This window comes from Lepisma saccharinum, chromosome 16, assembly GCF_977018435.1.
Source record: "Lepisma saccharinum chromosome 16, izLepSacc3.1, whole genome shotgun sequence".
In the NCBI taxonomy this organism is placed as follows: Eukaryota; Metazoa; Arthropoda; class Insecta; order Zygentoma; family Lepismatidae; genus Lepisma; species Lepisma saccharinum.
The window spans coordinates 36,722,997-36,795,085 of record NC_139244.1 but is presented as its reverse complement, the minus strand read 5'-3'; the positions used below and the strand labels follow the sequence as shown (position 1 = coordinate 36,795,085).

Below are 72,089 nucleotides of genomic sequence, written 5' to 3'. Positions count from 1 at the left end.
TGATAACTTTTGTTTTGCAGGTAATACATCGGTGCATGCAACCATGTAAAATTTGGATGCCCCAACCGCGGAGGGGTTACGGGCGGGGACTGCATCCCCCGAATTTCAATGAAAAGAACATAAAAATGAGGAGTTTGCCCCCTCTTCTCCAACTACTTTGGGGAGAAAACCGGAACTTTTTTTTTTTTTTTTTTTCAAAGAATGGACTTTCCGCAAGAGAATGAAACTTGATTCATGTTCGCTGGTGCAATACAATTTGAATAATAAGGAAATACGTGAAACTTTTTTTTTTTCCTCAAAACAGCGAATTTGCATATTATTCATAAAATTGTTATAACTCTGACACTATGGGACCAATCTACTTCGGATAACTTTTGTTTTGCAGGTAGAACATCATTGCATGGAACCATGTAAAATTTGGATGCCCCAACTGCGGGGGGGGGGGGGGGTTACGGGCGGGGGCTGCATCCCCCGAATTTCAATGAAAAAACATAAAATGTGGAGTTTGCCCTCTCTTCTCCAGCTACTTTGGGGAGAAAACCAGAAGAAAGAAAAAAAAACCTTTCACAAAATAATGAAACTTGTTTCATGTTCCTAGCTGCCATACAAAGTGAAATAAGTCTCATTATGTGGAACAATGCAATGACTAAAATATTATGTTGGGTTACAATATTTGGCAAACCGTTTGAAAAAGAGACATGATCGAGGGCTAGTTAGTTATATATAACACAGCAAAATAATTAGGGTTATATAAATAGGTACTCACCATCTATTGTACTGCGTGATACTTCTCAAAACAGGGATCAAGGCACAGAAAAACAAGACACTTTTTGCACTGAATAAACGTGTGGCGGAAAACTTTTTTCTTGTTGCACACTTTGCATCTCGTGCGCTTGCTGGTCTTTCTAGGCCAATGCTTGCTAGCAGAAACTTCCAATCTTACCATCTCAGGGGGAGGTGGATGATCAACAATCAAAGGTCTAGAAGGACCAGCCTGCTCCATAGATCCCCGCCGAACCAACTCTTCATACAAAGCTATCCGGAAGTCTCGATGTCTGCGAGTCGGGGAGACCTGGCTGAGGAGGATGTATGCATTGAGGATGCTTTGGTTTAGAAGGTAGAAAAACAGTTTATTGGTCCACTTTATCGTCCTTCTGTCAGTCAGGTATGTACATGTCATTCTGTCAGCCTTATCCACGTAACCCATATTCCTATTGTAGTCTAGTATGATCTGGGGCTTCAAAGGGTTGCCGTGGTCGTCAGTGAAGTTTCCTTGTGCAGGGGGTTTGTGAAAATTTGGCAACACACGGACGTCACGTTTCTCCTTCCAACGTATAGCTGTCAGGTCCCCCTTTGTATACACGTCCAGGTCACCACGTTTGGTCTTCCCCGTTTTCAAGTCAGTGGGCATGGAACGCTGATTCTTATTGACAGTTCCGCAACATTGGGTGCCCTTTGTTGCGAGATCATCAAAAAGTTCGGGAGAGGTAAAGTAATTGTCCATAAAAAGTTTATGACCAATTCCTTGTACTCTCTTACTTAGTTCCATGACCAGGGCATGGGTGGCTGTCACAGTTGGAGTCTGTCTGGCACTGTCCTTTCCAACGTAAACTAACATATCAACAGTATATCACAAAGCAAGTACAGCTTTATGCCAAATCGCTTGTGCTTCTTTGGGATATATTGCTTGAAAAGCACCTTTCCCTTGTAAAGAACAATAGCCTCGTCAATAGCTACGTGTTCCGTCGGGTGATACAAGTCGAAGTAACGTTGTCTCAGATGTTCTAGAACCTGTCGTAGTTTCCAAAGTCGATCGGTGTTGTCTTGAGGGGAAGAGTTGTCGGCAAAGTGCAGGAAAGCTAGGATGTGTCGGAAACGGTTGCGTGACATAACATGTCAGACCCAAGGTGTGTGGAAGGAATTTGGCTGCCAGTAAGAGTCCATGTAGTCATGCTTGTTATGTCCAAAATAGATCCAGAGGGCAAAGAAAAGGAATAATTCTCCAAGGGTGATGGGGGGGTTCTACCCTGGACGGATTATTCTCATCGACAAATTGGTGGTAGTATCGGTTAGATTCTACCAGAAGAATGTCGAGAAGAGCATCCGTCCAGAATAGGCGGAAAGAATCGAAAGGTGAAGAATCTGGAGTCAAATCTGAGGTCTTGGGTCCGGGCCGACCAGTAAAAGGTAAAGGAGTTGGACCCTGAACATGAGAGGTGCGCGGGCCCCAGGTTGATGAACTTGATGACGTCGATGATGATGCTGTTGGGAGAGGAGAGTCATTTTAATCCGAAGAAGAATCAGATATCCCCCCCCCACATCAACATCATCATCAAAGTCATCATCTTGATCAACATCTGATCCCATGCTTTCACATTCATTGTCCGTATCATATAAAAGCTCATCGATCTCCCTACCGCATAATCGTTTCCTTCCGGACATATTTCCACAAAGAGCCGAGTCAACAGGGAACAAATGGATTCACAGTAGCTACACAAGATGCAAGTGCGAACGAAAAAAATCAGAAGCACATATCACAAAAAAATTACCCAACACAAGTTCAACACAAAACACGGTCTTTCACAGCCACTGCTCTGAACGTCTATGGCGAGGCCTTTCCTAAACAGAGGAGGGGAGGGAGCCTTTGCAATCCTTTGTTTTGTCTATACTTCTGGATACTCATGATTCTGGCTTCTGGCCTCGGGCTGTCGTCAGGCTTCATTGCATTTCTAACATAGAGGCGACAGAAAGCTGACACCGCTAAACCTCTTCCACTCCAGCCTCTCCTTGACCCCCCCCCCCCCCTTGCTACTACAGCTGGATCACCAGGTCTAAACACAAAGAAGAATGTGTGCCTTATCAGTACTAAATCACAGCGTTGGAAGCTTGGAGGAAAACAACATCATAAATACCAAGCATTCATTGTGTCTGTCAAGTGTGAGCCCAAACACGTGACATATTCCGAGAAAGGAGGAGGGGGGGATTTGGAATTTTCGTAAACACATGTTCCGGAACCGAACTGTCAGTGTTTCAACCTCAATATACAAATATAAGTGTAGCAAACCCTCGATAATTGTATCTAAAGCTGTTTGTTCCATATATGCAACCGCGGCTGACAGGGACATACTTTTTTTTGTTCCACATGGAACGGTGGGGGACTAAAGGTTAAAGATAAGAGTGATGTTAATTCTCAAAAGCTCTGAAGCCTATTTGGAAATCACCTGGTTGATATTCCGAGAAAACCCCTTAATCAAAGCAATGTCTTGTATTCACACTGAAAGGAAGGGGTTATTGAACGTCTTCTTCGTTGTTCTTGCCAGTTTCTGCCCTGGAGTTATCGCAGCATGGTATGGCAACAATAGTCCAACTGGACGTCAGTGCATACAGGATATGTTTTCATAGGCTGGATTGTAATGGTGGATTCTGGGGGGGGGGTATACAATAAAATATTTAGTAATTATAATATTTAATCTTCATTCTAAAAGTTGTTCAAAAACAGAAAATGGTACTCGGGGGGCATTTTAAACGGGGGGGTTTGCACACCACGTTCGTTTTACCAGAATTCTTTATTACATTCATTTGAAAATTTCGGGGGGGGGGGGCTTTAGCAAGAAAAAGAGGACAACACAACAGACAGGCTATTCGATGGATTTTTGCACTTCTTATTAGTTGAGGTTCCTTCTAAGGATATGTGGATAAATCAGAGTTGTAAGAAAATAAATTTAGTACATCACTTGCACATGAATACAACTTATTCTTTCCTGAATGTTCTCTGGCAAGAAATCTTAGAATGAGGAGTTGAATGGGCACAGCAGCGAGTGTTTATTCACTTCAAAGTTATTTCTTAATAGTTATTGAACACAAAACAGACTTTCAGAATGAATGGCTGATGAGCAAGTAACAGTCCAAAACTGAGCAAAATCAAATTGAGGTGTTTTTTTTTTTTTGGCTATTCAGCTCTAAGCATTAAACACAATAAAAAAAAATTTAAAATACAGAAGGTTGTTCGCTTTACATCCGACCATTTTTGACAGGCACTCACCTTAAACGATACCGTGCTGCCACCATCGATCATGTTCTATTGGACCCCCAGCATTGTGGACTTTGGTATCGCAGTTTCCATTGCAGCAAGCTCCGGCGCAGGACAGGCATGGGAATTCTGTCCCACTCCTCCCTGCAAGCTTTCCATAGACCATCGAGGGGGCGCGGGCAGCGATGTTGAAGACGTCGTTTCAACAGTCCAAATGTGCAAAAATCCATTGGATTGGCATCTGGGCTTTTCACAGGAATGTCTTCAAACGGAATGACACGAATTCCTAATTCCTCTGCTGTTTCGTGATAAAAACGTAGTGATGTTCTGGCGGTATGACTAGAAGCCTTGTCCATAAGGATCATCAACTGGTTCGCGTCCATTCCATACAATTGTGGGATGTCTCTCTGATAGATAGGTGTCAGAATGGAGTCTTGGAAGTATCTGGCATTCACCTTCACATTTTTGTCCACCTTGAGTATCATCAACTTACCCTCATATCCGAATCCTCTCACAACCATAAAGCCACGAGGGAACCTTTCCCTGCACTGACGAACAAAGTTGCTGTGCCCCTTGCAGTCAATGTCACGGTATGTGATCACCCAAATGTGACCACCAGCAGTGAGATGGACGTATGATTCATCCATTGTGACAACTTTCTTCCATTTGGAACCCGCCAGGTACTTTTCATAGTTTCCTGTAGTTCATCTCACGTTCGGCAATGTGACACGGTAGAAGGTGGTGTACACGGGCCTTCCGCACACACTTCAACCTGAGGCGCTTGCGAATTGTTTTGTTCACAGTTGACGGTGCGAGGTGAAATCTGTGGGCCATATCACGTTGAGTCGGGGGATTTTCTTGGCATGCCAATTGACGGATCCCCCTTCGCACTACGGGTGACACTTTGCTTGCAGTCCTCCTGGTGGTTTTCGTGGGTGAATGTTTCGTAAGGAGAGCCTGTTGTGTGTAACGGGCCACAATAGCTTTCGCAGTAGTTATCCCAAGTGTTAACCCATTCTCCCGACACTCTTTCACGATGCGTACATATGAAAACTTAGCATGGAAAAGGGCCATTACGTAACCCTCCCAATACTGGTTGATTTTCGGTGCCATTTGATAACATTCACTACCAACACTCGCGCACCTACAAGGTCAGACACAACACTGCTCCCGCCAGCAGACCCATAGTTTCAGCATGATATGCCAGGTGGCAGCACCAAATCGAAAATGGTCGGATATAAAGCGAACAACCTCTGTACTCATACCACCAGACAATATCGGCTCCTTATCTTCAGTGGAAATCCATTCCTATCAAAGTTTTAGTAATTACAGTGCAACCTCGATTTTATGTTCTTCAGAGGACCAAGCTGAAACACTTAACATGCAGGAAAATGTAAAATCGAGAAATATTTTATAGCATTTTGCTATGTTGGGACCATCAAGATTGAATGTATAATGCAGGAAACTGTAAAATCTGGGAACGTAAAATTGGGGTTCCACTGTAGTTTTTATTTATCTGTTATCAGTTTATGATTCTAAAGCCAGTAAAATTATTTATGATGGCTTCTGATTGCTATTTTCATGGTTGATGTAGGTTTAATTCTTTTCATTCTATTTATATAATATTTTTAGCACGTTTTAAATTTTACAACTAATGTGAAGGAAAAATATTATATTTACATCTATACACATTCTTGTAGCCATCTGATATTATTTATCATCATTGCAAATGAAAAGTGTGAAATACGAGGGGATATCAAAGACTAATTGAGTACATTTTTTACAGCCAAACGTAAACGTATTTACAAAAACTGAAATATACATTTGGAAGTACATATATATTTTGCCACGAGATGGCAGGTGTGTGCACTCTGAGAGGCAGTTGTTTCAAGATGGCAGATACGCTAGAGACGTTCGACACAACTAGTTGAGCTGCGGAGTGTGATTCGGTTTATGTGGTCAAAGGGACAGAAACCACCTGAAATCTATTGCGAGTTGTGTGCAGTTTATGGCAAAACAAGCATGACATTCACAAATGTCTGTAACTGGTGTGCAAAGTTCAACACAGGGCATGTAAATGTCTTCGATGAACCTCATTCTTGACGGCCTCGCATATCCCACACACAGAATGTTGACGCTGTGGAGGTATTGACTCAGGAGGACCGGCGGTCAACAATCCAAACAACAGCAGATGCAGTAGGCATTTCATATGTCAGTGCATACACCATCATCCATGAAGAACTTTGGTATCGCAAAGTGTCCGTGAGATGGGTCCCAAGACAGCTCACACAACCGCATATGGAGGACCGTATGGGATACAGTCTTCAGCATTTGCTCCGGTACCATAGGGCTGGAAACGAGTTCCTCGACCGCATTGTTACTGGGGACGAATCATGGGTTTTTCATTACACCCCTGAACGAAAGCGACAAGAGTATGGTATGGAAACTCATCCCCACCCAAAAAAATCAGGACAATCCCATCTGCAGGAAAGGTTTTGCTTACTGTTTTCTGGAACAGCCAGGGTTGATTTTGGGGTAAAACGAGCAACTGTTAATGGTGCTGCATATTATGCCACACTGGATCGTCTACGAGCTGCTCTGCGCCGTAAGCTTCCAACAAAATCTCTGGAGGAGGTAATCATTCTCCACGACAATGCTCGTCCCCATGTGGCTGCATCAGTGACACAAAAAGTCAATTCCTGGCATTGGGAAATTCTCAAGCATCCAACATACAGTCCAGACACTCCAGCTGCAACACGGACGTTGTGACAGCCATGCATCCATTGATTACACGTTCAGCCGAACAATTTCTACTGCATGGGCATCGAAAAATTGGGTGTCACGGTGGGACAAATTTATAAATGTGACTGGATGTTATGTGGAAAAGTAGAGTAATGTTCAACCTTCAAAATGTATATTTCAGTTTGGCTGTAAAAAATTTACTCAATTACTTTTTGATATGCCCTTGTATTTTCAAAGAAGCAGAATCAACCAAGCAAAAAAGAAGTGGAGAGGCATTATCCCCCCCCTGGATTTTGGATGCAGTTTTGCAAAACCCATGATGCCTGTGTAACAAGTTGAGGCCAAGTGACTCCTTAGCTTGACTTGAGATGGGCAGTCACTTGAAAGTAGATGACATAATTTGGTGTTACAACTAAGGGAGTACGGGCATAATCTGGACTTGAAACAAAATTTGCCAAAGCCAACTGGCTTCCATCTACCACATAAAGCTTAAAGGATAGGATTTTTAGGCTATCTGGAATATGATGGATTCAATCACATGCTTCAAAATGAAGGGAATCATAAAATTCAATTCCGGTTCAGGAGAGAAAATCAGCAAGTGTAAATGGGTTCTAGACTAAAGAACCTTTCTATGATCTAAAGTATTCTAATTCGATCCAGGAATATTTTTTTCTGTATGAATTTATATACGGTCCAAGTTCCATATTGAAATGAAACAATATGCAACTTGGACCAAATTTAAATTGAGCGAGAAAAAAAGGTTCTGGTCCTTTTGTGGAAACCATTAGAATTTATGGATTCTTAGACCTTTAACAACCCTGGCTCTAGTAGTATTCTTATTAAGTATTTCTTTTATTTTATATCACCTTTCTGCCCTTTTAAGTTAATTGCAACTGAGGATGATTTGATAATTAGATGAGACCGAGGGGACAGAAAGGAATGCCCATGTCATGCCTTGCACCATCGGCAACGAGGTCCTAAGTTCAGTACTCAATGTGCTTGGCCAACCTGTGGTATTTGTAGTCACGGACACTTCTGGGTTGTTACACTGTCATTAGCTATCAATGGGAATGTTACAATCCAGAAGTGTCTGTCACTGTACTAGATGCATCAAATGGGGTGTTGGACAGTCCATGTTTAATAACATGGACATGGTAAGACAGATGGAGTTCTTAGGATCATGCACACTCCATATAGTCCAGTTTTGTTAAACTTTTGTGTCCAACAGAGATAAAATGCACATAGGACTTCATATCACCTTATTTATTGAAACACCATTATATTATACGTTAACTTACAGTAGGTTACTTCCACCTCTTGTGTAGAGTACATAATTAACGAAATTACACAAGCAATTTAGCATGAAACCTTGAAGTTGTATACATAACTGAGAAATAACTGTTGTGAAACTAATTCTATTTGCAGTCAAGTAAAACTGAACTTCCTGGAATTAACTGCTTGCATGCTAACAATTTTTCAAACTAATCAGGTTTAGCATGGTAATGACAAGAGATCTTTTTTCAAAAGTAATTGTATGGAATAACTCTGAGCTTGACTGACAATGTATAACTTACTGGTGCCTGAATATATGTCCCCCAAAAAAACTTCCAACTTGTTTTTCTTCACCCCCAAAAAAAAAAAAATACTACAACTTGCTATTCTAATATGCTTTAAGTCCATCCCACACACATGTTAAGAATTATATATTTTGCTACATTTGCTTATAGTTAATGGAATAACCTGCACTCACTTCCTGATAGAAACCATTCATTACTCATTCTCAACACCACCTCAAAAGTTCATTCCACAAAGTAATTGCACTCATTCGAGTCCGCTTATCAGGAAAATCCATGATAATTCTTTAAAAAATATTCTTCTAAAATATACAAATTATTGCAGTTACTGTAATAAACTGAAATAACTAAATATATAAACATACTCCGATGATCCACATTCAGCTACAGTGCAATAGAACGGCTTCATAAGAGCAGCAGTAGTTCATTTCACATTCTAGTATGTTGCACATAGGGAGAGAGGGGAACACCAACACATTTCACATATACTTCATAGTTAGTATTTGTTGATTCCAAATAAACGAACTTGATGAAACTGAGGCAGTTTTGGCAATATAATCAACACCAACGACGCAAAGTTTATAATAAAATGAACTGTATCATATTTTGTGTAGAAACTAGTAAGAAGAAACCTGAAAAAAGATAAATAGCAAATATTAGTGCAATTTTGAAAAACATAATGAACATCAACTTTCAGCCAACCATTATTTCAGTTGATAAAAGCATGTTCGTGTGCAAACACCCACACATAAAATATAGATCAAGTTGGAAGTGGTCAGGGGAAAAAACTGGAGTTTGTTTCCACAGAGTTTTTCGTTGGGCTTTTTCTTGAAGTTTTTTCTCCAAGTGTTCAAAATCAACGAAAATACTTATATTAATTGGTATTATTTTTCTTGTTCCACAGTTTTCATTTATATCTCTAGTGTAAAAGACATTTGACATTGAATTCATCGCTTGACATAAGCAGTAGTTGCTTATGGGACCTCTGGCTTTGCAGCACATAATGTAACCCCTCCACCACAGAGACTGGTAAAAGGTTTTTTATTTGCCCGTGGAAACTAAGCAATATAAATTTGTAGAAAATGTAAGGTGTTGGTGGTGGGGGGGTTGCCCCCTATTGTAAGGTAAAGTTTCCCGTGCATATAGGATGGGGGGGGGGGGTAGGGACCCACACATTCTCAATCTTGACCATTTTGGAGGTGATGTGATCAGCACCATGCTCCAGCTGCCTTTACCCCTTCCCCCCATCCGATACCCACCCATTTATTTGAGTCTGGGAAAATGAGATTTATAAATATTGATAGAATATGAAAGGAATGAAATAAACATATTTATCATATTTAAAATAAACGAAGAAAAGTTCGCAAGAAATGAGATTAATTTACCAGGGTTTGAAAACATATTTACCACTTCCCAGGTTTTTTTTTGGGGGGGAGGGGGGAATCCTTGCTTTGTTATATCTGGAAAATAACCTACAGACAACCACACATATATCCTGCATCTTTTGCAAATAGATGACCACACCTATACCCTGCATCTTATGATTAGTTTACATTTGATTGTGGATTTTGGAACGAATCAATAATTTTTTTATTGAAAAAGATTGTAGTGCATTTCATTGTTATTGGTCTCATTTTGAGGACATCTGTGATTCAGTGTGGGAGAATTACGTGATATTACACTTGTTACAAAACACTTTTCTGGCTTCCAATTACGGCTGAATATTGACTAATTCCACACATTCTCAATCTTCAGTGGATCAAAATATGGAGCTACAACAAACGCACCACTCCCTTTTGAAAATGGCTAGCTGTTATTGAAGAAACAGTTGCAATAACATGGTTGAATTTGCAGTAAGACTGGAACTCATATTCTTTCTATTTCTGATCACTACTGTCCTGCCAACAGTCACAAAGGGTCCTCAATAATAGGTTAAAGCATGGTAGGACTTTTAGGATGTTCTGTCCTTCCGGTTGTAAGTTCAGTCATAATGCACAACAACACACATTCACTTTACACACACACCACACACATTAACTCTTTCGCTGCAGGATTTTGGCATGCTGATATATCTTTTGCTGCATATTTTTTTGGGGGGTGGGGGATACAGTGGCCAAAGGGGGGGGGGTTTGTAGGGAACAAAACTCTTCCTTTTGCAATAGTATCCCCCCCAATAAAGGACCTCAAATACAGGAAGAGATGGCAAAATGAGGGCTGACTACTAAAAAAAAAGAATATACTGGGTGTCTCAAAAAGTCCCTTAACACCCCCGGTACAAGTCCAGTGCAACGTGCAACATGGAAATGGTGATGACCAATCGTTATCAGGCCAAGGGGGAACCACATTGACGTTACCCACATGGTCGGCGGCCATCTTGAATTCAACTTAAGAATTTTAAATGGGGAGGGGGTGATATGATATATCAAATCAGGCTGGAATTTCATGAGAAATGCAATGGTGAAGGCCTTTCTACGTATCTTTAACCAGTAAAAAGTTATGACTGAATTCTTATACCAATTTGCTCCTTTTCGAGGTGTTAGAAAAATGCCTTAAAATTTGTTTAGCGCATCGGTAATGCATCGAGTTCAAAGTGACGTCTAGGGAGAGAAGTTCGCATGCCATTGCACACGATTTTCATCGGATACATCCACGAAGAGCTGCGCATTATGAATGGTTGTTGCGAACAATTACCAGTGTGACGCTTCCATTGAATTAAAAAGTCCTTCACAGTGACAAGGCTAATGTGCAGCTCTTGATAGATGTATCCGATTAAAATCGTGTGCAATGGCATGCGAACTTTTCTCCCTAGACGTCACTTTGATCTTGATTCATTACCGATGCACTAAACAAATTTTCAGGCATTTTTCTAACACCTCGAAAAGGAGCAAATTGGTACAAGAATTCAGTCATAACTTTTTACTGGTTAAAGATACATAAAAAAAAAATCACCATTGCATTTCTCCTGAAATTCTAGCCTGATTTGATATATCATATCACCCCCTTCCCATTTAAAATTCTGAAGTTGAATTCAAGATGGCGGACATCAAGATGGTCGCTGACCTGTGGGTGGCATCACTGTGCTTCCCCCTTGGCCTGGCAAAGATTGGTCATCACCATTTTCACATTGCGCACTGCAGTGGCCTTGTACCGAGGGTGTTAAGTGACTTTTTGAGCCACCTTGTATATCCATCTCCCTTTCAAAAATCTTGGGCATGCCATCAAGTGGATAAATAATCCTTGTTGCTATTGTTGTTTACATACACACAGCATACACGTTTTTCATTTGTCCAGAACTAAAAGCGAGTTATTTCTTTGGAAAACAGTTTAAATGCCAGAATGTTCTTGTAATGCTTTTTCTTTAATCGACATCAGCAGTGAAGAGAATATTTGAAATCGACTGCAATTGCTTGAAGCAGCGAAAGAGTTAAGTGTGGATCTCTTGGAGTCATGTTCAGGATAATGAATAATGAGTACACAGTTACTTACAACACAATAGGAACCACAGTAAGAAACTTCCGTGTGGTGGTGAATTGCTGCCCATAGTCTATCTGTTCCCAGTGAGTGAGAATGCGGCACTTCCCCTGGTCTTGGGGAATCCAAGGGGCACCTTTCAGGACATGCAGGAAAACAAAGTGGCACTGAAAATGAACAAACTATTATTAGGGGAAGGTCTTCAATATGTTGGAATTAGTTGAAAGCTACTTATCTGTCAATTTTTGCACCGTTCCATATGTGAAAATGAGAATAAAAAAGTGAGAAAATGCTGATAACCTATGCATATGAATTGTTGAAAATTTCAGTTATAACATGACAATTCATATCTCTGTCTATAATGCTTAACCTTTAGAGGATGGAGCCTCGAGTGCCTGTATTCCTGTTGAACCAGCGAGCGCTTTTCAAACAAGAGTACAAAAAATTAGTTAACTCGAGAACTAATTGTCGTAGAGATGAAATTGGTTTTGTTTTCTTTCTTAAAGACAGCACTTTTAGCGAAAGTAAAATTTATACACTGTGCCTCCCATTAATTAGTGTTAAAGGAAAAAGAAGAAGAAAGTTGAAATAAAAAAAAATGGCCCCTGTGCCCTCTCAAAAAAGTAGCGTTGGTACACTTCTATAACAGTACAAAGTTGCTTTAAAATAAGACTGATATTCTTGAGTAAAACAATTATAACATGTATAAAGCGGCAGTGTTGCCATGCGTCAATGTCCAGAGTTTCACTTCTGGCGTCGACCCTATGGATGCTGCATGGACCAAATTTGGAGGAAAGCATGACCAAAATACCACTCTATGAGGATATCTAATATGTACCGCAACTTTGAAAAAAAAAATAATAATAATAAAAAAAAAATTGGGCAGGGCTTCACATTGGTCAGCACCATACTCCAGATGTCTCTTTTCAAAATGCAGTATTACATATCCATAAATACTGTGAAAAGAACACCTGTTTGAAGCAAGTGTTGTACAATGTTGCAGGAAAGAGTAACAAAACATCAATATATTCTTTAAGAATTATTTCTCTTGTAGTGTACGGTTGTTACAAGCACAAAAACAGTTTTTTGTTGTGACATTCAGAACACATGCTCCCTTCATCACATTTATTTTTAGTTTGATTAAAGATTCCGGTTTAACAATGGGAAAAAAAATAACAAAAAAGAATCAGTTATTCAATTGATTTTGTCAATGTTACATTGTTGTAATATAGCAACTTAACTGTGAAACAAGCATATGTTTTATTATTTTTCTAGACAAAATTTTTTTATCACATTTTATAACAAATATCATCAGGCACCGGTTCAAATCTGGGAACTTTTCTAACGTTGGAAGCGGTCCCGGCGCCCACCCAGCGTCGAATGACATGGGTACCTGGGGGGGTAAAGGCAGTCAGGGGCATGATGCTGATCACATCACCCCCCACTCATGACCGGATCAAGAAAGTGTGGGGTGTTACCCCCACACCCCCTATACGCCTTCATGGCATGGTGCTAAGCACAGGGGAGCACTTTACCTTTTTTTAAAATTGAAAATCATCATTTCTTATACAAAGATTCTTGATTAAATTTTAAAGATGGTGGCCTACTCCACTTATGAAATAGAAAACACTTCTCCAATTTCCATTGTTATAAGTGTATCTTTAATCAAACTAAAAATAAATATCTGATGAAGGGAGCCTGTGTTCTTCTGAAACGTCACAACAAAAAACTGTGTTCTTATTCTTGTAACAACCATAGACTACAAGAGAAATAATTCTACAATGCAAGCAATATGTACATGCAAGAAAAAATATTCTCTAAGAACTGTCACACAACACTTATGGAAATATGCTACATAAAACAGTAACATATTCTCAAAGAGTGATCCTTTCTGGTACATACAGTCAAGCAACTAGATTACATCAAGATGGTATGTCAACATTGTACTCCTCTGAGAGTTCTCACCAGCATTCCACCCAAAATAAAACACACTTCAACTTTCTATGATGAATAGTTAGTTCTATAACATGATTTAAAAAAATCATGAATTTGAAAAGCCTGCACTTAAAAAAAAATCATATCTACTAAAAAATAAAACCATGTATGGCTCAGCTTCAAGAATATTCTGGTTCATTTCAATACCTTTTTCCGTTCATGCTTAGTGTTCACTGTTAATCTTTACCCGTAAGAAATCACCGTTTTACATATACTTACCAAATTGTGAATGAGATTAGTTAACGTCCATGCTAGAGGTACACTAAGAACAGGCACACTCAGCAGGATCAGATGCAACAGTAGAAGCCCAACAGCATAGCTCACCCACAACCCTTTGCTTTGCAGCCATGTAGTGTTAGGGTTTGACTCACCATGACCACCCACCAGCATTCTAGAATAGAAAACACAGACTGAATACAAAATTAGCAATGCCATTTTCTTCAATATTACACAACAATGGCTGCAAAGAAAGGATACAATCAATTCAAACATTCCTTCTAGAGCATTGACGTGAATTTTCATGTACTTTGCTTTCACTGTTATCTAGATATTTTCAATATTTTAATAGACTTACGTAATAGTGAAACTTTTGGGAATATCTAGATAACAGTGAAAGCAAACTACACGAAAATTCACGTCACTGCTCTAGAAGGAATTCTAAGCAGGGTTGGCCCGGGTGGAAGATTGCAACACTACATGATGGAAAGGGAACAGCGCATATCCGTAGCTACTATGTCACAATTCTTTGTGCGAAGCGAGTCTGAAAGTCCTTGATCCAAGCCATAAGAGCCTTTCTGCATGATGCGGCCCAGGAACGTTTGCTATTTTGAAGAAATGGCTTTCAATGAATACATATAATAAAAATCAATTACACTGCACATGTATTTGTGTGTGCACGTGCAAGTGCGTGAATAGGCAGCAGCCGCTACTGGCTCCAGCTACGGGACACATGCAGATACGAGTCTCTTGCCGGAAATGTAACAGCTTTTCTCCTGAGATTCAGCCTGCGTATGAGACTGGTGAACAATCACAATCATAATTAAATTGGGGAACTACGAATGAATAGCGTAACCCGGTCATGAAAACCTACACCAAAGAGTAGGGGTTTGTCATGCTGACCACAAGTTACCCCGTAATTGGTTGAATGATCTCCCACCTCCGAGTAGGATCAGATAGGAGTGCAGCCTAGGAACTTGTGAAATATCCTGCAGACACTTCATTATTGAACGTGGTACCTGCCACTAACTGAGGAGTCAAAATGAAATTCCCCGCAGTGGTCTGTTGCATCATTGGTTATGTATGTTTTTATTGAATCATTTCAAAGGTCAGACCTTGATTGGCAATTCTTAACTATGTTAACAGAAAATATTAAATAGTATTGATTCAGTGAACTAAAACATTACAAATTTAATGTTCCAATAAATTACTATCAGGGGAAAATGTATTACATTTTCAATATATATATATCTATATCTATTTATAAACATAACTTGCAAAAAACCCAATAAAACCCAGTTTGGCCCGGGTTTTATCTGGAAAGAAAAAAAAACACTGGTTGGATTTTTCGAAAAAAAACCCAGGCAAAATGCCAACTCTGATTCTAAGCATATGTAACTATTTCATGTTTTGGAATATCACAGTGGTTTTTCGAATGGAGAGGAAAATTTGAAAAAAACTGCCCAAGGTCCAGTCCGTGCCTTAACACTGGAACACCCATGCCGGGATAAAAGCCTGGAACCCCTGATACTAACATGCTATGCTAACCACTCTGCCACGGAGGTTGGCTCTCTTTTGGTGTGCATTAAATTCAAAATCTGGAGATCACACACACTTCAGTTAAACACATTCTTTCGAAAATTTCCATTTTATTGAAAACCATATTTCAAAAATGTCCCGCATCATGGACATGCGGTCTAAGGCATCCGGCTTTGGACTTGGGGTACGTGACGCATTCTAATTCAAGTCTCCTGGGAGGAAATGTAACACATTTTCTCCTGAGATTTCAGCTAGTGGTCAGCCATCATCGTGAGGAAATTGGGGTTACAAATGAGTAGTGTAACCTGGTCATGGAAACCTACGCCGACGACGCATGTGCATGTGGGAGTGAGGTCGGCAGTCGGTAGGTAGGCCTTGGCCTCCAAGGGCCATTGCATCATGTGTTATGTTATATTTAAAAAATAATTAATTTTCCTATGTTGAGTTGAGTTGGTGTTTTAAGTCCACTTTATGCACAGTAAGGTACTAGACCTACAGTTTAAAGTGGAATCCAAACCACTATGTGCCACCATCATGTAGTTTTCCTATGTGTTTTGGCAAAAATATACGAAAAGAAACCCACATTTATGTTGTATATTTTGGCTATAAAAGCATATTTTACAGAATTTGTTTGAATTGTTACTTTGGTCAAATATAAGGTTTTTAAAATTGGAAACTCATTTGTATTGGTAACCAAAGGTACGTACTACATGGGAAGTTGGAAGAGGAATGTGTCTTGCTGGATGACATGACACTGTTGTGAACCATGCCACTTTAGGATTGGTCAATGTCACGTGATTTTTTCTTGAACTCCATGACAAAGAAAAGTGTCCTTTTTCAAATCTGTGAAAGTGGATTGCAAGGAAAATTAATATGCAGAGGAGTGGAGGAAACTAGAATATTTTGAGGGACAATCTTAATAAATTTGCACTTAAATGTGCCTTTCATATGCATAAATTGAGGTAAAAAAAGTTAAGCAACATTGACTATTGTTAATAGTTTTTGATGTAATATTTGCAGTACAAATATTTATCTTTACATATTATGTATTGTTTGTGTAACAGTTTTACTTTTTCTTTGTATTCTGTACAATAGCAGAAGAATTGTTTTCATAATTGTTTCAAATTATAATTTTTATTTTTATTATTTTTTAAGGTTTTGGTTGGTTTAGTGTGCTTATAAATCCTCAGTCTACTCATGAGGTACAAGAAGAGCAAATTAAAATTTAAAAAAATATTGAATATGTTCTTTTTTCCCATTCAGTGAATATTACATAACAGGACTTATTAGTGCTACCATCTCTTCTGATGTGAAGAATCAGATTTAAAAAAAATAGGTCTCACCTTTGATCATTCTTCATCTCTAAAGCTGTTTGTACACGATGAATGAATCTAAAATTGACAATTGAAAGTCATTGAACAGTGTTCCTATTGGAAATCTTGAATAGTCTGAAATTGCACATGTACATGATTAAAGAAAAATTGGACAAGTTCACATTTTACCAAAACATGGCAATGTGTAACGCATGAAAATAAATAAATAGACCAGCGATTAGCCATAACAAAGATGATAATTGTATGTACAAAGGAAAATGTAGGACATATTAGGAACTCGAGAGAAGTGTGATGTTGTATTTTCTCGGCATTATGGTCTACATAGACACCAGAAATACAATGTGAACACAACAAAATAATTTTATAAAAATCTTATTTCCATACATATAGTTGTTTTCATTGTGTTTATCTAAACTTCATTTTAAGATCAACACAAAACATTATGTTTTAACGTTGATTGTCGAATATATTTTATTATCACATTACTCACTACTGAAGAAATATTCATTATTCTCTTCTGTATAATTGAGATTAAATAAATTCAGAATGTTCCACGGCTTCTCCTTTCCTTTCTCGGAAGTCACAAATACGTGTTTACACTTCCCATGCTGCTTTGATGCTATATCTTCACCACAGAATAGAAATAAATAGCATTACTCCTTGTGCGGTCCGAGATTTGCTCTTTGTTTACAACACAGAAGATTTCCGAGAGGTGGCGTTGTAATCAAACAGGATGGATACAATCAGTACACAGTCTAATCGTACTGTGGGAGTCACTTTTCTTACTGTATTATTAGCATTTAATCAACTAGGATGGCGTTTACAAATAATGAAGTCAGTGGCGGCTTGTAATCACACATTCGCGATTATCTCGAAAACGGCTTCTTTCCGGACCCATGTTTACTCAGACTTTTTTTCTTCTATTATCGTGTACTTACACCTGTGTCAGTTTGCACTATTCCTTATGAGACACCTTGTACATATTTTCACTAACAGATATGTTATAATGTATCTTTACAAGACATGAGGCGGTAAACATAAACACATCCTTACCTTGCAAACCTCTACACATTCTTCAATTCTTATTTCGGTTTCAACTCTCTGCCTGTCTGTGAAACAGCTCACGCAAGTGTAGTGTTTGGTATTGAGCATCATTCCTAGAAGGAACAGAAAATACATAATCAGGTGTCATGAAAGGTAACAAACCTTGTGAGCATTTTAGAAATTTACTACAGATAATTTTACAACTGACAGTGTTAATTCTGATGCAGATAGAACCACAAACTGTCCAAGTTTTTTGTATACACCTCACAAAGGCGCTATGTGTCCACCTTTGATGATGCACCAGATAGATATCTAACTGAGCCTGAGTTTTGCCCCTCTCATATGTTAGCATATCACTCAATCAGTGCCATAGCCAAGGAGAAAGTTATACAGAAAATTTCTGAAGATTACCAGGGAGTGGGGACACAAAAGGGGCAACCAACAAATTAGGACTACAAGTAAATACACAAAAAACAAATTACATGATTGTAACTTCAATCAATCACAGAAGAAACAAGACAAATATTGAAATAGATATCTTGGATTATTGATCGATAACCAGAATAACATAACCAAAGCTATCAGATTGAGAATTGAAACAGGCAATACGGCTTATTATGCCATCATACAGCTATTGAAAAGTAAGGTAATAAGTAGATCTAAACTGAGAATATATAAAACATTGATTAGACCTATAGTAACATACGGTTCAAAAGTATGGACACTCACCGAAGAAAACAAACTTAAGCTATGTATATTTCAAAGGAAGATAATTCGAAAAATATATGGTCCTGTTCAAGTAAACAATGAGTGGAATATTCGAACAAATGAATAAATTAGTAGCATACTAGAAGAGCAAGACATTGTTAGATTTATAAAAGTGGGAAGGCTAAGATGACTTGAACATATTGTTACAATGAAAGATCATCTTTTACCAAAAATAATATTACAAGAGAAGATATACTCCTGTAAAAAGAGAGGTAGATCCAAACAGAGATGGCTTGACGATGTCATGAAGGACCTGGAAATGATGAAGATCTAAGGATGGAAGGATGGAAGGAAAGAGCGAGAGAGAAGCTTGGAGGCGATTAGTGGAGGAAGCCAAAGCCCACGAAGGGCTGTAGAACTGGATGGTAAGGTAAGGGGACACAAAAGGATACTTCATGAATCCCCATGGGAACAAGTCAAAAGGGGTCAAATCAGGGAACTGGGATGGCCTCACATGCACTGATCTGCACATCCTATGAACATCACTTGCAGAGAATTCACCACACTGTTGCTTGTGAGATGTCAACTTCTGCACTTGCAAATCTAGTGGACTCTGCTGGGGACTGTGCTGAAAGGCTTGTCTAACACAATCCACTGTTGCCTCACTTGGCCTTGGATGTCCACACAGAGGAGTGGTGCACAGACAACCTTCATCTCGAAATTCTTGTACCACTTCTTGATACTGTTGTATGCAGGAGACTCCTGAAATTCTGCTGCAAATCGATGCTACACAGACATGGTGAACAAGGTTCTTGCATATTCCAAAATACAAAATGCCTTCTCACTAATTGCTGCTACTGCCTCCTAGTGGCAAACCATGGTAACTCTGTGTCTGTGTAGTTTCATTCTATAGGCATTCTGTTGCATAGTTTATCTGTTTCATGGATTTATGAACCACAGTGCACAATACTGTCATTCGATATTAGTTAACTAGACTATGACACCCATAGTTTCAGATTTTCATGAAACTTGGTACATTCAATTGTGGCAAGAAACCACATACGTATAATCCTTTGCCTAACTTATCTGGTCTGTTTTATAGTCTACAAAACTTCCACTAATTTCCTGTTTCCTTCTGTTCCCAAATCTTTTAGATAGAACTTCACTTCCATGGTTTAGTTTAGACTAAGATTGATAAAGAAACCTGAGTCGTTCCATATGAAATCAACACAGAACACAACCTGACCAACTCAGATTTTAATGAAATTTGGGGAGTTGAAACTATGCATGGAACTTAGTAACTATGAAAATTTTGAGTCTCATGCATCTTGTAATTGTTAAACTATTCAAGGTCAAAGTTAGCATACATTGCCCTTTTGAGCCTGCTTAGCTATACTAAATGTGCTGTAACTCCGCCCCTATTTTGCCTAGGAAGCTCAAATAAAGCTTACGTACAGGGAATTGAACAAGCTTTCGAGTGATATATAACAAGCCTACCTTTGGATAAAAATATAATTTTGTCACGTGACCCTGACCTTTGACCATGAATATCTCAAAACATGTCATCACCAAAAATCGTGAAAAAAATATATTTGGTCCCTCATGCCATACTCTAAAACACATCAAAAAATTATTCTGGGACTGCAATGGGAACAGAAGATACAAAATAATATGTGTAACTATGTCACTGATAAAAGCCTCATTACATGAACTATGACGAGTCAAATGTCCCTTAACACCCCTTACAACATGTAAAGGAGTTATCTTGGGTATAATTGGTCATGAAAGAAATAGGTTAGGCACAGGGAGATCCCTAGCTGTGTATGTAAAGTGCAGGTCCAGCATATTGTTGACCGCCATATTCAATTCAACACAAAAAGTACAAAGGAAAGGGGTGATGTGATATATCAAATTAGGCTACAATTTCACGAGAAATGAAGTGATGAAGGTTTTTCCAACATATATTTAACCAGCAAAAAATTATTACTGCATGTTTGTAACTATATTCTCCTTTTCGATGTGTTATATAAACAAAGCATTAGAATGCTCCTAACGTGTTAGGAACTCATCGAGATCACGCTGACATCTCGGGAGAGAAAGAAGTATACGTACCATTGCATATGATTTTAATCAGCGACATTCACCAAATAGTTGAACAGTGAAGAATATTGGGAAAAGTATCTCAAACAATTATGTGACACTTCCTTTGGAATGAAAAATTCTTCAGTGACGAGGCTATTTTTTATGTTCACGGTGAAGTTAATAAAAAGAATATGCAATACCTGTGATTTGATAATCTACAGTAGACAGATCCCAGCCAAATGGTTGTTGCTGGTAAGCTAATGATGTGGTATAGTGTATGGAGAATGGGAATGGTTGGTCCATATTCAACAACGGAACCATAAATGGTGGGGGCTTCTTGGATTTGTTAAGTGAACAGGTTTTTCATCCTTGCTTCCGGGATATGGCACTTTTCCAGAGTTTTGAAACTGGATAGTGTGACCACATTTCTTCATGGTAAAGTTCTAGGTAGAATGATGGGCAGACAGGGATCTATTAAAAGGACTGCACATTCCCCAGATCTAACATCTTAGGAGGACTTTTACCTTCAGAAACATTTGAAGAGAATGGTGCATGCACTAAAAGTCCGTGATATTAACCATCTGAGAGAAGGCATAGTTGCTGCTTGCGATGATGTTGCACCTGCTACATTGCCAAATGTTCTATGTGAGAGACGTCAATAAGTGTGCTCACAGGAACATTGAAAACATTATAATGTGCATATATCGTAAGTGAAAGATATGCGTATAACTTTTGCTGGCTAAAGATACGTTGGAAAAACCTTCGCCGCTTCTTTCTCACGAAATTCTAGCCTGATTTGATATATCAAATCACCCACTCTCCTTTGAAATGTGCAGGCCTTCTTGCATTGAATTCAATATGGCGGTCAACAATATGCCGGACCTGCACTTTACACACACAGTTAGGGATCTCCCTGTACCTAACCACCTATTTCTTTCATGACCAATTATACCCAGGATAACTCCTTTACATGTTGTAGGGGGTGTTAAGGGACATTTGACTCGTCATATAGTTAAACATATTATTTTGTATCTTCTGATCCCATTACAGTCCCAGAATGATTTTTTGATATGTTTTAGAGTATGGCATGAGGGACCAAATATATTTTTTCACGATTTTTGGTGATGACATGTTTTGAGATATTCATGGTCAAAGGTCAAGGTCACATGACAAAATTATATTCGAAAGCTTGTTCAATTCCCTGTACAATAAGCTTTATTTGAGCTTCCTATGCGAAATAGGGGCGGAGCTACAGCACATTTAGTACAGCTAAGTAGGCTCAAAAAGGGCAATTTATGCAAATTTTGACCTTGAATAATTTAACAATTACAAGACAAACGAAACCAAAAATTTCAATAGTTAAGTTACATGTATAGTTTCAACTCCCCAGATTTCATGAAAATCGGAGATGGTCAGGTTGGAAATTGCACATATCTGTGTTGATTTGGCATGGAATGACTCACCTGACACTCCCAGAGACTGAATGTGGAGTCTTAGCATACCCAGCCAACCTATGGCTTCAGAATGCTTTAAATATATTTCTGCACATAGTTATGCCCATATATGGTCCAACTTTCTATAACCCATTAACCACTTGTAGACATGAAAACACTCCTTGCCAAGGTGGTTTGATTTAAATTGCGATTTAAACAGTGGCGTAGCGAAACTCATGGAGGCCCCATTTACTACTAATATAGTGAATACAAAAAATGTGTAATTTTAAAACATGGGGTAGTAAACAAAGAGTGTTATAGTTCTACTGAATATGATTCAAGATGTGTTTGCTTTTGACAAATTGTAAAAACTAATAACAGTGTGTACAAAATAATTAATAAACCATATACTATTAAATACAACACGTTCTATACTCTTTACCAAATTAATATTAGTGATAAATAATAACTCTTACATTAATATTGATTAATGTATTGTAATTTACAATGTTAGAATTAAATAGTTTCTTTCTTTTTCACTTTTTGTCTGCAAAACCATCAATTACTACTTCTTTTTTTTTATTATTATAGTAATGCCATACCACTAAAACGTTCATGACACATTTTACTGTGTCAATAGATTTTATAATTTTCGATTTAGAAAACTATCTCTCTGCCCTCGCTACTGTGGCTGGATTGGTAAAGGACATGAAAAGAGCCGAGCATACATAAGAATAACTGAAGTCAATTTACTATTTTGTATCACAATGAGATCAGCAAGCTCTTTCACATAATTCATGTCCTTTATCATGTGTTTGAAAGAACTTCTAACTGATAATATTTGTGACTGAAATAAATGTTTTGAAATAATTATCATGCCAGGCTATGGAAACAATTTCCAGAATTTCACTTCTAGTGTCAGCTCTATGAATGCTGAATGGACCACATTTGGACAGAAGCATGACAAAAGACCATTCTTTGAGGATAATGTAATGCCCATCTCCAATTTGGAAATATATATATATATATATATATATATATATATATATATATATATATATATATATATATATATATATCCACAAGGTGTGGCTAGAAAAAAAACGGATTGATTTTGCTGTTGACAAATGGCATGCTTGTCAAGGTACACGAGTGTATAATATGATATCCTGCCTATCGACTGTGTGACTGCCCAGGGTGCGTGGCACTCAGTTCCACTGTAGCTTGTGGACGAAGTGAACTGTACATCTGTGCTCTGTCAGAAAAATGTTAAGTGTGAAAGTAGAACAGCGTATCAATGTGAAGTTTCTTATGAAACTTGGAAAATTCGCCACAGAAAGTTATGGTTTGTTGAAGGAAGTGTATGGAGATGAGGCACGCAAGTGTTTCAATGGTTTCAAAAGTTTAAAGAGGGACGAGAAGTGATCACGGGCGACTCGTATCCTGGACAGCCTTGCACGTCAAAAACGGAATCAAATATTGCAAATGTCGGTGAATTGATTCGAAAAGATCGTCGCTTGAGTATTCGTGCTATTGCTGAATTAACAGGAATTGACAAAGAAAGCGTTCGTCAGATTTTACACGATAGTTTCAACATGAACAAAGTGTGTTCGAAATTGGTGCCAAACCTGACAGTGGAACAAAAGAACACTCGAGTGAACATTTGTGGTGACATTTTAACAACAATGAAACACACTACATTGTTAGATAACCTGTGACGAATCCTGGACTTTCACATACTATCCTGAAATCAAGTGCCAATCAATGCATTGGAAGAGCCCGAGATTGCCACGACAAAAGGAAGCTCGAATGAGCAAATCAAAATTCAAAGCCATGATGATAGGTTTTTTTTTTTTTTCAACATCTGTGGGATTGTGTACGTTAATTGGGTACCCGAAGGTCAAACTGTCAACCAATATTATTACATTACGGTGCTGATGACCCTTCGTGAGCGAGTTAGAAGACGACGAAAATCAAAATGGTTTTAGGGGGCAAAACCAGCTTCAAATACCAAGATGAGGACAAATTGACGTGGGGATCTGACCCCTGTGTTCCCCTGCGATTTCCATGAAATTTGGCAGATGTATAGAGGGCTCCTATGCCCCCTGTTTCTTCCTATGCCATATTTACGTGGTTTCGGGGTCAGATCCCCACTTCAATTTCTCCTCATCTTGACATTTGAGTGGGGGGGGGTTGCTCCCTAAAACAGTTTTTTAGCTGAAACACAAAAACACGTACTTCTTCCTTTGGGCCCCTCTATACACCTGCCAAATTTCATGAAAATTGGAGTGGGACACAGGGGTCAGATCCACGCGTCAACTTGTCTTCATCTTGACATTTGAGGGGGTTGCCCCTAAAACAGTTTTTTATCCGTAACAAAAAACACTTATTTCTTCCTTTGGGCCAATCTATACACCTGCCAAATTTCATGGAAATCGGAGGGGGACACTTAGATAACCTCCCTTGTTAGTAGTGTTTTTTTTTAAAAAAAATATACTAATCTCTTGGCCTCCAATAAAAAAGAAGTGCCACATTTGGTTATCGCAAAAATGAGCATGAGTGATGACGTGATAAAATTGACGAAGGGACCTCACGAAGAACAATCCAGGCCGGGATTTGAACCCCTGACGTACAAGCATTCTTGCTCCTATGTGCTGTAATCTGCAGGAATAATGAAATAATTTGGAATTAAAAAAATTAAACCTAAACTCAAAAAGCCAAATGAATATTATTGAAGAAACTACAAAGAAGTGTGTTTTGTTACCTGTTTATCCCCTTTAATATATTGAATTTTTGTCATCTCTCAGCACCGTTTCTAGCTGTATAGATTTAATTGCGATAAGTATCAAATGAGCTTGGGACAATCATAAACAGAGAACCCGGGACTCCTGATTTCACAGTGACCTGATGATGGATTAGGATGAAATTATTTGTATTTTTTTTTTAGCATTGCTCTTCCATCACTTTAACTAACTTCTGCTAACTAACTAGATCGTGAGATGGAGAAATTAGGGAAATCAAGCAATACAAAATTTTTGAAAAAACGTTAATCATATACAAAGATGGAGTTTCAAAAACTCAATTGAAAATTACCATTGAGGAAAAATGCAGTTTGCTTTACTGATAGCCACGTATCCGAATGGTTAGTTTTTTCCTCTAGTCTTTGTTGTCGGCTGACCTCTGTGGGGTCCCGGATCGGTACCCCGGTGGAGGTACATAGTAGTTCCCACTTTAAACTGTAGGTCCAGTTCTGATTAGACTTTCTGTGCATAAAGTGGACTTAAAACGGTAAAAATCTGATAGTCCTCGGACACCTATAACTTTTCGTTTTGTGAATTTTTGACATTCAAACTTACCCATCTGCTTCGCGGAACATTCACGTTTTTTTTTATGAAAGTAATTGCAATTTTTTTTTAAAAAAAAGTGTTTTTGTAACTGAAGAACGTATGTTTCCGCAAATGGTTTGTGGGGCTATGCGAGAATGGTGTGTGGGGTTACGCATATTTTTTTCAAACCAATTTTTAACTATTGTAACCTATACGTAACCCTACCTAACCTAACCTTACCGGAAATGGTTTCGTGGGGCTATGCGTCAATGGTTGAATTTCCGCTATGAAACATTCCCACATCACACAAAACACCTTCCAGATGTTAGACAATGCTACAGGAACTTATTACCGTAAGTAGTTTCTTTTGTAAAAATGATATAATCTGTCCGGGGAATATCGGATTAGTGCCCTTAAAACACCGAATCAACCAACCATGGGGGAGTGGTTATCACAGTGCGCTACGACAGCAGGAGTTCCGGGTTCAAACCCCAACCTGGACATGAGCAAACTTTGTGTTTGTCCCTTCATTAATTTTATTGTATCACCTTCGTGATTAACCAAATGTGACAAAAAGTGTTACTAAGTAACAAAAATCAAATCAAGTCATTGATTGGTTGTATGATTTGAAACTTTGAATATGTACACAATTTAATGTTAGCATGTTGCATAAGTATTTTCTAATTTTATGTCGCTCCATGTTGCACATGCGTAAAACATTCATTATTAGGTAATGTGAAATTGACAGTGTTGAAAAATTATTTCAAATCCTTTGTTCCAAACAAATGCTCTAGCAATTCTACCCCTCTTTTTGTGTAATTGATGAGGATAATAATGTCTTTTATACTACTACTACCACTAGTAATAATACTAATAATGTTGTTATTATTATTGGTTAGTTTATCTTAGTATTCCCCCCCCCACCCAAAAATTCGTGGTTGCGCCTCTGAGGGGGAAACACAAAGACCAACCATTGCCAAGCCAGGGTCTCTGGCTTAATAGCAAAATCTTTTTTTTTCTTTATTTTCGAAAGGGAGTGCGTTACCTGTACTTTTCTTAGTCGTTCCGCATTTTTTAATCTTTTCCTGTGTTTGACGTTCTCGTTTAGGAATACAGGACCCTAAGGAGGGGTTATGGATCCACACCAACCACCCTTGGGCACGACAATGATCGCTACCACAAGTCTCGACGTCACTGCATAAACGGTAAAACCTCAATTTTAATTATTAATTATTTAGCTTAACGTAAACAATATTAACCTATCTGATTAACTAGTATGTAAGGGTAAAAAGCCAATGAAAAAGTTATCAACGAAATTTCAGAACACCATTCCCAACCAGCTGAAGACAAAATATTTCTTCTCCGAAACGAAACAAACTATATATAATTTTTCTGTAACTTTCAGAGAATAAAAATGTTTGTCATCCCATATCTCGTAACTCGGAACTGACTCACCATGCTATTTTCTGCCATCAGCTGCCATGTTGAACAGCTCACAGATCAACAGCTCACGATGGGCCAATGTTGCCAAGTCAAATAGACATATGAAAAATGCGAAGTCCTTGTAAATAAGCACTAGATCATGAGGACGGTGCCAGAGGATCAAAAATTCGATTGCGTGTTTTCTTTAAGCCAGACTCATACGGTTGACGGCACTCATGTACGTTCTCACTTTCTGATCGACCTCCAGCTTGAAATGTCCATATTATTTTTTCTGTTCACATAGGCGACATACTGAGCGCGACTGCAGGGGGGGGGGTACGAGCATGGTACGAGAGAGTGACTGACGGCGCACCCTTTGTGTTCAGGCCAGCACTTTCTTCCACGCCACCAGAGGTGCCGACCCCCCCCCCTAATGACTCTGGATGCAGTTCCCCTCCAAAAATTCGTTCTTCATAATCCTCCCAATTCTTTTAATAAATATATAGTAACCGATTTTAATTTTAAGGCCAAGTCTGCTGCCACGCACGTGTCAGTAGTAAGAATAAGCTTCAAATTTGCTCCTGCCACGTAATTCGTCTTCTAAGAGGATGTTACAAATCTTGAGAACAGATTGAGACGAGAGAAATGCAAGTTTATCATTAGTGGGAATGAATGTACAGGTAATTTAGAACCTTTTTCTTTAGAAAGCATTTAGCGATATTATTTTAACGCTAACAGAACCTAACCTAACTACGAGAGCATTATTAGAAGAATGCTAAGGGACATAATGTTAAAACATTTTTGTGTAAGTAATCGCTAAAACTTAACAGTATGTGTTACAGACGTAATTGCATACATAACATGATGAAATCACGATAAAACAAAGACCGAGTCTGCTGCCACGCGCATCTTTTTTTGAGGTTCCAGCAGAAAAAGAACGTGGCAGCAGACACTGCCCAATTTTAATTCAATAGCCTGTCAAATGATCGATCAAACTATTCGATTATTGATGGCGGGGAAAGAACTTCCGGTTTGGCAAGTTTTCCAATGTAAACAAGTGGAATAAAGATCGTCACCGAGCTTATTTTCTTATAAAAGATCGGAAACAAAATGGATCACTTCAAATTTTTGAATGATATAGAGAAACAAAGGTACCTAGAAAGATTGGCGATTTCCCAGATCCTTTGGATGCAAAGGCAAAGTTGATCTTCTACTATCAGTTTCGTTTTTGAAAAGACCTCCAGGTTGAAATGAAGCTTACATTAATTATAAATAATGAAATACTTCGATTTCAACAGTAAAAGAAATAATAATAATTACTACGGTCAAAATTATTGTTATACCTAATAATATATCCTAATTAATACATTTTATTCTAATTTATTATTGTTGTTGTTGTTTATTATTATCATCATGCTATTCGATCCACAAACCGAGTGAATATCCGACACAACTATTTTCCGTTAATACTTTTACATTTCATAATTACTATAGATGGTGTTAAAGGCGGAGCTACTGCGGAGCATTCGCACTCGTCTGGTCCACCTCGAACATCCAGTTACGCTTACAATGCTATGGACGTTAATATGAAAGGGCAAAGTGGAGATTCTTTTACAAGGAAATAGGGTGTCAGCTGTGTAGCATATGGTTGTACAGTTCGATCGGGAACAAATTTATTGAGTCAAGTATCACTTCGTAGGTTTCCGAAGGACGTAGAGAGACGAAACCTGTTGATACAAGTAAAACGAGAAAGGATTGGTACCGGGAAAGGATATTTGCGACTTGCATTTTGTTACAAGCATGTTGATCGTTTATCTGCGTATTGTGTTGTGGTGAAAAGCACACCTCTTAGTGAGGTTTCAAACCGAAGCGACACGCGACAGCAGTGGTTCGTACCAAAGTGACAAGCGACACAGGCTCATTTAGTCTATAAATAAGCATTTACCACTCATGGGAAATCAAGTCTCAGGCGGCACAATACACGCCATTGGGAATCTGAGCGACACGTGCAGCTTGTCGTGCTGCGATTACACACCGAAGCGACAAGCAACAGCCCCTTTACTCTAAAGGAAACAATTCACCTTGCATACGAGTACAACAGAGAGAGCCGACACGATGTATTGTACTAAGAAAACAACAGTCCAGTCCAAGCGACACGTGCATTTTCTCGTGGTGAATTGGTTCGAAAGGAAGCTTTCAGACTGCAGCGATACGTCTCTCTTGGAAACCAACATTAAAAAATAAACAACACCTTCGGAACGACAAATTGCAGGTGTCGCTTGTTGCTCGGACTGGGCCGTTTTATCAATACCTTGCATTGTGTTGCTCCGGCCTGTTACTTGCGCAAGCGTGACTGGTGAATACTTTGCTTTAGATCGAATGCTTCTGTGCGAAATTCCGATATCGCTTGTCGCTTCAGTCTGAAAACTCCCTTGTTGCTTGAAGTAAATTCGTGCAGGTGAAAGTGGCATGCCATATCATAGGTTTTCCCTAAATCCCTCAGGCGGAAAGGCGACGTTGAAAGCATGTGTCATTACATCTGCAGATTTGTTGGCAAATATTCACTTAAGCATACTTTATATCATATAATAATATCACTAGTTTTATAGAATTATCTTTCCCTCACTTTTCCATTTACAAAATAATTTAATATACTGTATCTAAACGTTCGTCGTACATGAGATACTTGTATGTACGTAGTGTGCTATAGAACTGGCGGCCACAAAGACACGTCATATTTTAATAATCTGCTCTGCAGTTGATCATCCGACGGATTCTAGACGTCCACTCCTTCATAGTAGAACTTTAACAAATACCTTTCTTGACTATCGTCGCACAACTGATGAAAACAAGCGCTCATTTCTTACTTCGTATGCAGGTGAATCTGCCCTGGCAACAACGGGGACTGGCCTAAACCGGAAGTTCCGGGGGGACCGAGCAAGACCTCACCAATGTTTATGTTTACATTTTTAACACGGTCTATACTGAAATGCAGTTATTGTATGTTGTTATTAACTTTTGCAAGTGTCGCCCAAGAAAGGACTTTAGAAGTTAGAAAAAATACTCACAAAGTTTATATTGTGTAACCTCATCTAAAATTATAATTTTTCGAATTCCGAAAACTGTGGAACATTTATAAATGGTAGAATATGAAAAAAATATCCTGGTTCCTGCACTTTTCACTCATTTTTTCGATCTAATGCATATTATACATTGATTACTCTGTTCGAATACTAACAAAGTGAACTTTATTTCTGTTATTAACAATAAAAATAACAAACTTCCTGCCTTTTTGCAACTTGAAATGAAGGATGCCATTTTCCAGAGGGGGGGAGGAGGGGTCGACTGATTTTACCGACGCCCATGGGGAGAGCGCTTGCCGCTTATCAACAATCAAAAGGCAAATGTGTTATAATATGATTATACCGTCAATAGTTCCAACTTTTAAATTTAATCAACACATTTGCATTAAGACAATTATAATTTTCGAAACACGTAAAATATTTTAATTTGATTTGATGAAATGCCGACTGCAGAGTTTACTCCCTCGTGTTTGTGTCCAATCTTTTCGCTTTACTGCCTAAATCCACTGATTTTTCCGTATTGGGTCTGTCTGAAAAGGATGCATAGATACCTGAGAACAATTGTTTGTTCTCTATCTCATGTTGAAACCAAAAGCCACACAAATATTGTCGCCTTTTCCGAAGACACTACTTTTACACCTTTGAATTCAATGTTATTATTTTCAAAACCGGAAGTGAAGTCCCCGCAAAGTAACAAAGTAAAATGTGCTATCCTTCAATTTTCGAATGAAATTGCCATGATATACAATTTGCATTGGACTCAGTGAAGCCTTCTGAAATTGGTAAACACAACAAGAAAACAATATATCTACAGTATAGCTTCTATTAACCTTTTTTCTTAATCAACTCAGAAATCTCTAAAATATCACTTACCGTTTTACACCCGAGCCATTCAAATATTTCGTAAATATAATTTTTTTATCTTCGTTTTAAAAGTTGTTCAAAGACAAAAATGGTACTCGGGGGTCGTTCAGCTCCCCGTGGACTTTTTGTGTAGTAGTCGATGCTATATTTTGCTTCACTACTTTTTCATGTATCCGATGTTAGTTTTAGGAGTGAAGGAACAAAGGCGGATGGTTATGACACCCATCGCCACCCCGTTTAACGAATAATCCAGAGTAAAATCCACTGGATACCATACGACTTCCAAATGATACAGAAAAATGACACCCTAAAAATGATCATGATATGAATTTTGTACCAAAGCGCTAAATATTGCTCCCGTAGTCAGTGAAAATAGAATTTGGTGCCTCCTGCAACAAATTCTTCTCCTTTGGAGTATTTCAAAGTCAAAATTTTCTGGATGGTATCTCAAGTGCAAAAGTCACTTCCTCTGACAAGTTATAAATGCGTATTTTACATTATTTATTTTTGTGTTGAATCGGGTTATTTACAATGAGTTACTATGTAATATATTTAGTACAATTATTGCAGGCTTTACAGCACAGGGAATAGACAATACAGGAGTATTTAGATATAATACGAGAACAACAATCTTTTTCTTTTAAAACTTATGTTATTAATCAACAGTGGCATAAGCACCGCCGTGAGGAGGAGGGAGGCACGAGTTCTGGAGTCACATTAAGAATGATAGATTAAGGAAGACAGTTCAGAAAAGTTTTCTTTTCGGCGTAAAAATATATTTTCAACCAAACATATATTATTATGCCCCTACAACTGAAAACATAAAATGTTAATCACTAGAAAAGTAGAATGTGAATTAATAGATTAGAAGAAAATCTTTTTTAGCTGAATATTTCAACCTCCTATTATTATTACGCTAGCACTAAAACCGGAGAAATAATAGAGATATTTTGGTTATGCTAGTCTTCTATTTTAGACGCTGTTTACTGCCAGCGGCGGCTCAAGGGGGAGAGCCGCCGTGCCATGGCACTACCCTCAGATGAAACGCATACCTCGCCCAAAAAAAAAAAAAAAAAAAAAGGTAAAGTGTTCCCCTGTGCATAGCACCACGCCATTAAGGCGTATAGGGGGTGTGGGGGTAACGCCCCACACTTTCTAGATCCGGTCGTGAGTGGGGGTGATGTGATCAGCATCACGCCCCTGACCGCCTTTACCCCCCAGGGTTTCCCCCAGGTACCCATGTTATTCGACGCTGGGTAGGCGCCGGGGCCGCTTCCACCGTTAGAAAAGTTCCCGGATTTGAACCGGCCGGGGATCGAACCCGGGACCTTGAGCATGGTAGTCAGACGCGTTACCGACTTTTTTTTTTTTTTTTTTATTTTTTATTTTTTTTTTTTTTAAAAGGAAAGCCCCCTAAGCGGAAGCTTCCCCCATCACATTCACTCATATCATTTCATTCACATTTCTATTTCAGGACTTTTTCAGGACAGACAATCACAAATACCCATGCCTTACCCGGGACTCGAACCCGGAACCCCTGGCGTTGTAGCGCGCTCTGCTAACCACTTCGCCACGGAGGTCGACACTGAGCCACCGCGGCCACCATACCTCGCCCAAGTATTGTTAAATTAATACATTGATAGTTTACAGACAAGGGAATTCGAACAGTTCGGAAATTTCAAATTGTCAAAAGATTGGAACTTGAGGAATGCTTAATTCTTCAATATCGGGAACTTATAATGAAATGGTAGCCTAATATTCATGCTTCAAGTTCACAATCAACTGTTTCGGGTAGAAATTTCGTGTAACATTTAGAATTTGCGAAATGTCAGGAATGTTTAGAGCATTTTCCACAGAAATTCCAAAACTATCAAGAAATTGTAGACAATCCCATCTGGTGCCTGGAATTAATTACTTTCCCATCCGAATACGTCTCTAACTTAGAAGAACAAAATAAGTCCGAATAAATGTTTATGAACAAGCGAATAGCGGATAGAACAGATAATCTGGTAAATTTACTAAACGGAAAGGGGGGTTGGACCAGTTGAACCCCCCTTAAATACGCCCATGGTAATAATCATGTTGGTTTCAATGTAGGATTTTATGAAGTATGGGAGGTGTCTATATTTTCACCATTTCAAAATTTAAGGACCTCGTAGTCATAGTTCGCGCCGGCCCCCGTGGCGGAGTGGTTAGCACTAGTGTTGCCCACGAGACGAGACTTTGGCCTGTCTTGTCTCGTGGAAATGCTGTTTCGTCTCGAAAATATTCGTTTGTCTTATGACACATGGTCAATCTCGTCTCGTCTCGAATTTTTATAAGCCTGTCCCGTCTCGTCCCGTGGGCAACACTAGTTAGCACATCGCGCTACGACCCCACGGGTCAGGGGTTCGAATCCCGCCCGGCCTGGGCATGGATGTTTGAGAGTGTCCATTCATCCTTACATTCTTGTTCTTGTATGTCCACAAACTCATCTTCATGTAAACAAAATAAAAAAACAAACACGGAATACTAGAAATATGATCTACTCTGGAAACCAGAGAAGATCAAATTCCCTATCGCAAAGTGTAAAACCAACGAATCTCAATTCACATAACCCAACTAATAAACATTACCATATCACCGGACTTAGTGCCTATATATTCATTCAATTGCTACCCTCACAACCTATTTGGACGGGTTAAAGTTACAATTGTGTAAGTCAGTTTTGTAAAAAAGCAAAGAGTCTGACTCACAGCACTTTGCTGATCAACACAACAGCTGTTTCCTTTATCACTAGAACTTCAACTGTCATCTGTTGACAGTTGAATGAATCTCTGACGTACTCCACGATTTCTGTTCACAGATTGTCTTATCGCGATCTGGTTTCTGTGTAAAAAGGTAAAGTACTCCCCTGTGCTTAGCACCACGCCATGAAGACGTATAGGGGGTGTGGGTGTAACGCCCCACACTTTCTTGATCCGGTCGTGAGTAGGGGTGATGTGATTAGCATCACGCCCCTGACCACCTTTACCCCCCAGGGTTTCCCCCAGGTACCCATGTCATTCGACGCTGGGTGGTTTCTGTGTCTACGTTATATATATATATATATATATATATATATATATATATATATATATATATATATATATATGTATGTATATGTATAAAGTGACTTACACCACTGTAACTTTAACCGTCGAGCAGAAGACTAGGTTAACTCTTGTAAATGGTGATTACTTCTATTTGGAAAACTAAACAAAAACAAAGAGCTCTGAACTACCATTTTCTCACTACAACAACTTAACAAATTTCAATCTCCTCCTCGCCTGCACCACCTGCACCTTGAATATGCTAGGGTGACTCAGTTATGTGACCTTCACGTGCGCTCGATGAACGGCTTCTCTTCCGTGTGCGCTCCAAATACCGTGCGCTCGCAACACGTAATCAATGTGGCACAAAAGGCAAAGTAAAATAAAGCAAATAAATAAATAAAGCATAGTTCGTACATGGCCTCGCGGTTTCCTAACGGCGACCCTGGAAAATATACCACTAATACTTCAAATGGGGGAAGGGGCTTCAGAGGTCACAAGAGAAACACAATTTTCTTAAACTATAATGTGTTGGTGTGAGTAGAAATACTTTTATTTATTTATTGAAGTTCCATTACAGCAGAAGTCAGTAAAAACAGTAAAGTACTAAAATAAGAACAACAACAACAAAACAGTACCAAGATAAACAACAGAAATCAGTTTCACAATCGCATTACTTGTGTACAATTTTTCTAAGCTGGTGATAAAAGACGAATATGAACTAAATAAATCTACTTGGTTTGAGATGTTGTTAACTGACTAGGACACCTATGGAATAAGGAATGTAGAACGAGTGAGAGCCTGGGAGTTCCAGTGTGGAAAGTTTCCTTGCTCCGTGTTTTGTGTCTAAGCACTCTGTAGTTTCATATCTGCAATGTATCTGGAGTATTAACGTGTAACTTTACAAGCAGATCTCTCTTAGGCAGGTGTCTCAGGGCCGGCCGGCACTCTATATCGAACGATGGAGAGGAACACTGTCGATCTTGGAGGTATGAGAAGGGACAGACATGTTCCAGATGAGTGAACAGTATTCTTGAATGGGGGACACAAATGTTTTGAAGGACATGGAAAGTGCTTTCGGGTTACTGATTTTGGTGAATCTGAACAGATCATTTATAAAATGATCACAACCATTTATATTAATTTCGTAGAGAATAGTGAAAAGATAATATTCCACAATATGACCATATTCCTTTGTGGTTATATTCCCAATTGGACCTCTGGATTTTCCTTCAAGTAACTGAAAGAACAGAATTGAGAATAACTAACTTGGTTGTTACTCATCTTGAAAAGCAATTGTGCTGTAATTGCTTCTTTTTCAGATAAAAACAATATTAACAGTTCCTCTTCGACCTTGAGAATATCTTTATTTCATACTCGGGACACTGACCACATAAAACCTGATTTACAATGGCTTTCAATGTCTTAAAAACAAAGATGATGCCCAGTACCGGCGAGGGTAGTTGCCTCCCACCTTTTGTCACTTTTGACTCCGGCCTCATAATGCTAAACCTTGTCTACCTACTGTCCTTGCCCTTCCAGTTTTGACACTCAATCGCCGCTACTGATGATGACAATATTGAAAATATAAACTGTGAGTAATTTTCTACTAAGTCTATTATAATACTAAGGATTTTTTTAAAAAAAAAACACTGCTCTAAGTTCTTTAGAAAGTACTGCAGAAATAACTGCGTTACATCACACTCGTGTTAAAGAAGTAATGTGCTATCTCATAACATTCAATTATTCACAACAACGACAACTATGTTGTTGTTCATAATATATTAATAAGAGTAGGTGATTGATAATATGTTTATGTACTACAATGCTTAACAAACTTCACATTACTACAATTCAACGTTTTACTGTCTATTGTTAGTAATTTTATTTAATTAATGTGTAGAATTGTGGCAAATTGTTCTTAACAAAATTAGTGTATTTGTCAAAGTAAAACGTTATATAAACATTCTTTGATTTTAAACAATGCATGATATTCAGCGAACAACTTCCCCCACAATTCATTGCGCGAAATCACGCCCCACTACCATATTTCGGACAAACAGATCATATCCTGCATTGAAAACATGCTTAGTAAGCATTGTGAGTATGACCTTTGACATTTTAGAAGTGGATAAAGATATGTTTGCCATGATCGTATGAGGAATGTGTACATGTAAAATATAACAACTTTCTCGCTCCAAGAAGGCTTCTCATGATATTTCTACCCAAAGTGCACTGCCTGATGACGTCAAGATGAATATCATCCATTGACCAGAAACGAAAATCATATCCAGCTTTAAATATCAACCCGAATGAACTTTTCGCCACTTCTTAGTCCTCTTAAGATAACCTCCCTGGTAGAGATCGGCTCATCTTTCCTTACATCGGGATATGTATCTTCTATGTATGTCAGCAGAGCCCGGAAATCATTCTCCTCCTCTTCATTATTTACAGAAGTCAACTCAATGGACACTTCATTGTACAAGGCTTGAACGAGGTTAAACTTTATTGTCTTGCCTGAGTAGAATAGTGAATAGGTCTGTGGAAAGAAAACAATTAATTTTTAAATTGGAAAAGTTATTATCCTAAAAGACATTAGTTAAAATTTATTTCAAGGTGGAAGGGTAAAACGATTATATTCCATTCATTGGAAATATAGTCTATTAAAATAAACAGACTGCGAGTTGTTTAAAGACTTACGATAAACAGTTGCTATTTTTAAAAAAAATATACCTAATTGTTATAGATGTGACCAACTTGGATGTCTTACATCACGTTTACGTTATCGTCAGTTTTGTTGCCAAATTGTCGGGTCTTTTTTTATTATTCATCAGAAGAAGTATCATAAATGAAGGCTGTGTCCGAAAGGGTACAGACTTGAAGTATGGTCTTGACAGGAGTGACGTCACTTAGTAGAGTTCGAAAGCGCCAAATACACAAGGAATCGAGACCACTGCTCTGAGAACGGATCGTGGCAAACTTGATCATTTGATTTCTGCACTCGTTGTTCATTTGTTTGAAATCACGGAGGTAGAAAGCCAGGAACACAGGTTAAATAAACGTTATAGGCCAGCAAGTTGTTGGTTGAAGTTCTTCTACTGTGAGAAAATGAATGTATAAGAACATTTGAAAATGCCATGTGATTCTATGGTGAAAAACAAGTGTTTAAAACGCCGGGAAACAACGCGTCCTCGGTTTTATCTACTGATCGTATTTGGCGCTGCAGTCGAAGTGCAATTCGAAAGACTTTCACTTCCACCAGACCATTCTAGTTGCGGGTCTGTCTACACTTTGATGAATTGTGTAAAAATTTGTAATACATTTTTTGTACTTGCTAAAACATGGGCCCCTTAGTCCATCACGGATTCTATTGCTTCAGAGGCGAGTAGTGCAATAAACCCGGTTCACCAACCGAAAATGAGGCTCGGTGAGGCTCGCCTTAATGGATTTCTCTCGTAAGGCATGAGCCTCATTTTCTGGCAGTGTTGCCAGCTCCTTACTCGAAAAAATCACCAAGGTTTTTTTTTGGGTCTAACCTAGCCTAAAGCAAGGAGCTGGCAATCTTGCTTGAGGCTCGCCTTAATGGATTTCTCTCGTAAGGCATGAGCCTTATTTTCTGGCAGTGTTGCCAACACCTTACTCGAAAAAATCACCAAGGTTTTTTTCTTGGCCTAACCTAACCTAAAGCAAGGAGCTGGCAACCTTGCTTGAGGCTTGCCTTACAGTGCATAAAGCAAGGTTGCCAACCTACTGGTGCTTTTGCCATGGCTTTTTACAAAAAAAAGAGAGAGGAGAGAGAGAGAGGGAAGAGTTAAACAACCGACAGCCTACCTACAGCTTTTTTTTCTTGGTCTAACCTAACCTAAAGCAAGGAGCTGGCAATCTTGCTTGAGGCTTCTTAATAGTTTGCTCTTGTAAGGCATAAGCTCTATTTTCTCGCAGTGTTGCCAATATTTTACTCGAAAAAAATCACCAAGGTTTTTTTTTGTCTAACCTAACCTAAAGCAAGGAGCTGGCAACCTTGCTTGAGGCTTGCCTTACAGTGCATAAAGCAAGGTTGCCAACCTACTGGTACTTTTGCCATGGCTTTTTACAAAAAAAAAGAGAGAGGAGAGAGAGAGAGAGAGGGAAGAGTTAAACAACCGACAGCTGCCAACACCCACCCTAACCTAACCTAACCTAACCTAACCTAACCTAACCTAACCCACCCTAACCTAACCTAACCTAACCCACCCTAACCTAACCTAACCTAACCTAACCTAACCCACCCTAACCTAACCTAACCTAACCTAACCTAACCCACCCTAACCTAACCTAACCTAACCTAACCCACCCTAACCTAACCTAACCTAACCTAACCTAACCTAAAGCAAGGAGCTGGCAACCTTGCTTGAGGCTTGCCTTACAGTGCATAAAGCAAGGTTGCCAACCTACTGGTACTTTTGCCATGGCTTTTTTTGTCTAACCTAACCTAAAGCAAGGAGCTGGCAACTTTGCTTGAGGTTTGCTTTACAGTGCATAAAGCAATTTTTGGCAACCTACATATACTAAACAAGGAGAGCCGGCAACAAATATGTACTGCCGTAAAAGAGAGAGAGATGGGTGGATGGTAATATAGTATGTGTGTGCGTGTGTGCGTATAATATGTAGCATTATTAACTAGAGTGTGTTGGCAATTTACTTACAACTAAAAAAAAATAGAGATGCCAACTTTGCTGTAAGATGAAGAGAGAGAGAGATTTATGGCTGGCAACAGTGGTGAGCGAATGCGCCATATCGCAATTTTCCAAGTCCCGGTAATGTTTGTATATCGTGACCTTTGTAAACCTCTCTCTCGGGGGAACGATGTGCCACACACGCGCGCGCGCGTGCCTGTATTGTGACGCAAACAAACAAATAATAATTGTTGTTTTTTAGGATACCTGGCCCCTATAACCTCGCCAGGGTGCGTGGTGCCCAGCCAAAAAAAGTAAAAGGTTTTCCTGTACGGCCTTCGAACGTAAAATTGATTGACGTGGGGGCGAATCTCTTCGGGGGTGTCTTTCAATTTGTACATTTACCCGTGCATACTATTCATCATTAATTTAGCCGCGTTCTGTTTGGCGTCTATTTCGAGCAGTTTACCCGGTGATTCGTGACGCCGCGATAAACATCAACTTCCGTACCAGGCGGAACGTCCGCTCCGGCGACGTGGAATTCGCGCCACTCCCAAGTTCACGCCACCGGTGTAGGATTCGTGACGTCGCGATAAACACCAACTTCCGTACCGGGTGGAACGTCCGCTCCGGCGGCGTGGAAGTCGTGTCACTCCCAAGTTTATGCTGAAAAAGGGGAGGCCAGTTGTTGTACGTAACCCCCGACCAGCTTGTGATGGGAAACACAAACATTGCTTGTTCTGCAACGCTTCGCTGAAATAGTAATGCGAGAGATGCAAGTTGAGTTGATGCCCTCGAACCTGGTCCGCGCGCAACACGCTCTGGCAGCACAATTTGGGTCGCCCTAAACTCAGAGGCCTAGTGAGTTGGCAATACTGACACGACCTAGTTTTTGCTTATATATATATATATATATATATGTATATGTATAAAGTGACTTACACCACTGTAACTTTAACCGTCGAGCAGAAGACTAGGTTAACTCTTGTAAATGGTGATTACTTCTATTTGGAAAACTAAACAAAAACAAAGAGCTCTGAACTACCATTTTCTCACTACAACAACTTAACAAATTTCAATCTCCTCCTCGCCTGCACCACCTGCACCTTGAATATGCTAGGGTGACTCAGTTATGTGACCTTCACGTGCGCTCGATGAACGGCTTCTCTTCCGTGTGCGCTCCAAATACCGTGCGCTCGCAACACGTAATCAATGTGGCACAAAAGGCAAAGTAAAATAAAGCAAATAAATAAATAAAGCATAGTTCGCACATGGCCTCGCGGTTTCCTAACGGCGACCCTGGAAAATATACCACTAATACTTCAAATGGGGGAAGGGGCTTCAGAGGTCACAAGAGAAACACAATTTTCTTAAACTATAATGTGTTGGTGTGAGTAGAAATACTTTTATTTATTTATTGAAGTTCCATTACAGCAGAAGTCAGTAAAAACAGTAAAGTACTAAAATAAGAACAACAACAACAAAACAGTACCAAGATAAACAACAGAAATCAGTTTCACAATCGCATTACTTGTGTACAATTTTTCTAAGCTGGTGATAAAAGACGAATATGAACTAAATAAATCTACTTGGTTTGAGATGTTGTTAACTGACTAGGACACCTATGGAATAAGGAATGTAGAACGAGTGAGAGCCTGGGAGTTCCAGTGTGGAAAGTTTCCTTGCTCCGTGTTTTGTGTCTAAGCACTCTGTAGTTTCATATCTGCAATGTATCTGGAGTATTAACGTGTAACTTTACAAGCAGATCTCTCTTAGGCAGGTGTCTCAGGGCCGGCCGGACTCTATATCGAACGATGGAGAGGAACACTGTCGATCTTGGAGGTATGAGAAGGGACAGACATGTTCCAGATGAGTGAACAGTATTCTTGAATGGGGGACACAAATGTTTTGAAGGACATGGAAAGTGCTTTCGGGTTACTGATTTTGGTGAATCTGAACAGATCATTTATAAAATGATCACAACCATTTATATTAATTTCGTAGAGAATAGTGAAAAGATAATATTCCACAATATGACCATATTCCTTTGTGGTTATATTCCCAATTGGACCTCTGGATTTTCCTTCAAGTAACTGAAAGAACAGAATTGAGAATAACTAACTTGGTTGTTACTCATCTTGAAAAGCAATTGTGCTGTAATTGCTTCTTTTTCAGATAAAAACAATATTAACAGTTCCTCTTCGACCTTGAGAATATCTTTATTTCATACTCGGGACACTGACCACATAAAACCTGATTTACAATGGCTTTCAATGTCTTAAAAACAAAGATGATGCCCAGTACCGGCGAGGGTAGTTGCCTCCCACCTTTTGTCACTTTTGACTCCGGCCTCATAATGCTAAACCTTGTCTACCTACTGTCCTTGCCCTTCCAGTTTTGACACTCAATCGCCGCTACTGATGATGACAATATTGAAAATATAAACTGTGAGTAATTTTCTACTAAGTCTATTATAATACTAAGGATTTTTTTTAAAAAAAAACACTGCTCTAAGTTCTTTAGAAAGTACTGCAGAAATAACTGCGTTACATCACACTCGTGTTAAAGAAGTAATGTGCTATCTCATAACATTCAATTATTCACAACAACGACAACTATGTTGTTGTTCATAATATATTAATAAGAGTAGGTGATTGATAATATGTTTATGTACTACAATGCTTAACAAACTTCACATTACTACAATTCAACGTTTTACTGTCTATTGTTAGTAATTTTATTTAATTAATGTGTAGAATTGTGGCAAATTGTTCTTAACAAAATTAGTGTATTTGTCAAAGTAAAACGTTATATAAACATTCTTTGATTTTAAACAATGCATGATATTCAGCGAACAACTTCCCCCACAATTCATTGCGCGAAATCACGCCCCACTACCATATTTCGGACAAACAGATCATATCCTGCATTGAAAACATGCTTAGTAAGCATTGTGAGTATGACCTTTGACATTTTAGAAGTGGATAAAGATATGTTTGCCATGATCGTATGAGGAATGTGTACATGTAAAATATAACAACTTTCTCGCTCCAAGAAGGCTTCTCATGATGTTTCTACCCAAAGTGCACTGCCTGATGACGTCAAGATGAATATCATCCATTGACCAGAAACGAAAATCATATCCAGCTTTAAATATCAACCCGAATGAACTTTTCGCCACTTCTTAATCCTCTTAAGATAACCTCCCTGGTAGAGATCGGCTCATCTTTCCTTACATCGGGATATGTATCTTCTATGTATGTCAGCAGAGCCCGGAAATCATTCTCCTCCTCTTCATTATTTACAGAAGTCAACTCAATGGACACTTCATTGTACAAGGCTTGAACGAGGTTAAACTTTATTGTCTTGCCTGAGTAGAATAGTGAATAGGTCTGTGGAAAGAAAACAATTAATTTTTAAATTGGAAAAGTTATTATCCTAAAAGACATTAGTTAAAATTTATTTCAAGGTGGAAGGGTAAAACGATTATATTCCATTCATTGGAAATATAGTCTATTAAAATAAACAGACTGCGAGTTGTTTAAAGACTTACGATAAACAGTTGCTATTTTTTTAAAAAATATACCTAATTGTTATAGATGTGACCAACTTGGATGTCTTACATCACGTTTACGTTATCGTCAGTTTTGTTGCCAAATTGTCGGGTCTTTTTTTATTATTCATCAGAAGAAGTATCATAAATGAAGGCTGTGTCCGAAAGGGTACAGACTTGAAGTATGGTCTTGACAGGAGTGACGTCACTTAGTAGAGTTCGAAAGCGCCAAATACACAAGGAATCGAGACCACAGCTCTGAGAACGGATCGTGGCAAACTTGATCATTTGATTTCTGCACTCGTTGTTCATTTGTTTGAAATCACGGAGGTAGAAAGCCAGGAACACAGGTTAAATAAACGTTATAGGCCAGCAAGTTGTTGGTTGAAGTTCTTCTACTGTGAGAAAATGAATGTATAAGAACATTTGAAAATGCCATGTGATTCTATGGTGAAAAACAAGTGTTTAAAACGCCGGGAAACAACGCGTCCTCGGTTTTATCTACTGATCGTATTTGGCGCTGCAGTCGAAGTGCAATTCGAAAGACTTTCACTTCCACCAGACCATTCTAGTTACGGGTCTGTCTACACTTTGATGAATTGTGTAAAAATTTGTAATACATTTTTGTACTTGCTAAAACATGGGCCCCTTAGTCCATCACGGATTCTATTGCTTCAGAGGCGAGACTCTTGCATCACTATAGACAATGTTTTCCTACTGGTTACGTTAAACATTTTGCAAAATATTGTGTGAATTGTGTTATTTTATTGTTGAAACACATCTGTTTGACACCCGACAAACAAATAGGAATCCTTTGATTGGTCAATGACTTTTTGGATTACAGTGCCATCGTTAATATTTCATATTAAGTTTCATAGAGGGAAATTTTGTATCCTCTTTACATTAAGAGAAAAATGTTCCTTAATGACTATGGTACGTACGATATAAGGAACCTTCTTCGCCTTTCCCATCCCCGGAGCACTACAAATTTTATCACTTCCTAAGCATGGGTGTTCTTTGTGATCAGAGGCGCAACCACAATTTTTTGTCAAGAGAGGGGTGAGGGCAAGTACCACGACAAACGTGCCAATAATAATAATAGTAATATAGTGGTGGTAGTGAGAGTAATAATAGTAGCATTAAAGACATTATCGTCTTAAATCACGCAAAAACGTGCTAAAGCATCTGTGTTGGGACAAATGATTTCAAATATTTTTCCAACACGTTCAATTTGACAATAGCTAATAATGGGGAAAAAACACACAAACTGTATTTTTGAAAGACAGAATATGCGTGACGAATATAATTGTTTTTGTACATATGACGTGTATAACTTTCATGTACGTACAACATATGTTTTGCACATATGCAACATGGAGCGACGTAAAAAATAAGAAAATACATATGCAACATGTTAATGCTAAATTGTGTACGTATTCGAAGTTTCTTTAATATATATATATATATATATATAATTTAAATACATTACATAATCAATTCATCTTTCTCGTAACAAATCAGCAGTAAAAATGATACAAATTGTCTCTATGTGCGAGCTCCTTTTCCTCAAAAGAATTGATTCGTACCACGCCGCAGGCGTGACTCGAACCTAGGACACCGGGCGTCATAAATAAATAACCTAATCACTTCATAAAAGGGGTCACGGAAGAACCTGGAAAGAACATCCTTCAAGCACATAACACCGGCAACCTTCAGCGGTTGCTGAAGCGGTTGCTTCCCCTGATGAGAATTCTACCGGAAGTCGAAGGGGAAATAAGCAAACACAGCTTTACGCTAAAAACACCGTTATCGAGAGACGCGCTCGAGTCAACGGTTTTACCGACTGAAAGTTCGAATTTCAGTTAAATAGCTCGCGTGAGAATATCTAGTTGCTTTTAGATTTACGTCCGATACAGTTATTGCGAGTAAGCTCCAAAGTTGTTGTTAACAAAAGGATAAGGAGAGAATATGCGACCGGAAAATTAGAGTTTAGAATACCGGATTCCGCGAGTACAGGAGTCCCGAGTTACGCTCCTTCGCACGTTTTATTCCAGGGTAGGACCACGTCGAAGCGAGGACCAGCGGAGACGATAACTTCCAACTGCGCTACAGCTACAGGTAGGAACATTCCTATGTCATTTCCTCACCCCGCCTGCCCAGTCAAATTGAAGTTTTAAATCAAATGGTTACGTGTTGTTGTTATTTCACGGGGCTAGCTACCTTTCCTTATTTGAGTGTCGACGTTGTTCCCCACTTACAATGCACCTCTCGCTGGCTATATACTTCTAATACCAGGCTCTCACATAGCCTGAGGTTTGATCCTCCTAAATCTAATTTAGAGATTTAGACGTGGTGGAGACGCTAAGTAACAAAAATCAAAATTCCACTTCCCTCTCTACCAGATGAATCACTATTACCAAAAGGTAGACTTGGGAAAGAAAAAACTTGATAGCAACACATCCAAGAAAAACATCCAAACACATTGGGCACCTTTATTAAAGACTACTCAAAATGTCACAACTGTTATAGATACTGAAAATTGCGAAGTCATTTCCCGAAGTCTGAATCTAGAAGGGACCCCCCCCCCCAAATCCTGACACGACATTATACGGCAACCCACCTATATAAATCACAAAATCAATAAGTGTCTTTGTTATGTTGGTAGAGTAATACAGGATATAACTGTATAGATTAGTGAGAATTCCATGTAGGAATGTGTTCTGTATTTGTCGGGGGGGGGGGGGAGCAGGCTCACAGGCTCAAGCCATGTCCTGGCCGAAGATTAAGTGTTGAATTTGCTGAAGGTTAAAGTTTAATATACCTAGTTATGTATGTGTATTTGTATGTATGTATGTATGTACAAGAAGAGTTATCGAACTAGTAACACCGAAAACTTGACCAAATTTATATTGCCAAGTTCAAACGTAATTAATGTCCAAATGACCTACCTACATATTTTCTTGTGAACATTTTGTAATACATGCAAAATATCAGCAGTTCAGCACTATGCCATGGAAACTTAAGTGGAAAAGAGCCTCTCTGTTGTCTCTGCTCGGTGAGGTTGTTGAACTGCATTTCATTCACAAGACTGCATGCTTTTCGTCGAATAAATCTTTCATGCCCGGAACATTAATGGACACGAATTTTTTCAATTGTGTTTGTTTCATAGTTAAGGAATATGCTTTCAATTCAATTTTCTTTGAAATTTGAGGTTGGTAAAACATCCCTAGCAGGGATAAAAATAATTTTATTTTGCCAGAGATACATTTTTTGTGTGTGGAAATCCCGTGCATCCTCACTGTTAATTCGCACACTGTTTCGAAGTAACGAAGAATAACTGTAAATAAATTATCTTTCAAAAATAAATAACTGAAACTAAGTTACATTTTCAACGAAAAAAGTTCAACCCGATTACATTTGAACAATAATTTTCCCAACACTGATAGTACCATTAAACTATATATAATAGTTCAATGCTGTGTTCAGTGGAATGCACAAGTATTGCTCGGCAAAATGTCCATGACTATTTTCATAAAATTCTCTCTTACTTTGGATTTTTACGTATGCTGGTGCAGAAATTCTGAGTAGTTTGTTTTGCTTTTTGTTTCAATACTTGAAGCTCTCATTGCGTAAAATAAGGTAAATAAACCTTATGATCCCACTCTACATACATACGAGTAGCTTAACTCTTTTATAAAGGTCGAGTAACTAAAGATGATACCTACCTCTAGTGAGGAATAACTTGTAGAACTCTCCACCGCATATTTCCAGTGACGAATGGCCTTCCTTCTGTCACCTGACACTAGCAAGTGGAGCCCAAGTATGCAACGACTTTGTATCTGATGGTTTGGTTCCAGAAATACACCTAATAAATCTTCGTAGTCTGTCGTTGGGTCATAAGAGGAATCCGTCTTCATCTCGAGTGCAATCAGATCTAATGCAGCTCCAAGCATGCAATCCTTGGCCACTTTAAAATGCTCTCTTGCCTGATCGTATTTGCTGCATCTTTCATACACTCTACCTGCGAAAGTATTTACAAATGGATCATCTGCAGAGAGCGCTATAGCCTTATCAATGCAACGTCTCGCTTTTACCAGATCACTACGTGGGAGTTTTATATAAGCGTAAGCACACCTTGCGAACGTTTTAGCATCATTAACTTCATTCTCTGATATTTCGTCATACAGTTCTTTTGCCTTTCTATTGTAGTTTCTTGCATTTGACTCTTCTCTATGATGGTGCAAGTACCTAGCGTACTCTCTGTACGATTCTGCAAGAAATACTTTATGTACTCTTTGATGAGCAGAGGTGCCCTCTGTTTCCTTGAGGTATACCGCCCTTTCAAGCGACTCGATCTCTTCTTGCAAGGGCGCCGAAAATCTGTCGCACTGTCTCCTTTTCCTCGTCAGTGCCTTTCCCAAATAATAATGCCACTCTGGCTCGGAAGGCGTCATATCTCTAGCCTTTGTTGCAAATTCAACTGCAGTGTTGGTGCCTGCAGGCCCATATTCGAAAAACACAGCACATCTAAATCCATACACAGCAGCCTGATCCTGTACTTCAAGCTCATTGAACGGTTTGGTTGTTTGAAATTCTATTTCGGCCTGTGCCTGGTTGTTAGTTTCGTGCAGAATGAACATTTCCATTCCAACCAAGACATGGTAAGTGCCTTCTTTGTATTTTGATAAAAGTACATTTGTTGATTCTTCTTGCACTATATCCAGGCATTCTTTGATTGTTGATAGAGCCATCTGGTGATCTCTTTTCTTGAAGAGCTCGTGCGACAAAATGCTCTTCAGTACAATTAACCTAAAGCTTTCATTACACTTGTCAATTTCTCTATTAACTAGTGCGATCATTTCATTGGGTGAACTCTTCGATCCAATCTTCTCAGGTTGCCATTTGGGAATAGTCTCCACATTAGGAAAGAGTCCTGGGAAGTACATTGCGGCACTCCTGGAATACAGAGAAGAAACCGATTTATCATTATTACTAACAATGGTGGGAAGCATTCTCCATGTTACCCCATTTACCGCAGGTAAACCAATCTTTTTCACATACACTGGACTCTTTTTAATTCGAACTTGGATAATTCGAATTACTCGGTACATTCGAACAGAAGTATATTCCCCTTGAAATCATTTTTAATGATGTGATGTTTTTGTTAATTCGAATTTTGGATAATTCGTACTTTTTCGTGTCCTTTTGGAGTTCGAATTAAATAGAGTCCGCTGTGTTTTTATACATTTATCTCCTCCCCGATTGTACGCAAGGAGGGCAGAAAAGGCCGAAGCGAGTGGCTACTTAAATACAGCGGCCTGCGTCGTCAGTTCAACTGTTGGCAGGGGGAAACTGTTTGCTCCTTCCTACTTTCTGTGCCGCGCTCGGCAGACGTAGTGTTGCTACATGAGGGAAATTTTCCTTGGTGCAGGCGAATCCAGGTTCAATTTTAGATAGAAAGGGTGATTTTATGAAACCGGAACATTTGAAGTCGTTGGACTTCTGTTTCTCACGATAAACCAGGTCAAATTTTCAGAATATGCCATACTGGTGGGAAGTCAACATTGAATCTCACGTTCTTTTAATTTGTTATTTTTTAATATTATTTCTTGAAATTTTGAGTCACATATCGTGAATTTCCCGAAAGTAGAAGCAATAGTACATTTTTAAAGATGTTCTTTACAGACTAAGACATAATTGACATAATTCTAAATATGCTACACTTTTTCTTTTAAAAACAGAAATGGAAACTAATGAATCCTTAAATATAAAAGTAAACTGCTCCACTGTGCTTTGCACTACGCCATGAAGGCGTATATAGCATATTTTATTTTTTAGTGAGTTTTAATTTTTCCATAATTTCAAAATTTTTAGAATGTTAATATCACAAAGCATGGTATAAGAAGAAAATATCGAAAGAGGAGTAATAAATACCGATGCTAGTGCGTGTGAGGAGGGAGGAAAGGGGGCACAAAACAACAATCCTGCTTAGGGCACCTACGGGGTGCTTATTTCTCAACTTTTTGGAACACATTCATTCTTGTGAATGAAAAGACTCAGAACCTGTTCACACATGTGAGTACCTGCTTCATTGGCAAAGATGTGTTCTAGATTTAATTATGTCTAGAAGAGAGCACGTTCTCGGAAAAGGGAGCACACACACGAGACCGACTGTGCCTTCCTGTCAGTGGCGTCCCCAGGATTTTCAAAAGGAATGGGTTACGTACACTTTTCTTTTTCTGGCAGTTAGCCCTCATTTTGCCATGTTTTCCTAACATTGGCGTCCTTTTTTTTTAGGAATACTCACCCCCCAACCCCCCCGGGAACGCCTTGTATTATGTTGTCAGGCCCAGGCCCTCACGCATACCCAAGGGAGGAGCCAAGGGTACCACGGCCCCCCTTCGAGCTATGAAATATTTTAATGTGAACCTTTGGGGTGTGGTGTTTGCTTATAACTCGCATAATTTTAAAAGCTCCACCACATCCTCCTCGTTATTCTAACAAGGAGTTTTTGCGTCATTGTGTTCTTGACGCTCGGCTCTGGACGTCGAGCAGAGTAAATTTGGCAACACTGTTTCCCCTAGCGGAGATCTTTGTAACTAAAGGGGGAAAGCTTCGGCTACGGGCGAAGTTTTCTCCCGAGTGAACAGTCGTTGCAGCTGAGGCATTGGTACAGTAAGGAGCGTCCTTCTTCTTCCTTGGTCACGGGCGAGGGTGATCGGATCCGCTTCGACATACGAATTTGACTGTGGCTTTGGATTGATGTCTGGACATGGAATAACGGGGTATAATAATTTAATTTATTTCAGTTTATGTTAAAGTTAAGTGACCGGTCCCTTTTTGTTTAGTAATGATTTGCAGGAATAGTCTTTTTGGAATTATCCGTTTTGTAATTTAAAACTTACTGCATTTATTCCATGACTGACGTAACACAGTTAAAAACTCGCCACCTTGATTGTTGAGAAGTTCGTCGATATAGGATTCCGATCACCTAAACCACAAATATGACTTTATATTTATTTAACGGGTGTTCCTTGTTATAAATTTTAACGACATGTAGCAAAAAAGGGAAGTATTTATTTTTGCGACGTGGGTTTTTATTATATTGTACACACCATTAAATATATATATATTGGGAGAGATTTTTTGTCAAATTGTTGGGGATATATTTCTATTTGTCCGGGTGCCAATTTGTTACAATAAATGGACACTAAAAATGAAGTTTGACGTATGCAATGGTTCTTATTTTTACGTTCATTAGCTTTCCATCTTGCTTTGATATATATATATATATATATATATATATATATATATATATATATATGTTGAGAGCGTTTCCGTTTTCGTGGCTAGACGACCACGAACACGGAAACCAATATTAAATCTCGACGATTAGATAAGCTGGGCAATATATGGTATGGTGGGGATTGGTGCTCGAGATCCACGTTAATTTCTGAGTCAGCACAAGGGGGCCAATTATATCAGTGGTCATCGTTTTGGATTGAATGGTGATTTTACCACGGTAGAAATAAATAGTGGAATAGAGCAAAGAGAGAAAAGGGTTTTTTTTTTTTTTAATATTTGTACAGATCTAATTTTTTTGGATAACCAACCTTTTTGTGGCTCTATTTTTTTTTTGGTCAGTGCTGATGTGAAGTGGTCGTGGACTTACTGGTATAACAAAATCTATTTGATATTTTTGTTTAGTTTCCAAATTTATACCATTATACTAAAGGACGCGACCACGTCACAACATTCAATGGTAGCAGAGCAAAAACGAGTACCCCCCCCCTCCTGTTTCGAGAGTTGCGCCTTGGCTTTGACTTGATATTGTTATTTTTTTTTTTGTAGGGTTTTTTGGGTATATTTTCCCATTTCACGATGTCACAATTAAAGGGTTATATGCAGTTAGATCCCTCCACGACACCTAAACGGGTTGATTACGTCAAAGTGCCTAAGATTCTGTTTAGTTCATCGGGGGAAGGGGATTCCAGTACTCCTGATAAGGATAATGATGTTCCTTCTAAGGTGTCTTCCTCGTTGTCCGATAAAATCATGTTACGTAATATGGACGCTGAAATTGATGCCTTATCAATTTGTACCGGTACTTCTTTGGAACAACTATTTACATTTATGCTTAACGTCCAATTAATAGTAAGTTTTCATATTTATCCAGATACCTTGGTGCTTCAAAATTGTTTACGTAAAACTGCTGGTAACTTAAAAATCCTTTGGCGTGAAGCTCTAGCCGCTAAGGCGTCTTGGTTTGCACTTAAGTGTCAAGTGTGGAAAAATATGGCACCGGCCTCGTCAGTGGCGAATTTGATTAATTTAAAGATATGCCGCCGTCAAACACGATCTGAATCTATGTCCGCCTTTGTCTCTAACATAATTGATTGTGCCAATACTCTTAATCTGGTATGGGAAGAGGACGTCCTAGTGGCCGAAATTTTGCATAAGTTGCGCCCTCAGACTCGGGGTTTCCTATTGTTTCAGAATAAACCTAAAACTTTGGCTGAATTATTAAGTCTTGCTCAAGAAACTTCTTCTATGGAGCACGAATTTGACGTGGCTCCCGCAACTGATGATACACAAGATGATACTTCGATACCAAGGTTAACCGCGACGACTTCTCCTAATGTGAATTTAACAGGCACCATTCAGAGGTCATATAATGTAAGAAATGTGCAATGCCGCCGCTGTTTACGATGGGGGCATTTTCAAAAAATTCTGTAGAGTTAGGTTACCGAATACCCCTCAACAGGGGCATAATATGTAAAGCTTGTCTTGTATACTTCGGAATCAAAATTGTAGTAAAGTTGGCAGATTAATAATTGTTGCGTGAATATTTTCATTATTCTTTTCTATACCTTCTTGTTTCTTCTATTCTATTCTTTCTTCTTATTAATGCTTGGGTTATTTTTTTTTGTTTCATGTTTTTTACTTCGATGGAGATATGTTCCGCAATATATGCTGTAGGCTTGCCACCTGCTGACCTGCCACTACAGATTCTGCTTGGTTCGCATGCACCTGCTCTTCAATGGTTGACGCTGCCTTGCATTTTTCGTCGCAGCCTGGATTGGACATTTTCGTCGTTTCGTCGATGGATCATCTGGAAAATGGAATTTGGATCTCTGTGACTGTGTAGACGGGTTCACACCGATGGATTTCCGGTATGTTTGGTACTGTATTTTTCTCCTGCAAGGATCCCCTGCACGTGTTGACTGAGTGAAGTTCGCTCGATGTGTTTTTTTTTTAGTGCAATGTGCTTATCTCACAAACGCTTTTTGTACCTTAACATGTGAGTGTTTAAAGTGAAACGTTTTCAAGGATGTATAAATACCTTGTATATTTAATCTTCGTAGCAAGATTTCAGAAGATTCTCTTTAATGGAGTTCATTATGCGGGATGCATTTTGACGTAGGCTCCTTACTATTCGAGAAATGGATTTTTTCGCCAAGATTGTGTGGAAATGGAATTGCAGCAAATATGGATTGGATGTACTTTCTATGGTGAATGTATTCTCCTGAGTCCATTGTGCGGGAAGCACTCTGATGTCCTTGGAGAAATGGTATGTTTCACAAAAAAGGAATCCGGACCCCAAGTAGATATGAGAACTTTATGGAATCAAACGGAATGCGTTTGTTGGATTGGAGGTTATGGTTGTACCCTGGCTAGAAGAGGATTCTGACATTAGGATGTTACTGAGCAGAAACTTTCTTTGGCAGGACAGCCTTTCCTTTTTACAGGTTCTATCCGCAAAAGGTGTCAAGTGTGCTTGAGTTGTTATTTGCCTTGTTTGCATACCCAAATATTTCCATTTTTTTTTTGAACTTGGAATCTCCAGTATTTAAAGAAAATTGGTATCCATCATAGGGATGGATTTGTATTTATATTAAAGGCGCTGGCTCGCTATTTTCATCTTTTCATTTAGGGAAAGGTATATTCATGTCATGTTTTTATCATATATGTATGTATATATTTGTATGTTTATTACTTGAGTGAGATTTCATATATCTTTGTGGGTTTCTTTAATATAAATGGACTTTTCGTGTTCATATTGTATTGGGGTAAAAGCTTGCATATTTCATATATCGCATTTATATTGACGGGAATTACTATTGGGTTTAAAACAAAAATAAAAAAATATATATATAAACAAAGGACAAAAACAGGAAAATTATGGGAAATGTGAAATATATTATCTGCTTACAAATTATATCTAGTCATGGTATTTATGGGCAACTTTTGATGTTAGTATTTTCACTCTTTATTCGTCATTGCTGTTATGCTTGTAAATTATTAGGATTGTTGCCTTGGTTTTTTTATGACTGTTTTGTAAGGTGCCTGTGTTGATTTTTCTCGATGTACGGGGAGGTTGTGGTGTTTGCTTATAACTCGCATAATTTTAAAAGCTCCACCACATCCTCCTCGTTATTCTAACAAGGAGTTTTTGCGTCATTGTGTTCTTGACGCTCGGCTCTGGACGTCGAGCAGAGTAAATTTGGCAACACTGTTTCCCCTAGCGGAGATCTTTGTAACTAAAGGGGGAAAGCTTCGGCTACGGGCGAAGTTTTCTCCCGAGTGAACAGTCGTTGCAGCTGAGGCATTGGTACAGTAAGGAGCTTCCTTCTTCTTCCTTGGTCACGGGCGAGGGTGATCGGATCCGCTTCGACATACGAATTTGACTGTGGCTTTGGATTGATGTCTGGACATGGAATAACGGGGTATAATAATTTAATTTATTTCAGTTTATGTTAAAGTTAAGTGACCGGTCCCTTTTTGTTTAGTAATGATTTGCAGGAATAGTCTTTTTGGAATTATCCGTTTTGTAATTTAAAACTTAGTGCATTTATTCCATGACTGACGTAACACAGTTAAAAACTCGCCACCTTCATTGTTGAGAAGTTCGTCGATATAGGATTCCGATCACCTAAACCACAAATATGACTTTATATTTATTTAACGGGTGTTCCTTGTTATAAATTTTAACGACATGTAGCAAAAAAGGGGAGTATTTATTTTTGCGACGTGGGTTTTTATTATATTGTACACACCATTAAATATATATATATATTGGGAGAGATTTTTTGTCAAATTGTTGGGGATATATTTCTATTTGTCCGGGTGCCAATTTGTTACAATAAATGGACACTAAAAATGAAGTTTGACGTATGCAATGGTTCTTATTTTTACGTTCATTAGCTTTCCATCTTGCTTTGATATATATATATACAACATATATATATATATGTTGAGAGCGTTTCCGTTTTCGTGGCTAGACGACCACGAACACGGAAACCAATATTAAATCTCGACGATTAGATAAGCTGGGCAATATATGGTATGGTGGGGATTGGTGCTCGAGATCCACGTTAATTTCTGAGTCAGCACAAGGGGGCCAATTATATCAGTGGTCATTGTTTTCGATTGAATGGTGATTTTACCACGGTAGCAATAAATAGTGGAATAGAGCAAAGAGAGAAAAGGGTTGTGTTTTTTTTTTAATATTTGTACAGATCTAGTTTTTTTGGATAACCAACCTTTTTGTGGCTCTATTTTTTTTTTTTGGCCAGTGCTGATGTGAAGTGGTCGTGGACTTACTGGTATAACAAAATCTATTTCATATTTTTGTTTAGTTTCCAAATTTATACCATTATACTAAAGGACGCGACCACGTCACAGGAGGCTATTCACCAGATGTTTACATTTCTGTGCTTCCTTGACGCGGGCGGGAAGTTCACTTCCGGTTTTGAATAGAATAACATGGGAGTTCAAAGGGGTGAAGGCAGTGTCTTAAGAAAAGGCGACAATCATTGTGTGGCTATCGGTTCCAACACGAGGTTGGGAACAAATATTTTTTCTGTGTTATCTATGCATAGTTTTCAGACAGATGCAATACGGAAAAATCAGTGAAATTCAGGCAGTAAAGCGAAAAGGCTGGACACAAACACGAGGGAATAGGCTCTATAATCGACGCTACATCACCGGAGTAAATCAAATGAAAATATTTTACGTGTTTCGAAAATTATAATTGTCTAACGCACATGTGTTGACTCTATTTAAAAATTGGAACTGTTTATAATCATTCAGAATTCCAAAAAAATATAATTTTAAGTTAATTTAATGTAATCAATGTAAACTTTATTAGTAAAATTTTTGCAAACTTCTAAAGTCTTTTCTTGAACGACATTTGCAAAAGTTAATAATAAAATACAACTGTGCATTTCAGTATTAACTGTTGTGCAGGATACGTACTCGGCTTGTGGATCGAATAACATGAATAAATAAATAGTAATAATAAATTTCTAATAATATTTGTTTATTTAATTAGTTTAGTAATTAGTTATTGTGTAATAACATTTACAGACAGTTGTATTTATTATTATTTCTACCTCTACAAACACACACACACATAATGTATGTGTATGGGTGTGTATTGACTTCATGTTGACAAAGTCACATATAAGAGCCTAGAAAGTGATTCAAAAGTCCTTTAACATCCCCTATAAAAAGTAAAGGAGTTAGGCTGGGTACAATTGGTCATGATAGAAACAGATTAGGCTTAGGGGAAACCACATCGGTGTGTTCCATGCGGAAGTCCGCCATATTGGTGGCCGCCATAATGAATTCAACTCAATTTTCTTAAAAGGAAATGTATGATGTGATGTGTATATATGACACTGTTTTCTCACACCTGGAAAATGATACACTTGTTACAATCATGTACACTTTTTCCTGCATTTCTCGTGAAAGTCTAGCCTGACTTGATTCTAGTCTCACTGCCACGCGGGAAACCCGGGATGGGTGATCAAAGGTCGGAATTTTTCCGGCTTCGTCCTCGCAAAGGGTCCTCCGGTGGGGGGGGGGGTTAAGGCGGCCGCATCGTGGTGCTGATCTGATCACATCACCTCCAAGATGGCCGACATCGAAAATATGAGGGGTCCTACCCCCACATACTCTAAATGTGCCTTCATGGCACTTTGCTATATGCACAGGGAACTTAACTTTACCTTTACCTGCATATGTCGTATTCGTTTCTGAACCCCTGAGTAACTAAGTTTATTTTTTACATGCGCACATACGAACTCTCTACTAATGTCAATGGCTGAGGGGCCCCTAAAGGCTTACTTGTCTCCGGGACCCCCGCACTGCGGGGTTTTGCGGGTTGTAGATCCGGCACTGCTTTTCCTACTGGCCTTTACTAACTACAAAGATTTCTGACGACGCTCACTCCATCTGTTAAATTATAGGGGCTGTGTTTGAGTACACAATGTCGAAAATTATACATTTCACTGTTGTAAAATTGAAGTATTTCAATGTTTATAATTTATGTAAGCTTTATTTCAACCTGCAGAAGTCTTAACACGAAACTGCTGGTGGAAGATCAACATTCTCTCGAAAAAGGCTACTATTTTTCCGTAAATCTTCATCCAAAGTATCCAGAAAATTGCCAGTCTTTTATTGGTAGCCTACGTTTGTTTCTCTATATCACTCAAAAATTTCAAGTGATCCATTTTGTTTCCGATCTTTTATGAGAAAATGAGATCGGTGACGATCTGTATTCCACTTGTTTACATTGGGCTCTGTCCGAAAGGTACAAAGTAGATACTTGAAGTATGGTCTTGAAGGAAGTAACGTCACCTAGTATAGTTCGAAAGCGCCAAGAACAGAAGCTCACAAGTACGCAGCTCGCAGCACAGATGGTTGGTGACTAGGTCACGTGATATCCACACTCGTTGTTCATTTGTTTAAAAGCGCGGAGATAGAAAGCCAGCAACACGGGTTAAATATACGTTATGGGTCAGCAAGTTGTGTGTTAAAGTGCTTCTAATGTGTGGAAATGTATGTGTAAGAACATTTGAAAATGCTATGTGATATCTATGGTGAAAAACAAGTGTTTAAACGCGAGGAAAATAACGTGTCCTCAGTTTTATCTACTGATCGTATTTGGTGCTGCAGTCGAAGTGCAATGGATGATATTCAGAAAACAATTTCCCCACAATTCATTGGGCGAAAGCACGCCCGCGGCCATGATTCCGGCAAACGTTTCGCAGCACAAAACGTGTTTTATCAAAACACGTTTGATAAGCATTACGCTCACAACTTTTGTGGCAGCGATTCAAGGTACAAATATAGCGATTATAAACCAAATTTAGACTTTCACATTAGATTATATACCAAACGTAGACTTCAACAATGACCAGAGTATCTAAAAAGCTGTTATTTGCCACAAAACAACGTTGTATAAAGCTATGCTTGGTTTGGTTTGAGTTGCTGTTTTAAGTCCACTTTATGCACAGTAAGGCTAATCGGGACTGGACCTACAGTTTAAAGTGGGATCCGAACCACTTGTGCCTCCACCGGGTATCGAACCCGGGACCCCTTGATTACAAGGCAATGACGCTACCACTGCGCCATGGGGGAGGCCCTGATAAAGCTATGCAACAAACGAAAAAAAATACAAGACTATGGAGCCTGTTTCTCATGGAATCAATCGGACCTATTCTATAGTGCAGTGGCTAATGCTATCCTCTTGTAATCGAAGGATCCGAAATTCGAATCCCGCTGGAGGGAATTTTAAAGAAAATAAAAAATATATTTTTAAAAAAAAGTGAATTGGAACAAACTTCGTCTCGTGAAGATGATAATTTATAGAAATGTTCCGAAATACAAAACTGTGTACTATATTTTTTTAAGGCCGTAACGTATCACTGTCACTTTTCGTACGTATATTGAAGCAGGCATAGAAGATATGCTGAAAAGTGTATACAAATATACGCATACTTCGAACGCATCCGCTGATTCATAAGCAGCATTTCAAGTGTTCTGTGAACATTATTAGAGATCGTACAGCAACCTAGGGCCGTATCATGGTTTGTAGAGGCCCCTGGGCAAAATGTTTTGTGGGGGCCCCCCATTTTTTATTATTTTTACTTGGAGCTTTATTAGCTCAATATGTTAACCACCAATTTTCAGCAGTTGAAATGGTAGACCTGATTTTAGAATCAGTAGTCATTCACAACCGAACATATAACAGATAGGTTTGCAGGGAGAATAGCGCAGGAAAATAAAGTTACAGGACGAAAATTGTAGCGCCATAGCAGCAGTAAAATTCTGCGTCTAAATGTCTGCAGTATACATATTATGAAGAATGAACACCCTAACTACAATATATAGTAAATACTAAGGGGGGTTCAGGCTGAAACAGAGAACTGAGCAGTAGGCTGTATTTACATACATAATTTATTATAAATGATATTATTTACAATTAAGAGCAAATATGTCACTACATATGCACGGTCCATCTAATGGACAATTACCGACAGGTTCATTGTGGAAACTGTAGTAACTACACTTTCTTCAAGAAAATTCCCAAAGGCTTAACACTTATAAAGGATGGCGCAAAAGTCATCATCCTATTTGAATTGACCCTTATTATGACATCTTGTTGTTTATATCAGTAGTGTTTTGTCAGTTAAATAGAAGTTACTGACGAAATTTATTGTGTACGAAAATGAATAAGTATACCCCACAAGAACGTGGAAAAATTGTGACACTTTTCCGGGCGGAGTAATATCCCGTTTTGGTGATTTGTCATGGCCGGCCAGGTCCCCGGATTTGAACGCTCCATATTTTTTTCCTTTGGGGATATTTGAAGTCATTGATTTATGTGAATATGCCAGAGACGTTACAGCAACTACAGCACAATATTCAGCAAGAAATTGAAAACATTTCCCCGCAGATTTCCAACAGCATGGAAAACGCAATAAAAAGATCCCAAATTTGCATAAATTCGAATGGTGGTCATTTATTGGATGTTATCTTTAAAAATTGAGGACATAAAACTTACAAGCATCAATGAAAGTTTAACCCAAAAGAAAACTACTTTGTTTAATTTCATAGTCAAGAGGATTCAGTCGGACGTTTCTCACCCGCCCATAGGTTAATCCCAGATGCGAGGCGTCCGGTCATCGGGAGATGCGGGGATGACAAAGCAAAATAATAAAAATATTGCTTTTTAAATATTTTAGAGAAGAAGAAAAATTAAATCAGAATATTCGCATATTTGAGCGAAATTAGTCAAGTAACACCATTAAACAGCTAGAAATACGTAAGAGATTCGCTAAGTTTAGCGCATCGAAAGGAGAGCCCAGTTCTACACCCTCTCCCCCGTGCCCAACCGTCCCGCTGCGTTTCCGTTGTGTGCAATGGTGTCAGGCGGGCCAGCTCATCGCAGCAGGTCTGCGAATCCAAGGTCCTTCGACCGCTTTCCTCCCGCTTTTGAAGGTCTGGTCATAAGAGACATTTTTTCAGCCTCCTTGTTTACAAACACGGCAGGGTTTCTGTGACATGAATATGAAACTTCTCAGAATGTCCAGCACTGTAAAGCATGCAACGCTTCTGTTTTTTTGAGAGAGAGAGAAAAAAAAAACATATTGAAGATCATCGCAACGCAACTTACACATAATACATGAAAGTAATGGTGCATAGAAAAAAAATATAAGTAATCAAAAGCATAAATTTCCCCCACGGTTACTGCTCGAAAGAACTGAAAAAAGCAGTTCTGGATCCATTCTATTTTCTTCATAGTATTTCTCCTTTTATTTTTTTGGATCCTGCAGTTCAAATATCGATTTCTGTAAAAAAAAATGTTCTTGGTTTACAAAACACGAAGTACTTCCTGCTGTTTTGTGTTTATTATGTTTACAAATGACAAGATTGATCAAGATATTTGTTCTCGAGGTGATAGACATACTTACTCAAACAGAACCTTTTCCCTAACATATCTTACTTTCACACCAGGGATGGCCAAAAATATCAGGATTCCGGAAAATCTAAAAATCTCGATTCAAAAATTCTACTACCCGGATTTCGGAAGCAATCAGAATTTCGGAGAGAGAAGTTTAACAATTTTTCCATAGAATAGATTTAGCCATCTCTACTTCACACGTCATGTACGAACACTGTTATCATCATTCTCAATGTAGGAATCCCCCCCCCTCTTCCCCTTCCCGGGTTGAAAGATTGACCCTGACGTTTCGCAAGTCTTGCGATGACTACGTAAAAATGTCAGGCTCCGCCACTGGTTAATCCGGCCCTGCAGCAACCACACGCGTTGCAAAGCATGTGGATGTAAAGAGTAACACAAAAGCAGTGCCGGATTAACCTATGGGCAACGGGGGCATTTGCCCCGGGGCCCCCACCAAAATGAAGCTGTAAAGGGCTTCCACCAAAAAAAAATATATTTTAACCAGCTGGATATGCTTTTGAAAAATTACATAAGAAGTTGTATTTTATATGGAAGGGTTATCTCCAAAAGAAAGTTTTCTGACTTGTTTTCCAAATTGTGGTCACACTGGGTCTGCTTTTGCTAATACGTTATTGGAGTTTCTAGACCATCATAAGATTGATATACGTGACTGTCGTGGCCAATCGTACGATAATGCTGCGAATATGTGTGGAAAGTAAAAAGGCATGCAAGCTCTCGTCAAGAAAGAAAAATAATAAACTAGCAGAGCTAGTGCCATGTTGTGCCCACTCTTTGAATCTGGTAGGGAAAACAGCGGCTAATGCATGTCCTGCGGTTTTTCATTTCTTCGATTTTGTACAACGGCTTTGTGTTCTTCACAGCATCACCTCACCGTTATCAAACATTGGTGGATAAGTTAAGACAAGCAGAAGGGAAATACTATGTTGCCAAGAGTTTAAGTGAGACTCGGTGAGCATGTAGAGCAGATGCCACAAAAGCCATAGTCCAAGGTTACGAAAAATTTAAGGAAGCTCTTGTCTAAATAGGCAATGACAAAGAAGAGAAGGGTATTGTAAGAAGTGAAGCGAATGGGCTCTCCAGGCAGATGTCATCCCTGAAAATCGCATTGTTAGCCGTCTTCTGGAATGACATTGTATAGAGATTTGATGCTACGAGCAAAACACTCGAGGATCCAAGGTTAGTTCTTCAGTCTGCCATTGACATTTTGAGATCTTTAAAGAAGTTCGTAGAATCAAAAAGGAACTAGTTTTCTGAATATGAGGAGATAGCCAGAAGAAGAAGTGACACAGAAGAGTGCAATAAGGAACACTCACGTCAGCGGGTGATAAACGTCCGACTGAATCTTCTTGACTATGAAAATGAACCTCAAATCCACCTCTCGCCTAGTGAACATTTCAGAGTGGAAAGTTTTCTACCAGTGATTGATCAAATTACCCCATCACTCTGAGACAGTATTTTCCCCCATGAAACTCTCGCAAAGAGGTTCAGTATTCTAAATGAACTTGCAGTGGCAACTCCATCACAAATTACATCTGCAGCTCGCGAGCTTGTGAGCATCTACGAGGAGGATCTGGAACCTTCGCTAGAGAATGAGCTGATACAGTTTGCACACCTAGTAAGCAGTAGGAATGTCAAACATTAGGAAGACATCCCAATGGAACTGTCTATGTATAATATTGTATGTAAGGACCCGTTCCGCAGTACATTTCCCAATGTCGAAATTCTCTTTAGAATGTATTTGGTCTTAATGGTAACAAACTGCAGCGAAGAAAGATCTTTCTCAAAAATGAAATTAGTGAAAAACAGGCTTCGTGCTGCCATGGGACAGGCTTGCTTATTCAATCTTTGTTTATTAAGCATTGAACATGAACTTCTCCGTGAATTGGACTTAGATGATGTAGTAGATGAATTTTCGGCGAAAAAGACAAGAAAAGTTTGTGTACTATAAGCCTTTGGGACTTTTCATGAAGAAACTGTAGTTACCACAGTGAACCTGTCGGTAATTGTCCAGTAGATGGACCGTGCAAATGTAGTGACATATTTACTCTTAATTCTAAATAATATCATTTATAATCAATTATTGGATTGATTTGGTGTTTTAAGTCCACTTAGCACAGTAAGGCTAATCGGGACTGGACCTACAGTTTAAAGTGGGATCCGAACCACTTGGGTCTCCACCGGGTATCGAACCCGGGACCCCTTGATTCCAAGGCGACGACGCTACCACTGCGCCATCGGGGAGGCCCTTATATATAATAAATTATGTACGTAAGTACAGTCTACTGCTCAGTTCTCTGTTTCCGTCTGAATACCCTTAGTATTTACTACATACAGGGTGTCCACGCTAGAGGGATCGAGAAATAAGTGATAATTTCTAGTGAACAGAATGTATTGGTAACATAAACATTTACTTGATACAAAACTCATCGAGTTTCGGATGATGTTCAACGCAACTCGATATGTGCACCTTTGGTGGCTCTGCACACATCTAAACGGTATTCAACTTCCCGCCAAGTGTTCTCTAGCATTTGGGGAGTCACAAGCGCTACTGCATTTGTGATGCGGCCCCTCAGTTCCTGCAAATTTCTTGGTCTGTCTCCTTGATAAACAACGTCCTTAACATATCCCTAGAAAGAAAAAAAACATCCAAAGGGTCAAATCGGGTGACCTGGGTGGCCAGGCAAGGGGTCCTTCTCTTCCGATCCACATATCGGGGAAACGTTCATCCAAGAAGTCACGCACCTGTCGATGATAATGGGCCGGTGCTCCATCTTGCTGGAAAATCGATCCTGGGGGAAATTGGTCTATGGCGAAGTTCTGCAACATGTCCAGATACACATATCCTGTCCTGGTCCAATGACAGAGTTCCTCGTCAATCCACACCAGAAATTCACTTTAGGCGTGTCTCTCTCATGTTCGTGAATAACATGGGGAATCTCTGAACCCCATATCCGGCAGTTGTGCCTATTGATTTTGCCGCATAAATGAAAGGTTGCTTCATCCGAGAAAATAATCTTGTCCAGATACGAGTTGTCATTTTCAATTCGCAGAAGCATTTCAGCTGCAAAATGTGCCCTAAGCGGACGATCATTTGGCTTTATGTGGTGATGAAGCTCGATCTTGTAAGCAGTCAAATGGAGTCGCTTGCGTAAGACCTTGTGAATAGTCGATCTAGGAATTTGAAGTTCGGAACTAGCTCTTCAGATAGACTTCCTTGGACTCCTTGCAAATGCCGTTCTCACACGTTCGATTGTTGCCTCATTCACAGACACTTTCGCATGTTTGCCGGTTTGCGGTAGTAAAGAACCTGTTTCTCGGAGTGTTCTGTCCCATTGGAGAATCGCTTTATGACCAGGCGGATCCACATTCCACGTACGACGAACACGGCGTTGAACCCGAGTAACAGATTTCTCTTCTGCTAGCCATAACACGCACTGAACTTTCTGTTGCGGTGTCCACATGTTTTCCACTGCGCGATCGACTACTGAATGGCGCCTGGCTTCCTTTCGAGACAAAAGCTATTGACGTGCATGCGCGACCGTGTAGCTGTCTGAAAACAGTGTTGCACAATCTCGGAGAGTTTCCCTTTCCTGTCATATGAAGAATACAGCAATATCCTTATCTGGTTTTAAATGGCGAGCATTTATTTCTCGATGCCTCTAGCGTGGACACGCTGTATTGTAGTTGCGGTGTTCACTGTTCATAGTATGTATACTGCAGACATTTAGACGCAGAATTTTACTGCTGCTATAGCGATACAATTTTCGTCCTGTAACTTTATTTTACTGCAGTATTCTTCCTGCAAACCTATCTGCGATATGTTCGATTGTGCATGACTACTGATTCTATCATTTCAACTGCTGAAAATTGGTGGTTAACATATTGAGCTAATAAAGCTCCTAGTTAAAAGTAATAAAAAAATGGGGGCCTCCACAAACCTTGATACGGCCCTGCACAAAAGTCATATAACGCTAGCCATAAACACAGTACTTGCCTTTCAAATACGATTCATATTTCACCCTGGATTGGAAAAATCACGCCACCTTAACCACCGACGTAACTGTATTATAAAGGTATGATGTTCTCTCACAATTAATACATAATCAATGACACACACAACGCATTAATTCACCAGAAGGAAACTTCATTTAAAAATATACAATAATAGTAATACAATTAAAAATGTAAAACATCGGGTCATTTTCATGCACGCAGCACGTGTGGTTTGGCCAGATTTCCCATTATGCTCTCCGCCGCTGACGTCTGAATATCATCCATTCGAAAGACTTTCACTTGCATTCACGACTTGAAGACCGCACTGCAAGAGCATACTCGGAGGATGCTCGCTTGAAGTATGGTGCTATGGTCTTGCACCTTCCGGGCACGGCCTTGGAAAATTGACCAAACTGGAAGTTCTTTCCCCGGCATCGATAATCGAATTGTCTGATCTATTATTTCTTGTTTACTCAGGAATAACCCCATAAAAACCTACATAAAATAACATTGACGGATTTTGAGATTTTGAAAGATTTTCGACTTTGTCCTTGCATAAATGAATGGGTTGTTTGTGAAGAGAGCCAGTCTCCAGTGGTAGCTGGGCAAAGGGGTTGATGAGACGGTTCCTCACAATACGAAGTAATAGTCTGTGTTTTTTTAAACTTCTGTCTCAAATAGCTGGTAATTTGTAAAAATGGTGAAGCGAAAAGAAAATAAAGCGCCCTGACTGAAAAGAAACAATGAACAATAATATAACAGTAGGCCAACTGGGAACAACAAGACAAAAACAAAAGAGAGATGACAGAAAGCTCCAAATCATAAACACATTTATTATGTATAATTTCCTGCATCTAAGTACGACACAAAAGTCGAAAGTTTTTATTTAGCTTGAGATCTTATCAAATTTCTTTGGTAATTTGAGGAACATTGGCTATATAATTGGAAGGCTTGGCTGCTGTTCTATTTTTGGTGCAGAGTTAGTCATTTGGCACAACTGTAATGTTCTTACCTTATGTATTCTACTTTGAGCTCCTGGATACTCTGCAATGCAGTGTAGTCTTGAATCGGAATCACCAGAAAAGTCAAGTTGATCGATAGGAGTCCCACAGCGTTGTGCCTGCTCAGTCACCAATGTCAATAATCCCTAAACGCTGTTGAAACATGAAGTTCGGGGAAAACCCGTAATGCAATAATGAGACTGGGATTTTCCCGTTTCATAACTTTGCGTGAAGGAATCAGATCAATTATTAAAAAGATTATACTGAGTGAAGGCACAAATGCAATTTAATCAATACTATTCCTTTTTAACCGTTGTTGATTGGCCGCAGAGAAAGGTTGCACAGTTGTAATAAAATTCACATTTAGTGGCAGTGGCGGCGATTGGGTGCCAAAACTGGGGGCATTGATATTTTACTTTGTCTTGGTAGACAAAGTGGGGTAGCATTTAGAGGCTATAGTTTTGGGACCAGAGTGATCGGGGGGAACTGGCCTTGCCCCCCCCTAATTGCCGTTACTGAAAACATCGTAGGCGTAACTTGGGGGGGGGGGTCAGAGTCGAACTTGGGGCTTACAGTTGGTGAGCAGGATCGAAAATGTTTCTCTCCCAAGTTAGCATCCAGAACTATTTTTGCTAACTGTTGCATTTGTGAAATGGAAATTAGTTATTGCTTTGCTCTTCGGGTCTCAGGAGGTTAACAAAATTACCACTAACTTCTAAATTTAAATAAATCTGATTTTTGGGGGTTAAGTACCTCCTTGCCACCGCTAAGTTACGCCTATGGAAAACACAATAAAGAATAACTTAGGACGCCGAACTCTATACATAATAATACACAGTAGCGTGCTTAAGTACTTATTGGATTTGGGTTTGATCCCCCCAATTTATTTATTTCTGAATTGAACTGCATCGAATGTCTGATTTTACTCCTTTGATCACCTCGATGACTTAGGGGTAGCTTGGGTCAAACATGGCTCACAAATTTACGGGATTCAAATAGGGCTAAAAAAGTTGCGTTATGTAAATATACCTTAGGAAACGAAATATTATTGTTTTTGAAATATTTCTAACCGAAGCGCACTGTCGTCGGTATGTTTAATAAATTTTGATGACACCTTGAAGATAGAACTAGCATTTTTTATTGAATTCAAACAAATCAAATCATAGATAGCCCCCAAACGCTTCGTTATGTGACCCTTCACTAAAATGTACATTTCTTAAAACTAATTTTATTCTAAGCATGTTGACATTAAATATCTGTTAGTTATTAGTTTTAACCAATTTTCAATCAATTTTACTCTTATGGAGTCATCGCGTGTGACAAAACAGGACACTTACTGGTTTCGGCATAATATAAATACGATGAATATAGCTTAGGAGACTACAAAATTTATAAATACAGATATGGGCTACCTCACCTATAGGTATATACAGTTCACTGCGGTAACGCAGCTACCAGATTTCCACCCCTCCCAGTTCATTTAATTTCTTATCTTCATTCACATTATACGAGTTTGTGTAATTTTATTTATTAATATTTGCTTTTTTGAAGCAATTCATTGAAGTTTCATAAAGGGCGTATCAATCTTTGGTCCGATTTTGGCGATACTTTGGACATCTGTGGCAGTGGCAGTGGCGTAGCGGCCGCACCCGCAAACCCCTCAATGCGGGGAGGCCCCGAGGTGTATGGACCCCATCATGTGCTCCTGAAATATTATGTAATCGCAGAAATTCCACAGATAGTGTCGCTTATAAAAAATCGATTTACGAAAGGAAACAGAAATTTGGTTCCCAGTAACATCATATGACGACGTCAGCGATAATAAGCAGAGGGGCCCGGGTAACTTGTAACGTGGGTCTCCTCCGAAATATAGAATAAACTTACTTGCTCCGCAGATAGCAATCGATAGGAAAATATCCCTAATCTCATACCTTTATAGCATCGCAGTTTGTCGTAAACGTAGTGTAGTGTGTCAGTAGACTTGATAACCCTTAAGACCAAACAATAGAGCCTTTAATTGACATTAATGGCTTTTTTATTCATTTTCGAGGGGTGACGCTATTGTTAATTAATCTAGTGCCACGTGTCGTGGGTGGAGAAGGAGATGAGTCATCGATGACTCATGCACACGTGTGAGTTTGAAATTAATGGTTTTCCATTAGTGCACAAAAGACACTATTATGTATTCCGTTTTCGGCCTAAGCTAACACTATTGTTGTATTTTATTAATGCGTTTCTGCCGGATATGAGTCACAGATGATTTAAACTGACGTTGGAGTTTGGAATTAATGGTTTTTCCATTAAGGTACAAAAGACACTATTATGGAGTTCGTTTTCGGACTATTCTAACACTATTGTTGTATTTTATTAATGCGTTTCTGCCGGATATGAGTCATGGGTGCTTTATGCACACGTGGGAACTTGGAATTAATGGTTTTTCCATTAAGGTACAAAAGACACTTTCGGCCTATTCTAAGGCGTCACGTCCGGCCATTTTGGCGTCGGTGGTGAGTCATGTTTGGTATAATTAAGGATCCGGATTTACCCGAATTCAACCGGTGTCGACGCGTTCGATCGGAGGTAGAAGATATTATAACACATGTTCGCTTTAAAGGCGAAGAAATTGAACGATGTATCCTATATGCAAACGAAGTATGCGGGCAGAAGATATGTTATTAATATTAACCTGTTACGGAAGAACCTGTTATGTGGTTGCATTCATCGGCACCCCCAAACCGCGCGCGTTCATGGACATGTGAGGGGGAAGAAAGGTTCTATATTGTTACGGCCCCCATCGCTTGGTCTTCTTCCGAAGTTGAATGGAAGTCAAGTGTCGCCAAATTTTTACACACGAGTATTGATTTTCTTTGAGGTTCCAATTTTATTTGGCAGAAGTAATCTACGCGATGTTTTCTGCTGCCTTTCGTAACATTGCAAAGACTATTTGACCAAATCCGTAAGGAATTTGGCTGAACTAGGAACATTCAGTTCCAGTATCTACAAGTTAAAGTGGATGGCATCCACTATTTGCCCTTATTTCGGGGTTGCGAACCACAGACCATTTGATTATTGCCTTATAAACATCAGGATTCACGTAAAATTGACCAGATGTTTTTACTGTTAGAGACAATATTTCGCATTTTTTGTGTATTTTTACTCAGAAAACGCTATTTGAACGATTCAAGCAAGAGTTCGCATGGGAATTTAGACACACAAACTGTGTTTCTTCAACTTTAGCTGAAATTTAGGTTTATTTTTTTACTCTAATATCACAATTTCTTCTATTCAGGCAACATTTTTTATTAAATTTTGGACTCACAAAGACATTTTTCAACTTTTAACTTGATATTTTAAAAGTTTATTTCCATTTTTTACTCAAATATCACAATTTCTTCTATTCAGGCAACATTTTTTATTAAATTTTGGACTCACAAAGACATTTTTCAACTTTTAACTTGCTATTTTAAAAGTTTATTTCCATTTTTTACTCTAATATCACAATTTCATCTATTCTTGCAGAAGTGTTTATTGCAATTTTGACTTGCAAAGATAATTTTTTCAACTTCTTTTATTATTTTTTCTATTTATTGCCTTTTGTATCTTATATTTTTAATTCTTAACTTTGAGTTTTGTTCTTTATTTAAAAAATTTCTCTAATCACTAAGGAAGAAGTACTTTTAAGTAAAACTGTACCCACAAACTTTATTATTACTATTATTATTAGTATTATTATTATTATTGTTGTTGTTTTTTGTTTTGATGAAGTTGTTGAATCTTGTTGTTGTTGTTAGGGTTTATTGACTTCCACTACGGTATTTTTTGTTTGCTTCGTAGGAAAGTTTGTTTATTTTAGAGTTTCCTCGGTATTTTCTTACTGTTAGGGTAGGTAAAGTTTCCTAAATATATGAGTAGGGTTCCATATATTCTTGTTCTTGCATGTTTTTCATATGATGTGATCACCACAACTCTCCAAGTGCTTTTACTGCATGTTTCCATTTTTATTGAGGCTTAGTGATTCCTAGAGCCACTTTATGCATGAGAGAAAGCTTGAAAATTTTGATCTCAGATAGCCGTCAACCTTATGTCAGAGTATTTTCGAGTATATTTTAGTCTTATTATGGCCCACTAGAATATCACGGCTTGCTTATTTTTTAAGTATGTTGCGCAGTTATTGTATTTTTGCTTTTGCTTTCTAGATAAACTGTATGAAATGTTTAATATTTGTACTTTTTGCACTTATAAGAGGCCAAACTTTTACTGTAACTAAAATTATTATGTCTCTAGGCACTGAAACCCCTTTACCAAGAGTACTATAACTGCATGTTTATTAATATGGTTTCTTTCATCCCTCAAATATAACAATTTAACAATATAATGACTAATCACAGGACAAGTCGATGTTAGCAGATGACTACGTGGCTCTTAAGTCCACCTGCCAAACTTTTCTTACCATGCTATTTACTCTTATAGTTTTTTTATTCGGGGTACATTTCAAGTACTACTTGACTTTTTGAGTGTTTGATTAACACCAGGGGTTATTTGTATCTGTTATGCTGTATTATTCGAGGCTTCTATTTTTTTATTCTACATTCACTATATGTCCCTGAGAACTAAATTCCACTGACTGAAGCTTAAAGCTTAGGCTCTACAGCATGTTGAATGGTTAAGCACTGGTCAATATGAATTTTACAGAGGCTAGTAGGAGGCATAGGAACACACGCCAGCCTTATTAGCGTGCAAGAAGCACTTTCAGGGAGTACTACGAGGAAACGAAGTTGATTTTTTTAGTGCTTTACCAGTTACACAGCCAATATTTGCTATTTCAAGTAACTACATGTACCAGAACATTTTACTGCCCATCACTAACTAGACTTCAATTTATACTTTATTAGGTGCTAAATGTAGCAAGAACACTGATTGTACTTACTTTTCAGAATCCAACTATATCAGGATTTTTTCTATGTAAGTATATTTTTATTGATTACTAACTTTAACAGACCAATCAGGAAGATGACAAAATTCACTAAACTTAGTACTATAGTGTATGTGATTGCATGAAAAGTAGAAATTATAACAACCACAAGATTTCGCTTTTTTGCTTTTGGGACTAATCGTGACGCTGAGGATGAATGGATGGCCAAAAATCTTAAGGACTGGATGTATTTTACCACTACAGTCGCCTATGTAGAAACACTAGAGTACTGTTAGCTTTCAAAATTGAGGTTATACTGTACTGTTTCTTAAATATTTTGTATTTGGCACGTTACACTTATATCCATTTCAGGACAAATATTGCTAAAACTCTCAAATTTACTGTGTACAAGTTGATATTTCTGCTATCAGAGGAATTAACAACCCTATTTTACAAACAAAAGTTATTGTTTACACTTTATTTACTTCAATCACAGACTAATATTTTACAGTAATTGTATCATTCTGCTCTAGTCAATACTTCATTGCATCAGAAAGTTTGTTATTAATCTAATAAGTATGCTATTTTGTGCTATTCTAAGGCAAACGTTGATTAATTTACTGGTTATAATGCAAAGTTTTGCTCAAATTCGATATATTCACTACCTTCAAACCAAACAATTGTATTTATTTAGCGCATTTCATTTATATTTCTTGTAATTAACTTATGTTTTTTATAATTAACAAACTAAACTAATTACTTTGGCATGTTAAAACCTTATTTTTTACTATTTCCTATTCTATCAGGTTCTATATTGCTGTTTTTATCAATTTATGTAAGACCACACTCTGGTAAATACACATATATTCTTTTTTATACACACACCACACACACACTCACACACACACACACACACACACACACACACACACACTCACACATTTACACACTTATACGAATATACATCCGACGTTTTTCAATATTTTGCTATGAAGTTTGCATCGACGCTATTCAAACAAGGGCAGGCAATGTATTATTTATGAGTATTAGTAATCCCAAAGTGCTGTTTTTTGGTGTCCAAGTTCAGATGAGAGTCTGCTATGTGCCTTTTGCAGGGGATTGCATGTGAAGTGTATACATATTGAGCATTATTGAGTGTGTATGCTTCCAAGTTTTGTTGTTATTTTCCTATAATTCTGCGAGACTGTAGAGAGTTCTCTCTTTTCAAGCAGTTTTCTTTCATTGATTGGATACTTTTTGGGAACTTAGCAGTTTTTTATGTTATGAAGCAGATTGTTGTAGAATATTTTGCATGGTCTTTTGTGATATTGAGTGGCTGCTGTAATGGAAGTAAGTATCTTTCCTTCTTGTGTTGATGTTCTTGTGTAGGTTTCCTATTTTCGGTCAAGTTGCAGTACTTAGAATAATCTCTATTGTCTTATTGATCTACGAAGCTCCTTTGAATAATCATTTGCATGGGGCCCTATACTCCACGCTGTACTTTGTTCTGGGAACTATCTTTTGAAGCCTTAGCATTCTGCTAGTACAGTATTATTAACGTAGAGGTAAATTAGTTCGTGAAAATATGTATTTTTCTGATTAACTATAGTCGCTTAGTTGTTCTAGCAGGTATAAGTAGTTACTGCTGATGTTGTTAATTTCCTATTCGCAGGTGCTATGTATGCTGTAGCGTATTTGGTTAATTATAATTCTGTACTGTAAATAGCCTTGGGTGTCCCTTTTATTCTTATGTTGCTGAGTTTCTCCATAAGCATGCCCTGTTTTTACTCTATTCTATGCCTTGTTGCTGCTAGATATCTGAGGTATATTTCTTGTTCAGTATTTGTCAATGACTAGCTATTATTTTTGCTATGGCTGTGGCTATTGATGTCCCTTTCTGAATTCCATGTTGGTTTCTATTTATCCTTGTTGCTGCTTGTTATCTGAGTTAGGTTGTTTGACTTCAGTGCTATCCTTTTTTAACATTATTGTTGATTGCTTTTTTGTTTATTTCCTTATTTGTTTTTATTTGTTTACTGAATCTATTTGTTTTGTGTCTTGTAATATTATTCACTATAGTAACAAAATTATTTTTAAAAATTGATATTTATCAACAAGCTTGTATATTTCTTGTTCAGTATTTGTCAAAGTTTAACTTATTTTGACTGCTATGTTTAGCAAGTAACACTATTTTGAATTTTAATATATAAATTCATGAAAATTTACTGTAATTTTATATCATCTAACATATTTATTTTAACAACAATAACAAAATTGTACAAAAGTTCAAATAGCAGAAGAATTGTACTCTTAAATTATTAACTTTAAAAACATTGTACTTTTAAATTATTAACTTTGAAAAAATTGTACTCTTAAAACATTAACTTTGAAAGAATTGTACACTTAAAACATTAACTTTGAAAAAATTGTACACTTAAAACATTAACTTTGAAAGAATTGTACTTTTTAAACATTAACTTTGAAAAATTGCACTCTTAAATTATTGACTTTGAAAAAAATTGTACTTTTAAAACATTCACTTTGAAAGCACCAGAAATAATCAAATATATGGGAAAGGAGGAGAAGATCTGTTGCTCAGAATAATAAATGTGGGATGGAAGGAAAATAATTTTGTTACTATAGTGAATAATATTACAAGACACAAAACAAATAGATTCAGTAAACAAATAAAAACAAATAAGGAAATAAACAAAAAAGCAATCAACAATAAAGTTAAAAAAGGATAGCACTGAAGTCAAACAACCTAACTCAGATAACAAGCAGCAACAAGGATAAATAGAAACCAACATGGAATTCAGAAAGGGACATCAATAGCCACAGCCATAGCAAAAATAATAGCTAGTCATTGACAAATACTGAACAAGAAATATACCTCAGATATCTAGCAGCAACAAGGCATAGAATAGAGTAAAAACAGGGCATGCTTATGGAGAAACTCAGCAACATAAGAATAAAAGGGACACCCAAGGCTATTTACAGTACAGAATTATAATTAACCAAATACGCTACAGCATACATAGCACCTGCGAATAGGAAATTAACAACATCAGCAGTAACTACTTATACCTGCTAGAACAACTAAGCGACTATAGTTAATCAGAAAAATACATATTTTCACGAACTAATTTACCTCTACGTTAATAATACTGTACTAGCAGAATGCTAAGGCTTCAAAAGATAGTTCCCAGAACAAAGTACAGCGTGGAGTATAGGGCCCCATGCAAATGATTATTCAAAGGAGCTTCG

The 72,089-nt window shown here is 38.4% G+C and overlaps 2 protein-coding genes across 4 annotated transcripts; both read right to left on the bottom strand.

Moving 5' to 3' along the window:
- Positions 1-8,016: 8,016 nt before the first annotated feature.
- ORMDL (sphingolipid biosynthesis regulator orosomucoid 1-like) lies at positions 8,017-27,079 on the bottom strand. 3 transcript variants are annotated; one of them, XM_083137339.1, is made up of 6 exons: positions 26,950-27,079; positions 17,955-18,058; positions 16,911-16,958; positions 14,032-14,203; positions 11,833-11,984; positions 8,017-8,978 (listed from the first exon to the last, which is right to left on the bottom strand). In XM_083137339.1, the coding sequence occupies exons 3-6, from the start codon at positions 16,925-16,927 to the stop codon at positions 8,843-8,845; spliced, it is 477 nt and encodes a 158-aa protein (XP_082993465.1). In that variant the 5' UTR covers positions 16,928-16,958; positions 17,955-18,058; positions 26,950-27,079; the 3' UTR covers positions 8,017-8,842. The 3 variants fall into 3 exon arrangements, with proteins under 3 accessions (XP_082993465.1, XP_082993466.1, XP_082993467.1); XM_083137340.1 differs by lacking the exon at positions 26,950-27,079 and adding an exon at positions 26,540-26,558; XM_083137341.1 differs by lacking the exon at positions 16,911-16,958.
- Positions 27,080-40,412: 13,333 nt separating this feature from the next.
- Positions 40,413-64,007, bottom strand: LOC146000028 (uncharacterized). Its single transcript, XM_083137338.1, has 3 exons — positions 63,922-64,007; positions 45,868-47,098; positions 40,413-41,981 (listed from the first exon to the last, which is right to left on the bottom strand). The coding sequence occupies exons 2-3, from the start codon at positions 47,086-47,088 to the stop codon at positions 41,739-41,741; spliced, it is 1,464 nt and encodes a 487-aa protein (XP_082993464.1). The 5' UTR covers positions 47,089-47,098; positions 63,922-64,007; the 3' UTR covers positions 40,413-41,738.
- Between the last annotated feature and the right edge of the window lie 8,082 nt (positions 64,008-72,089).

What these genes read in the sequence shown, in the direction of transcription:
- ORMDL (XM_083137339.1), bottom strand. An exon ending in CTAATCTCATTCACAATTTG is followed by an intron (nt 11,985 to 14,031) that starts GTAAGTATATGT and finishes GTTCATTTTCAG; the next exon opens with TGCCACTTTGTTTTCCTGCA. An exon ending in ACTGTGGTTCCTATTGTGTT is followed by an intron (nt 8,979 to 11,832) that starts GTAAGTAACTGT and finishes ATCTTTTTTCAG; the next exon opens with GTTTCTTCTTACTAGTTTCT.
- LOC146000028 (XM_083137338.1), bottom strand. Translation starts at nt 47,088, where the DNA reads ATGTACTTCCCAGGACTCTTTCCTAATGTGGAGACTATTCCCAAATGG. An exon ending in CAAGTTATTCCTCACTAGAG is followed by an intron (nt 41,982 to 45,867) that starts GTAGGTATCATC and finishes TTCTTTCCACAG; the next exon opens with ACCTATTCACTATTCTACTC.